The sequence below is a fragment of the Paramormyrops kingsleyae genome, chromosome 11 (genome assembly GCF_048594095.1).
Source record: "Paramormyrops kingsleyae isolate MSU_618 chromosome 11, PKINGS_0.4, whole genome shotgun sequence".
NCBI classification, from domain to species: domain Eukaryota; kingdom Metazoa; phylum Chordata; class Actinopteri; order Osteoglossiformes; family Mormyridae; genus Paramormyrops; species Paramormyrops kingsleyae.
In genome coordinates, this window is record NC_132807.1 from 3,725,653 (window position 1) to 3,781,173 (window position 55,521).

At 46.8% G+C, this 55,521-nt stretch overlaps 4 protein-coding genes and 1 long non-coding RNA gene across 12 annotated transcripts; 4 read left to right on the forward strand and 1 right to left on the reverse strand.

Moving 5' to 3' along the window:
• Positions 1 to 1,019: 1,019 nt before the first annotated feature.
• ankrd34c (ankyrin repeat domain 34C) lies at positions 1,020 to 8,683 on the forward strand. The gene is made up of 2 exons (XM_023841970.2): positions 1,020 to 1,148; positions 4,778 to 8,683. Exon 2 carries the CDS (start codon positions 4,828 to 4,830, stop codon positions 6,379 to 6,381), a length of 1,554 nt encoding a protein of 517 aa, XP_023697738.2. The 5' UTR covers positions 1,020 to 1,148; positions 4,778 to 4,827; the 3' UTR covers positions 6,382 to 8,683.
• A 1,688-nt stretch (positions 8,684 to 10,371) lies between these two features.
• On the forward strand, positions 10,372 to 12,255 carry LOC111859374 (transmembrane emp24 domain-containing protein 3-like). Its single transcript, XM_023841973.2, has 3 exons — positions 10,372 to 10,837; positions 11,147 to 11,392; positions 11,478 to 12,255. The coding sequence occupies exons 1-3, from the start codon at positions 10,694 to 10,696 to the stop codon at positions 11,709 to 11,711; spliced, it is 624 nt and encodes a 207-aa protein (XP_023697741.1). The 5' UTR covers positions 10,372 to 10,693; the 3' UTR covers positions 11,712 to 12,255.
• Positions 12,256 to 14,109: 1,854 nt separating this feature from the next.
• Positions 14,110 to 21,085, forward strand: LOC111859373 (isocitrate dehydrogenase (NADP(+)) 2). The gene is made up of 11 exons (XM_023841972.2): positions 14,110 to 14,330; positions 17,716 to 17,807; positions 18,096 to 18,261; positions 18,355 to 18,515; positions 18,607 to 18,750; positions 18,985 to 19,121; positions 19,351 to 19,502; positions 19,757 to 19,869; positions 19,959 to 20,056; positions 20,228 to 20,320; positions 20,543 to 21,085. The coding sequence occupies exons 1-11, from the start codon at positions 14,216 to 14,218 to the stop codon at positions 20,625 to 20,627; spliced, it is 1,356 nt and encodes a 451-aa protein (XP_023697740.1). The 5' UTR covers positions 14,110 to 14,215; the 3' UTR covers positions 20,628 to 21,085.
• A 419-nt stretch (positions 21,086 to 21,504) lies between these two features.
• On the reverse strand, positions 21,505 to 38,452 carry LOC111859370 (uncharacterized). Of its 8 annotated transcripts, XM_072717850.1 has the most exons (7): positions 38,230 to 38,452; positions 38,024 to 38,104; positions 33,756 to 33,851; positions 32,752 to 32,875; positions 26,345 to 27,613; positions 24,960 to 25,151; positions 21,505 to 24,587 (listed from the first exon to the last, which is right to left on the reverse strand). In XM_072717850.1, the coding sequence occupies exons 5-7, from the start codon at positions 27,569 to 27,571 to the stop codon at positions 24,330 to 24,332; spliced, it is 1,677 nt and encodes a 558-aa protein (XP_072573951.1). In that variant the 5' UTR covers positions 27,572 to 27,613; positions 32,752 to 32,875; positions 33,756 to 33,851; positions 38,024 to 38,104; positions 38,230 to 38,452; the 3' UTR covers positions 21,505 to 24,329. The 8 variants fall into 8 exon arrangements, with proteins under 8 accessions (XP_072573951.1, XP_023697732.1, XP_023697736.1 ...); XM_023841964.2 differs by lacking the exon at positions 38,230 to 38,452 and having other exon boundaries at positions 33,756 to 33,848; positions 38,024 to 38,220; XM_023841968.2 differs by lacking the exon at positions 38,230 to 38,452 and having other exon boundaries at positions 32,772 to 32,875; positions 38,024 to 38,220.
• Positions 37,776 to 42,681, forward strand: LOC140593425 (uncharacterized). Its single transcript, XR_011993731.1, has 3 exons — positions 37,776 to 37,846; positions 38,122 to 38,193; positions 41,971 to 42,681. It is a non-coding gene; the product is annotated as an uncharacterized lncRNA (long non-coding RNA).
• Positions 42,682 to 55,521: the final 12,840 nt, after the last annotated feature.

Sequence of the window (55,521 nt, forward strand, 5' to 3'; positions counted from 1 at the left end):
GTGATTTATGATCTCCGAATTACAACGAGGTAAATTGCACATATTAAACACCGCCAACCGATTAAATAACAATTAAATCATACAAAACACATTCAAACAAGAATGTGCTGCAGCTTATATTTGATTGACGTGCATAATCATATTAGAAATCTACAGCCCCGAAAAAATGTCATGTTACCGCCAGAGGTCGAGGAATTGAACCGTAACACACGAGTTCAAATTCAACACCACGGAACCACGGACCTTTCCCAAGCTTGCAAAATTATTTTCAGATACGCAGCTCAATTTGTTTTTCAGCTTTCCTTAAATGTCCTGAAGAAGGACACTGAATTATATATTATTTATACTAACCCATATCCCGCTGCCCATCAAAGGAAATACAGAATGATTATTCCGTGCGTCTAATTAATATCTTCCTGGCGTCCTATTACTGAAACTGAAATGAAAACTTCCATTAAATGACACGCCTCGAAACTGCAAAGGCTACTTTTGGACCATTAGATTTCCTAACTTCTATCATCATATTTACATAGGAACACGTCCTCAGTGCAACTGGTGCACTAAAACTTTACAGATTCCATAACAGGCACATAACTTACAGCATTAATGAGGATACGTAAGATTAGACTCGTAGACCCAGAATGCCTTTTTAGAATTGGTGCGAACTTGGCTTATTAGACTTGCGTTTTCCATCTACATGCCCCCTCCCCCCAAAATCAACACCTTACATCTATAATATATAAAACTGAGTTTTAGGTTGTTTGTAAGTTACTCTTTACCAAAAAGGTCCTTACTAGACGCAGTAGTTATTTCTGTATATTCTGACGTCAATGATCCGCACGTTTCATTCAGCCAGCGGTAAGTTATTTATACACCCAACATCTTGGGTGTTTTTCCAGAGCTGCCTGATAGGGATGCTGCCATCGGACTCATCTGGTGACTTACCGTAGGAATAGATCCACCCACATCTCCGTTTAGTTATAGCGGCAAAGGCGTATAGAAGTATGTTCGAAACAGGAGCTCTGCCGATGAAGAAACTCAGAAAGAGAGAATAATGCCGGTGAATTTCAGGACGCCCCCGGAGAACTGGACCTTAACAGCCTGACATTTCGGAATATTCTGAAGCTGCACAATTATCACCTCATGGGGTAAGCATTAATTTATTGAAACTACTAAAATACCTGTATTTCTCCATATCTGATTAAACAGAATACTATTTCTAGTGGTGTAGTGGTATAATTAAAATTAAGTGTTAACGGACAACATGTCATCCAAATTAATATATAATGTTAATTTAAAGAAATTAAACATATCAAATGTTCGCTTAACACTACCGTTCTTAATAAAATCGTTAGAGTGACATTTAATCACGAAGACTCAATTAAATATGTAATCATATACGAAATGCCTAAGCACACACGATGGACTCCTCTGGTCTTTAAAAAAACGCACTGTCGTTATATGCAAACGATCGTTTGTTATTAGCTCAAACAGACGCTGTAACGTGCTATGGACAAGTTTCCAGCTGAGGACCATGGACAGCAGCCTGGTCCAACCGCAGCCCAGGGACCGGAACAAGTTTACAGCCGGTGAAGGCAGCAGTCATGCCACTTCTAGCTAGTTTGAAAATATTATGCATTCAAGTTTAGTAATAAACTATGAGCCCAATAATAAGACGCATCGTCAATATCGGTGCATACAATGTAAAAAGGTTACGAATAAGCATTAACTTACTGGTAGTGGACAAAATAATGGAAACACCAGCAAAGTGACTCATTCGGTTTTTGAACCACCGGCGACCAGCACGGAAGTCTTCTGCAGGAATCCGCAAAGACTTCCCTTTTATGACTGCACACCTCCAGACAATTACACACCTGTTCTGAGATTGCAAAACTTTGAATACACCGCCTAAAACAAGCTTTAAACCATCCCTCAAACATTCCTACCCTGAATTAGAAAGCAGCTCAAAAGAAACGCTGCATCATAGATGAGGACAAGACCATATATCATAACAACTGAACAAATGGCCAGTCCAGGATCGACATACATACTAAGCACTATGAACGGCAATGTTACAAATTATAACCTTGATTAAGGTGATTATATAGGGTCTTAATTACCGAGGGACACCGCACCCTAACATTATTTTGAAAAAGTAATGAGGATGCAGGATACAGAAACATTATCATTGCACGACGCACCGTGCGTCCTCCTTTAAGTCAAAGCCGTAAAGAGGCGGTGCGCGGACTTTTTTTACGGACGCATGGCAAGTCTGATCGTTTAATTAATGTACAGTGATGGCACACTGGTGGGGAATTGAAATTCGTATACCATGTCTAATTCCCAATTTTTCGGATTCTATCATGTAGTACACCGAAGACAAAGACGTTAATATTGTTAACATTATTAGTGTTAACATTATTATTAGTTAGAGCCAAGTATGTCGCATAAACAAATGTATACCTTCTACAACAATAATTTTTAAAAAGTCTTCAAAATCGTGTGATATTGGGGATAACCAAAGAAATTGGTGCTTGGATACATAAAACGCATATACTGTTTTAAGTATAGGTATATTGTGTGGTCGAGAGAAATAATGAATGAATGAAACTGTATTTTGGAGCCTGTATTGTTAAAGTGTGCTGTCTGTAAGTATTAAGCGTTCTTTCTGTGTATAACGTTATTGTAAGCGCCTTTCTGTGTATAACGTTATTGTAAGCGCCTTTCTGTGTATAACGTTATTGTAAGCGCCTTTCTGTAAGTATCGTGATTGTAAGCGTCCTCTCTAAATATTGCAATCGTAATAATCCTCTCTGTAGTCTAAATATTGCAATTGTAAGTATCCTCTGTAAATATTATGATTGGAAGTGCCCTTCCTTTAAGTATTCTCTGTTTAAATATCGTGATTGTAAGTACCGTGATTATAAGAATCCTCTCTGTAAATATTGCAATTGTAAGAATCCTCTCGGTAAGGATTGTGATTATGTGTCCTCTCTGCAAATATTGTGACTGCAAGAGTCATCTTTGTAAGTATCGTGATTGCATGTGTACTCTGTAAATATTGCAAGTATCCTCTCTGTAAGTACACTACTCAAAAAATTAAAGGAACACTTTTTAATCAGAGTATAGCATCAAGTCAGTTAAACTTCTGGGATACTGACATGGTCAGTTAAGTAGCAGAGGGGGTTGTTAATCGGTTTCAGCTGCTTTGGTGTTAATGAAATTAACAACAGGTGCACTAGAGGGGCAAAAATGAGACAACCCCCAAAACAGGAATGGTTTAACAGGTGGGGGCCACTGACATTTTTCCCTCCTCATCTTTTCTGACTGTTTTTTCACTAGTTTTGCATTTGGCTACAGTCAGTGTCACTATTGGTAGCATGAGGTGATACCTGGACCCTACAAAGGTTGTACAGGTAGTCCGACTTCTCCAGGATGGTGCATCAATACATGCCAATTGCCAGAAGGTTTGCTGTGTCTCCCAGAACAGTCTCAAGGGCATGGAGGTGATTCCAGGAGACAGACAGTTACTCTAGGAGAGCTGGACAGGGCCAGAGAAGGTCCTTAACCCATCAGCAGGACCAGTATCTGCTCCTTTGTGCAAGGAGGAACAGGAGGAGCACTGCCAGAACCTACAGAATGACCTCCAGCAGGCCACTGGTGTGAATGTCTCTGAGCAAACAATCAGAAACAGACTTCATGAGGGTGGTTTAAGGGCCCGACGTCCTCTAGTGAACCCTGTGCTCACTGCCCGGCACTGTGGACCTCGATTGGCATTTGCCGTAGAATACCAGAATTGGCACCCTGTGCTTTTCACAGATGAGAGCAGGTTCACACTGAGAACATGTGACAGATGTGAAAGGGTCTGAAAAGTCGTGGAGAACATTATGCTGCATGTAACATTGTTCAGCATGACCGGTTTGGTGGTGGGTCAATGATGGTCAGGGGAGGCATATCCATGGAGGGACACACAGACCCCTACAGGCTAGACAACAGCACCTTGACTGCCATTGGGTATCGGGATGAAATCCATGGACCCATTGTCAGACCCTACGCTGGTGCAGTGGGTCCTGGGTTCCTCCTGGTGCCTGACAATGCCCGGCCTCATGTGGGGAGAGTATGCAGGCAGTTCCTGTAGGATGAAGGAACTAATAGCATTGACTGGCCCCCATGTTCGCCTGACCTAAATCCAACAGAACACCTCTGGGACATTATGTTTCAGTCCATCCGACGGCGCCAGGTTGCACCTCAGACTGTCCAGGAGCTCAGTGAAGCCCTGGTCCAGATCTGGGAGGAGATCCCCCAGGACACCATCCATCGTCTCATTAGGAGGATGCCCCAACATTATCAGGCATGCATACAAACACGTGGGGGCCATACAAACTACTGAGTATGATTTTGAGTTGCTGCAATGAAATTTCGGCAAAATAGACTAGCCTGTCACATCATTTTTTCACTTTGATTTTCGGGGTGTCTTTGAATTCAGCCCTTTGTAGGTTGATCATTTTCATTTCCATCAAACAATGTGGCATCCTTTCATTCCTAACACATTACCCAGTCCATATCAGTATAGATATCCAGCATGATTTTTTTCCCATTGAGATCTGATGTGTTTTCAAAGTGTTCCTTTAATTTTTTTGAGCAGTGTATTAAGATTACATGCATCCTCGCTGTAAGTATTGCAATTATAAGCATCCTCTCTGTACATATTGTGATTGTAAGTGTCCTCTCTGTGAGCATCATCATTGTAAGTGCTCTTTCTGCACTTTTCCACCAGGCTTTAATGCGACGCCAGGCCTGAGGGAAGCAGTGAGAAGCCCGGTCCGGATGATGGACGACATGCTGGAGCTTCGGACGGACGGAAACTCGCTGCTGAAGGCCGTGTGGCTTCGGCGTTTGCGTCTGACGCGGCTGCTGCTAGAAGGCGGGGCATATATAAACGAGAGCAATGAGCGAGGGGAGACGCCACTCATGGTGGCCTGCATGTCCCGTCACAGCGACCAGCAGAGCGCCAGCAAGGCCAAGCTGGTGAAGTACCTTCTGGAGAATAAGGCTGACCCCAACATCCAGGATAAGGCAGGCCGGACAGCCCTCATGCACGCCTGCAGCCAGAAGGCTGGTCACCAGCTGGTGTCCCTGCTACTGAGCAATGGCGCGGACCCCAGCATAGAGGACCGCAGCGGGGCCTCGGCACTTGTTCATGCCATAAATGCAGATGACAAGGAAACCTTAAAACTCCTGCTGGATGCCTGCAAAGCCAAAGGCAAGGAAGTGATCATCATCACCACGGACAAGTCTCCATCAGGCACCAAAACTACCAAGCAGTACCTTAATGTCCCCCCATCCCCCGAGTTGGAGGACAGATACTCCCCAGAAGTGTGCACCTCCCCCTCGGAAATCACCGTTCAATCTCCGCCTTCCCCCGAAGACGACAAACCGCAGGACACAGTCTTCGGCTTCCAGGCCAAACGGGCAGCGGGGAGTGGCGGCGGAACCACCACGCCTAGCAAGCTCCTGACCGAGCCGGCGTCTCCCATCAGGAAGCCAGTCAACACTAAACGCGCGCGGCTGCCGCAGCTCAAACGGCTGCAGTCTGAACCGTGGGGCCTCATCGCGCCCTCAGTCCTGGCTGCGGCCAAAGAGGACAGTAAAAGAGCCAATTCTGATGAGGATGTCATCGCTGGCCTTAATGGCCTCGCACTATCCAAAAGAGCATCTCTATCACTGCACAACAGCACGGAGAACAAAGAGGGCTCTGGATCCTTCCCCTCCATGGGCGATCTATCTTCTAAGGTGCTGCCCACACCTCGCAGGATGTCTCATGATAAGCCCCTCGCCCAGACCAGTGGCATTCCTACATGCATGCCAGTCAGCCTGAGGGACGCCATGCATTGGAAGATTCTGGGAAGTGAGCTCTCTGACTCGGATTCACAGTTGTACTGCGACTCAGGTGTGCTGGACTCTCCCAGGGCAGCCTTGGAGCGGAGGAAGAACAACATGTCTCCACGGACCATACTGAGCGGCTCCCGGGAATCACTGGACAGCAGTGCTGGTACGTCGCCCGCCACAGCCCGCCGCAGGGACCCAGGGCTGCTGGAACGACGTGGATCCGGCACCTTGCTCCTGGACTATATCTCCCACACACGGCCCGGTTTCCTTCCACCCCTCAATGTCAATCCCAACCCCCCGATTCCCGACATCGGAGCCTCTAGCAAGCCCTCTTCCCCTCTCACCGTGGGCATCAGGTCCATCATACCAATGGCACCCAACTCACCAAAGAGAGGCACATCAAAACCCAAGAAGAAGCTGGTGAGGAGACACTCTATGCAAGTGGAGCAAATGAAGCAGCTGTCTGGTTTCGAAGAGCTAGCTAACCAGTAGAGGGACCAGTGATGCAACTCATCACACTCACCAGGAGAGAGGAGGTGGCTGCCTTTGAGTCAGAGCCAAACCTTCTGGAACACCTTAAGCTATGTTCTGCTCTGAAAGTTGTATCGAGCTGCATCCTTGTGGATGTTCAGTCTCACAAGATCTGCGTTCAGCTGCGAGCCTCATTTCGCACACGGGAGTCTAACGATGGCCTTGGCGGAAGGGAACATTTGACAATAGCAAACAGCCTGCATTTCTTAGCAGTTTAGAAAATAAGCCAAAAGCCAGACTCTGGAGGGGAGTGTGTAGTATTCACTGCCTTGTCACATGCCATCTACAAATTTATGGTGTAAAAAGCTCTGTATTTACATATCCCTACTGGTCTCCTGCGTCCTTCAAAAGTTCTCGGAGCTGAGAGGTGCGAGAACATGAATCTCAGCCAACAGCATCCAACCTAAAATGAGAGAGAAGCCTGTGAGAAAAGCCAGCTGAGATGCTCCTCAATGAGAAGCCAGAAGCAGTGCCGAATTCATCCTGCAGTTGGAGCTGGAGAGTGTCAGTCTCATGTCGGTCACATTACTGCTACATTTGGCACAACGTCATGTTTTTGTTATTTTAAAAGCTGTAGTGTGAATCGGCAGTTACATTATGGTGATGCAGGATTTCCATTGTGATTCGGTCAGGGGATTCTGTTAATGTAAAAAGGAGGAAAATTGCAAAAAATAAAAAATAAAAAGATAACTGACGAGCAGTTTCACATTAGAGTCACTCTAGTGATATGACAATGCAAGGGTTAATTGTCTGCAGCCTTTAGTGGTTTATGGTGCCTTCAGGATAAAGCAGTTGAGAAAATCAGTATATCAAAGCAGGTTTCTGCTGTTTGTGTTTATATAATATATTATATATGCAAATAACAGAATGTCTTAGGTTACTTTGGTTTAAAGGCATTTTGTGTTTTCTGTGAAAGCTTATTACACGGGACAAATACAAAACTGACACATTCCTTTTTAGTCTTTGTAGTACTTTACCATTTTTTCGCTGTTATTTTTAAAATCCCCAGAATCACGTTTTCACAGTGACATTCGCATTCAGGCTTCATTGTACAGGTTCTGTTCTCCAGAAGATTCTGCTGAATGGTGAACGACGTAACACAGATATTCATCCCTCTGCGTCATTAATATCAGTTATTTTAGGTTATCATAATACATTATAATAAAAGATTACTGGCAAAACTAAATGCTAATAAATGTGGAATAAAATAATACATGAAATGAAGAACAGTGACTATTTAAAATAATTCAAGGTTCAAACTACATTTGGCAGGTGTGACACGAACGGTTGGGATACATAAAATATTGACGAATATAAAATATTAAATAATTGAACTCCAAATTCTCCCAATAGTCGTTTGTAGCAACACAGGCAGCTCTTCAAGATCCCTTCACATGGTATGTCTTAAGTGATTAGATGGGTAGCGACTCTGACAGCTTACTTTGCTAAATCATATTCGTAATACTAAACCCTTTAAACTTATCAGCATATTAACCAAACTCAGAGGTTACCTGGATAACGACACACCGTTGTTATAATACTGACTCCATAATGACCACGAAGAGCACAGCTGAACATCAGTGAAAAGCACTGACAAGCGAGGCGCAAAAACAGCTAAGCAACTGTGGCAGGGTCCCTGTTTAATTACCAAAATGACCGGGGTCTTCAGCAAACATGAACCACCGCCAAGTTGATTTGAATGATTATAATACGTCCGGGCAAAATGAAGTGTATTTAGGTCTACATAAATATATAGGAAAACCTGTGGTAAAGTAGCCTTGGTTCAAGTTTCTAGAAAGTGTGTTAAAAATGACACATGCTATAGCATAATATTTCCCAGTGTAGTCTGTCTTGGGAGCTGCAGTACAACGGGCCTTCCCAAGCGAACTAACAAATTAATAGTTAGTCAAAATGTTGCATCATCAAGACAACGCGATTGAGCTTTTTAGCTTTATTTTTTTTTGTGAAAAGGACGCAAATAGGATAAAACATTACTTTCGAAGATGTTTGATGTTTAAATGTAAATTATACTTTCGTGTTGGAATTTGAAGGTATGCCCAAACAACTACTTCTGGATTTTATTTTATTAATGTAATATAGAATTCAGCTGTAAAGCGATTACCTTAGGAGACCCTTATCTGTTCATGTTCACAGTATTAGCTTACAAGGCTAATCCCAAGCTGTACAGCTTCCACGTGACATCCGAAAGACGACCCTTTGCGTTTACTGAATGTAATGTACAGCTTTTTGTAGTGTTCTGAATGTTTTCAATAAATGTCCTGCAATGAATTTTGTTTTCTCGTGAATAGTCTTACTAAAAGATACGAGGCTTAAGCCTAGTTTTTCCAAGGGCTTGTGGGTTCACTTTATTTAATGTAGTCGCAGAAAAACAAATAAATAAAAATGCACTAATCCGTTTTGTGATTACTGAGATAAGAAGGTCAATTTACGTAGAGCATGAAGATCACACCATATTAAGCTGACAGTATGACATCTATCTACCATTTATAATTTAATGACCTGGAACACCTTAAAACCACACACACTGGTTACAGTGACCATAAAGCTTCAGAACTGCAAAGCCACCTGCCTGCAAATTCATCTGTCTTGCAATTGACTCAGATGAAAGTTATAAATACTAGAAGTGGCTCAGAGTAGACATAGAAAAAAAAAACAGAAAATCTAATTATGATTATGTTACATAGCATTCATACTTCGGCTTTACCACAAAATGTTTGAAGCAGAATTTTTGAAATTCAAACATACTGTAGCCTACTGTGCATTAAGAGAAAAGCTTACTCACTTACTAACATTTCAAGAGGATACATTCTGCATTTTACTACTTCATGTAAGCCATCCATCCATTTTCTGAAACTACTTGTCTTATCCACGGTCACAGGAGGGTCCGGAACCTATCCCAGAGGCCACTGGTGTAAGGCAGGGAACACCCCCAGATGGGGTGTCAACTAATCGCAGGGTACACTCACACACCTATAGGGAACTTGGTAACTCCAATTAGCTTTTTCGGACTGTGGGGGGAAACCAGAGTCCCTACAGGAAACCCGACGACAGAGGGGGAACATGCAAACTCCACACACATGAGATGCTGGCAGAGGTGTGATGCAACAGTACTAACCACTGCACCACCATGCTGCCCCTTGATGTAAGCTATATAGCCTAAAATTGCTGCCAGAAATTTTATAAACGAAATTTCTCTGAAAAGAAATTTAAAAAATCACCCTGAATTCTGAATATAAAGCTGTACTAACACAAGCTTTTTCTCTTTAACAGAGGCGCTCTTCATAGAAATTTTGTTAGAAACATTTGCGTGAATATTCGCTCTATATAATCTAATACTGACCCCAAGTGGACAGTTCTCGCAACTGCATTATTAATCAGACCAGCAGACCTCCGTAACCCCCGGTTGGGCACATTTCAACATTTAAAATAAGACTAACACTATTTAGGGTACAACTAAAGACAACTATTAATAAATAACTGATATATATATATATATATATATATATATATATATATATATATATTCAAATGAGTTTGTCTGATACGTGGCATTTATCTGTCTAGATCTCTATCCATCCGGAGCCTATCGCGGAGGCTACATGCGCAAAGCAGGGAACAACCCAGGATGGGGCGCTAACCCATCGCAAGGCACATTCACACACCTACGGACAATCTGGAAACTCGAATCAGCATGCTTTTGGACTTGGGGGCAAAGGAAATCCCACGACGACAGCATGCAAACTCCACACACATGGAGCCATGGCAGAGACTTGAACCCAGGTGCCACCATGCTACCCCTTCTGTCTGTCTGTCTATCTATCTATCTAACCCCTGGCTCGCCAGAATAGACTTTTTTTTTCATGGGGGCGGTGGACTTCCCCTTCTGCCGGCAAAAAGTACGCCCCCCTTTTCGAGCACCTGCCCCTCGAAAAGTCTGCGCACGTCACTTCAGGAATAAGTGGCAGAAACGTTAGATCTGAACACTGGCTACAGTTTACAGACCGGTCTGTATTGACTGGACATTCTGCACGGGGCGCCGGTAAAAGTTTACAGACCAGCCACACAATTGTCGGACATTCTGCACGTTTCAGTAAAGGCGGACCGGTGCATCCCCGGAAGTGCTACTCTTTCATGCCACGTCAGTCGTAGCGAAAGGGGGATCATCGGAGGGCTGCATCGCCCAGGCTGCGACTCTCCGGGCGAGCTGATCCGCTGCACATACGCGCTGTGTCGCCAGCTTTCGCCCAGAAGCATGCGGCTCCTCTGGCTTTGCGCTGCGCTCTTCCATGTTACTGCAGTCTGGAGCACAGAGTTAACGTTTGAATTGCCGGATAACGAAAGGCAGTGCTTTCACGAAGAACTTGAGAGCGAAGTTAAGTTTAATCTTGATTTCCAAGTAAGTTTTCCTTTTAAAAAGGTTGGCCTGTACTCGTCGATATACTTCGGTGACTCGATTTTTAAAATCAATGACACACCGTAAAATCTGGTATTTTTCATATCTCCTTTTATGTTAAAGGGTGGTGGTTAAGTTCAGTGCGCATGTCTGATTCTTGTAACTGTTCGCTAGGAACGCCGTTCAGTAAACATTTACTCAGTTTGACACTTACGGCATCTTGCAATAAGCTGTTGAAACAACAGGACTCTGGTTCCCATGCATGTTTTGTTTTACAGCCTCACGTCTCCCTCTGTTTCTCACCTAACTTAGGTTATCGCTGGAGGGAACTATGATGTTGATTGCTTTGTGACAGATCCTATGAACAATATCCTGTATCAGGAACGCAAGAAGCAGTATGACAGCTTCTCTCACACCACAACAACGAAGGGTGTGTATAAGGTGTGCTTCAGTAATGAGTTCTCCACCTTTTCCCACAAAATGATCTATTTGGATTTCCGAGCTGGGGACGAGACTCCGCTTCTTCCTGACATTACCAAAACAACAGCCCTCACGCAGGTATGACTTTTCTCGAAGAAGCTGAGGATGAATGTGTCCAGCCTCCCACAGGCCTTGCAAATGTGACCATGTAACTTGTTTTTAGATGGAATCTGCCTGCATGTCCATCCATGAGATCCTGAAGGTGGTCGTGGAGTCGCAGACATGGTACAGACTTAGGGAGGCCCAAGACCGCATCAGGGCAGAAGACCTCCAGGACCGAGTCTCCTACTGGTCCATAGGGGAGACCCTCTTCCTGTTTGTCATCAGCATCGGCCAGGTCGTCATGCTCAGAAGCTTCTTTAGTGACAAGAAAACTACTGTCCCTGCTAGAACTTAGACGGGATGTGGAGGCTGTGAGCCCTGAGAAGGAGGCAGACATCTCGCCAAAACAAGCATTTATATCTGAAAAGGAAGTCATGTTGAATACCTAATACTGGAAAACATTCCTCAGGAAGTGAGGGTGAAATATTACATTCCTTCTGTGTTTTGATTTTCCTGTCTAGTTTTGTATTTCTCATGTGGAAAATATCCAAAGCTCGAAGTTCGGGTAAATAATCTAAGTACTGCCGTCAAACCCCATACTGTTTACTCCCTAATGGTTACAACAGCGCCCCCTTTATTTTATCTGTGGTAAAACCTGAGTATCTGTACCAGGAAAACCAGTGTAAGACAGCAGCACGAGATGTTTTTGTGACCTTGATAAAATATTGTCACATTTGATTTCTCAACAATGTAAAATACCATGTGTTACTGTGCTGTTTTAATGCAGTCTTAAAAGAAATGGTCACTTGGTTGTTACCCTTACAAAATATGCAATATCATGCAATTAACTGTTTTTGTTCTGGATGCAATATAAGTAAATAAAGTTAAAATTAAATTCAGATTATCCCAAACATTTCAACCATGGTGGAAGAAGAATAAAAATATCTTTTATTCAAAGTGACTTATGATACACTGTCAGAAAAAAAAAAGTACCAATTTGTACCTTTTCTTGTCACAGGGGCTGTACCCTCACGGGTCTGAGAATTGTACCCTTAGCTGTAGGTGATTGTACCTTTTAATGTACAGAAATGGACTCAGAGGAACATCGCCAAGGTACAAACAGCATTAATGTACTCCCAATGGTACAAAAATCTTCATCATAGTCCATTTAGGTACCTTAAAAGGCACATTTACCTACAGCTAGGGGACAATTGGCAGACCCTTCAGGGTACAGCCCCGTTGACAAGCAAAGGTAAAAACTGGTACCCTTTTTTTCTGATGGTGTAGCAGTAGATAAATGTACCTTGAAGAACATTCTTGTACAATTGTAGGTACATTAAAGTTGTTTGTACCTTGGGGGCACAAAGGTACCAGAGCTGTACCCAAGACGTTTCTCCCTGATAGTGTATGGTTACAATTTATGGATGCTCCCTGGGATTGGAACCCACAACCTGTGTGTTGTTAGCACCACACACAGTTTGTTGAGTTGTAGGAGCCACTGCCCGCGAACGTAGACGCTGAACATGACCTTACGACTCCTCACCCTGTAACAGCCCCACAGCTTGGAGTTTGCTGACATTCCAGACAGTCAGGCTGATTCTGCACATCTTCATTCCCCTGAAGGACGTCAGCTGGTCAGCCCCCAGGAAGACGCTCTCGCACTCACATGACTGCACGCCTGCCAGGGTCTCTCCTAGTATGGATGCTATTCACTGCTAAATTTAGAGCAGCGCTGGGTAAATGAGGGACAAAATGTGACAGGTTTTTTTTCCAAGGCCCCCTCACCTCCCCTCTAGCCCGCTTTTAACCTCCCTGGACATTTCCCCAATGAAGGAACCTGACAGAGCATGAAGCAATTCCCTGTTTGATGTCCACAGCTCACTTCACAGCCAATATCCCAAAAAATCAGCTCACTGAGGGCAGTTTTTCCACATACTTAATTTTGTGCTAATAGATAGAAGATGATTAATATATGCTAGACAATATCATTTCTGATTTTTAAATAAACTTAACAATATAAGTCAGTTATACTGATGAAACATACAGATTGTCCTCTCATTCATATAGCAGAATTTCTTAGATTAAATAAGTACTTATTTGTTCTGTTGAGTGCAGAGTCATTTACATATAATGAAAACCTAGGTGTTCAGCAGACTGGGACTGGGGACATCCAGCCCAGGACAAATGATCCTCTGGGAAGGTCTGTCTTCATAAAAATAGCTGCATCTTAAAAAAAACTAAGAAACTGCGTTTGAGTTTACTTTCACCTCCAACAAGAGACATCTCCTCCAGCCTCAAAACTCCCCAGACTTCTGTGAGCTGTGATCCTCAAGAGTATCACGGTTACTCCTTTATCTACACAGCGAGATTAAACACTGTTACACATTCATTCTCTGCTCTAGATATTGCGTCTGACAGAGCCTAAGAATAGTGTTATAGTTACACAAAAAGTTCGGCAGGGGTACTCATTAACTTTATGCAGAATCCATTCAACGTTAAATAATTTAATCACGTAATGAATTACTTTGTATTTTTTTAAATATCATATTCAAAGTGTTCCACGAAAAACACAAGAATAAATAGCTAGTTTACGCAAAGACTGAAATGTAAAAGGTCAACAGGCCGAGTCACAGCTCCTTGCCTGACCGCACTTATTTCGGAGGAGTTGGCAGTGGCCGTATCGCCGCAGTGACCGGCGGCTGGGCGCAGACGCGCCCCATTGGCCAGCTAGCTGCTTGGATCATCCTCGCTCTGTCCTCTGCTCTCCGCCGGGGAGGTGCTTTCTATTTATTCCGGGGGGGCTCTCCTTCTGAGCTCGGCGCGCCGTCAGACTGCTGCTCAAGGTGGATCCGGTGAAACATGGCAGGGCATTTGAAGGTCCTTACTTCTCTCTGTAGGTCTTCGGTGGCTTTTTCCAAAAAGCCTCCCGCCATCGTGTCTGTTACAGCCTGCCATCATGGGCAGCGGCGAAACTGTGAGTTTCACTAACATTTATTATAATTAAATTATGCGTAGAGTCCATGCTGTTTCGCGAAGACGAATAACGGCAGAGTCAGTGTTAACTGCGTCTCTAACATTAGGCTGCTTGTTACTACATGTAACTATTGGATGGGATCATTTCGTTTGCTAGTGCTTGATGTGTCCTTCGGCATAATAATTTTCCCATGCATTAGTCTTAATTAGCGTGGAAGCGGAAAATGGGTAATCCCCCTTTTTTCTACTTCATTTTACCTACAATTTGAGCCAAGTGCGACACCGAGTCTGTGCTTTGTGCCTTTTAAAAGACCGGTTTGCCTAAGGGTAGCTGGCATACTGACAGGTAACCAGCTAGTTAGTAAACCGTCTTCTTGAGCTAGAAAGTTGGTGATGACGGTGAGAGGTAATGGGCTTAGCTGTTAGACTATAGCGTTATATTGCATTGTTTTAAATGCGAATGAATCGCACGTGTCTTATATGACATAATAGTCGAAATATTATTTTGCTGTACCTTAATATTTTTGGCAAAGAATGATTAAACAGCTTCGTCCTGTTTGGCGGATAATTGCATTGTTGTAAAGTTTGGGCGCTTGGTAATTTGCCCGTGTGCGGTATTCATGGTGGATGGCAGGGGGTGGCGGCTTCAATGACACTGACATTCCTCATCAATTTTAGCCCAAATCTATTAAGGACAACGCAGTTGTTATTTGTGTCAGACCTTGTTGAGATCCCTTGTCCCACAGCGATTGAATTCGATGGTGCATCCTATGTTACTTGGCCAGCGGTATTTCACAAGGTCGCAAAGTTTACGCCTGACTTGGTGTTAATAATAAGTCAAGTTTCCATGAAATAATATAAATGGTGATTATTTCCGAGGCCAGTTGAAATGCTGCGATTTTTACTCGGATTGTGTGAGATTTTGCGTTTTTAAAACTGCGGTTTGTTGTGGAAAAGGGTGTGAACTTAGAATTTCAAGGTCAGACGCTGGGAAGGAGAAGCTGGACCCGGAGGAAGGGCAGCAAGTTCAGCCCCACATACAAGCGTGTCATTTACACACAAGGCAGATGTAACCGGAATTTTTATGGTTTTACAAGCGACCATAACTTGTATCTGTTTGTTGCACAACCTTTGCCGTGACATTTTTGTGTTTTCAACAATCCTATTAAACTTTTTGATTTTAAAACGATGATCAGTAACAGTTATGATTTTTTACCGCCGATTGTTTTCTTTTGTGGTGGTGTAAATAAACAAGGTGTCTTGAATATTCAGGTAAAATCGGGACTTTTGCCAAGTTGGTACAAGGTGGTTCGGTCATACGCTCGGTTGGACCGGAGGCTGGTTATAGACTAAATAAGCATGAATATTGTCCAGATAGCGGCGTAAAGCGGTCCGCCAAAGCCCTACTGCTGTGGAAGATAACGCAGACACCCGGTGTCAGCGAGCTGGTCCAGAAAGACCATCTTATTTGACAATCTTATCCTCAGTGTCAAAATTGTTGATTAAATGAGCGATCCTGTTCCCAGACTTCCAGTTTCGTATCTCTCTGTGGTTAATGTCTCTACATTTCTGATCCTGTAATGGATAATCGGCCAGTCTCCTAACATATAATCTCCAAGCGTCATAAAAGTCTTCCTCGGCTATTTTACTTTATTGTCCTTTAGTAAGGGCATAGGCAAAACTACTGAATTTTCCATGTCAAAAAATACATTTCTGTGTAGGTCTATTGTAAGTATGTTTATATATTCTTTATGTTCTGTAACTTAATCCGTTTATGTTAATATCCTAGTCGTCTTGCTATTTAACTTCAAAATAAGACCATGGAGGGTGGATTTAATTGTCCGTAACGTACTTTAACTGTAGTTCTATGAAGGGTCCAGCCTTCAGCAGACCCACAAATCGTATGAATGGTGAGTCTAGATCTGCAGTTCCTTTGGTAACTTCGGATTTCAGGTTTCCTTGGATACTTTTCTTGATCCGCCTATAGCATGTGGCACCTGGTGTGTAAGCCTGTTGTACAAATTATGCTTAATGAGGGTGTCATCTCTCATTTTGTAAAAAGAATATGGTTAATTTATCATAAGCCAGACATGAGCATAGCAGAATTTTATGGTGTTTGACACATTAAACAGAGACGTTGATCTCTGCACTGTCTGTATGCAGTGGCACGTATTTAATGTTGTGTTTTTTGCACAGGGTAAGCAGTGTGACCTGAGCAGTTAACTTGGAAGCGGCATAAATGATAAATAATATTTAACCTCCATTTTAACAGATCGTTAAGTTCTTATTTCCTAAATGACAGCAGAGAGGACAGCGGACATCCTGTGACCTATTGAAAAGGTCAAAGGTAACGTGTGTTACCTGGTCACTGGTCCTGTGCCAGTGATTCAGCTTCATACGTATAACACTCACTGATGCCCTGTGCACCTCTGCCTACCTTTGTTTACAGCAGGGGTGGGGAACCTGCTCCACGGAGGGCTAGTGCGGGGTTTTGGGTTGACCTCTCAATCAGCCAATAAAATACCAGTGGTTCTCAACTCCAGTTCTGGAGACCCACTGTTATTGGCTGATTGAGAGGTCATCCCAAAAACCCGCACCGGCTCTCCATGGATCAGGTTCCCCACCCCTGGTATATAGCATGGGTTCCCAAACTTTTCTACCCACGACCCCCCAAAATATAAGTGCCAGAGGCTTGGACCGTCATTTTACCCTACTGGTGCGTCATGACTCCAACTTCAGGAACCCCTGGTTTACAGTGTGCAGAGCTGTGTTATAGCCATGTGGAGTATGTGAGGGTCATGTTCTGATATGTTTCTGGGGTAGCCCCAGTTGCTATGGAGTCACCATTCCCTTTCCTGTCCTGGAGGACAGGAGTGTGAGAATGGAGGCCAAGTCCTCAGCCCTGGAAGGGGCACTTTCAGCAGATTCTTCCCCATTTTTGTGCGATACCATTTCCCAAGGTCAGCTGATGCAGGGTGATCTCAAACCCGGCTTACTAGCGAAGGACCGAGTTTTGTCAAACTATACTCTGATATTAAGGAACTCCTTCCTTTGAGTTTCACTGTCAATGGAGGGGAGAGTCTTGATGCTCAACTAACAAAATATGCCATCCTCGTAACATTTTGTTTCACAATATTTTATTGCAAAATGCCAGTCAGCATGATCAATTTTCTTTAGTAAATGCACCCACCCTTTAAACTTGTGAGGTGTGTAATTTTCATTTTCTCTTTCCTGTTACATTTGGAATGACCCAGCAATAACATTTCTGGTCTACTGCATAGGAAGTGTTTCTCTGACATGATGTTCTTGGCTCTTCTTGGTTCTAGAAATGACACCACCCATCATTTCTGCTTTTTTTATGTTTATTTTTTTTTATTGCTCTGCAGATGCTGACAAACGTATCAAGGTGGCCCAGCCCGTGGTGGAGATGGATGGTGATGAGATGACCAGGATAATATGGGAGTTCATCAAGGAAAAGGTAGGGTTCAGGAACGGCAATCAGGCTGAAGATGGTTCAGGAGCTTCCACTGGTTACTGTGGGTGGTGCCCAGTGGATGACATTATTGCATGTGATCTGTATGAATTTGAAGCATCAGGAGCTGATTTGTTTAATTGGCATTTCCCTAAATGTGTAAATAAATGTCCTAAATTAATGAGTTTCCCAGAGAATTTCTTACCTATTGAATGGAATCTTTATAATTAAACATTTCAATTAACCTCTCATAATAGCAGATGGCTTAATGTTGTTACTTTCTGCTCCTGATAGCTCATCCTGCCCCACGTTGCCGTGGAACTGAAATACTTTGACCTGGGCCTTCCATACCGTGACCAGACAGACGATCAGGTCACCATCGACTGTGCCCTAGCCACCAAAAAATACAGTGTCGCTGTTAAATGTGCAACAATCACGCCAGATGAGGCCCGAGTGGAAGGTAGCGTCGGTCATTTGGATGGTGATAAGGGTGGGGAATAATTGAGTATGGTTGAGCTGTGTCACACTGAGTTTACTCACCCTCACTCCCCAGAGTTCAAGCTGAAGAAGATGTGGAAGAGTCCCAATGGAACAATCAGAAACATTCTGGGCGGGACTGTGTTCCGTGAGCCAATCATCTGCAAGAACATTCCCCGTCTGGTCCCTGGTTGGACGCAGCCTATCACTATAGGCAGGCACGCTTTTGGTGACCAGGTGTGGCTTCTCGGCACGAGCGTGATCCCTGGTGATTGTTACATGAGACTTTCGGTCATTCCATGATGCCTGTTGTATCTCTGTCGAGCAGTACAGAGCGACGGACTTTGTGGTGAACCAGCCCGGCAAATTCAAGATAATCTTTACCCCCACCGACGGGAGCAAAGCCAAGGAGTGGGAGGTGTTTGACTTCCCTGGGGGGGGATGTGGCATGGGGATGTACAACACAGATGAGGTGAGACCACCCACCACCACTTGTCCTTTCCGTCACTTTTGAGACTTTAATGTTAATTTTGTACATTAAAATTGTATTATTTGGTTTGTTAGTCATTTCCTGTAATTCAGTTGCCACCTGTTATACTGGTTTCAGTTTCTATCCTACCTGCTGTGATTTGAGCCTCAGCAGTAATTCCTATTTTGGTACTTGGATGATTGGATTCTCCCTCCCTCACTGTCCCCCCTCCTGTAGTCCATTAGCGGCTTTGCACACAGCTGTTTCCAGTACGCCATCCAGAAGAAGTGGCCCCTCTACATGAGCACAAAGAACACCATCCTGAAGGCCTACGATGGTCGCTTCAAAGACATCTTCCAGGACATCTTTGAGAAGTAATGATTATGAACACTAAGGGTGACAGTATCAGGCTACATACCATAATACAGAGCAGACAGATGAGCAAAATGAGGTATTGAGAGATGGTTAGATATGGAGAGCAAAAATGTTGAAGAAAATCTCCAAATCTTCATCACATGGCTGTGATGATCATGTTTGAAGTGGACTTTGCGATTCCTCACTCTGTGTGTGGATCAGGATCTACATTCATGACATCTTATGCAGGAACTACAAGCCAGAGTTTGACAAGATCAAGATCTGGTACGAGCATCGACTCATCGACGACATGGTGGCCCAGGTGCTGAAGTCCTCCGGGGCCTTCGTGTGGGCCTGCAAGAACTACGACGGAGATGTGCAGTCGGACATCCTGGCCCAGGGTGGGGTCTCTGTTTGCTCTCCACATGGTTCCTGTGAAAGGAACCCCCATTACGTAATTTCCAGAATGACTTGATGTTTTAGCACTCGCATTGGTAGTAAAATTCAATCACTTAGCTGATGCTTTTGATCAAATGAACCAACTCAGAGGTACCAGAAAAGGCTCCTCCTGGGACTGTTCTCACCCGCTAGGCTACCTGCTGCCTGCAGTCCGTAGCCCCACTGGGGTATAACCCGGCCTCGCCTTGTATTTCAGGTTTTGGCTCCTTGGGGCTGATGACCTCAGTGCTGGTGTGTCCCGATGGCCGGACCATAGAAGCAGAGGCGGCCCATGGCACAGTGACCAGGCACTACCGTGAGCACCAGAAGGTGAGGGAGGAGTTCTCTTCTCAAGTAGAGGTGACTGAGGAGCCTCCGTGTTCCTGAAGCCATAGGTGCTAATGTCTTTACTCTTCCAGGGAAGGCCGACAAGCACTAACCCCATTGCCAGCATATTTGCCTGGACCAGGGGTCTCGAACATCGCGGGAAACTGGACAACAATCCCGACTTGATCAAGTAATGTCAGCGTTCAACTCCCGTCTTACCCTGACCAGTCAGACAAACAGAGTAGAATGGAAGAGAAGAATAGAGTGGAAGTAGAGTGGAAGAGAAGAATGATGCAATCTGTGTTTCAGTGCTCAGACACTGCGAGTTATTCACAGCAAACGTGAATCATTGTACTTGCAGGTTTTCCCAGACCCTGGAGAGGGTGTGTGTAGAGACCGTGGAAAGTGGCGTGATGACCAAGGATCTCGCCGGCTGCATCCATGGCCTTGCCAAGTGAGTCTCCCAGCTTGCTCAGCACATTAAAAAAAAATGCAAATCTGGATCTCCTTCTTGTGTTTTCCTCCTCAGAGTTCCAAGTAATTCAATGCATGAACACACTATTCTAGAAAGATCCAGATTACCCCCCCCCCCCCCCCCCCCCACACACACACACACACACGTTTGGAGCATCCCCTTTCCCAAATAATACCATGACCCGTGCTTGTTACCTTGCAGTTGCAAGCTGAATGAACACTATGTCAACACCACGGACTTCCTGGATGCCATCAGGAACAATCTGGACAAAGCTCTCCGCAAGTAGACTGACTTGGGAATGACATCTTCAGCAGCATCTTTTTAAAGGGCCTTTATCACACACTTCTTCCCTGAAATATACCTTTTGACTGTATATATATATTATTTTTTTTTTTTTTTCATTAAGACAGCATCTGAATGTACAGTCACAGTTTCCACTGTTATAGTACCCAGATCCTGTAGAAGGAAACTGGAGAACTGCCGGCTATTTTAATGATGATACCCACCAAGATCGCTTTCAGGAGCACCTGTTCAGTCATAAATATTTCATTTTCTTCCTCGATAAAGCACACCAAAAGTGTTTTTATTTACATGTAGAGATGTTTTAAAGTTCTTTACAGTAAGAACCAAAGACTTCAACTGTCCCCTAAAGCTGACAGTTAGAACATAGTTTATTTTACTCTCTGTTGTCTATGATGTCAAAGATTTCAGAAATACAGACAAATTAAATGTGTTTGGTCAGTCGGTGGCGTGCTGTGTGATCTGTCACTCGATGGGGCCCCTTGTGAGAAAATGGCGGTTCCTGAATTTCACAGCCTCTCTGGTGCAGTGTGAACAGCTTCCCTCTCTGAAGACTCTGCTGTCATTGGCTGTCCGGAGCTGTGCTCTGCACCACCAAGGTTCGCAGGCAGGCTGGAAATCGGAGGAGCACCTGAAATATTGAATGTCATGATCGCTCTGTCAGCGCCGTCTCCTTTCCTGATCCGGGTGATCTCTGGTCAATTTCCCCCCCACTCACATGACCTGGTTACCCGGGTAACTAAACAGGGTCTAATTTTTGTGTCTGAGTTATTTTCTGCAGACCCCTGAGGTGTTAGATGTGTTTTAGCATGATTGTGTTCCCGAGAACCGCTCCTGAGGAAATCAACTACTACTGCAAAATATCTTGGGCTTCAAGGACAGGGAAATACTTTTTGGATTTACTTGAGACACATTAACACTTGGTTTTATACTATTGAAGAACCAACACTAAAAAGAACAGGTTTATCACAGCACATAGTTACACATTGTGGTTACTGTCAAAGTATTATTGGATTTAGGAACCAAAATAAGAACATTTCACTGTTTGGAAAATTCACATACCTCCAGCCATTTCTGTGCACAGGATTAGACCCAAAGAAAGATTAAATGTAAAAAAAAATTCTACAAAGCCACTGAAGGAGTTTAAAAAGCACATATTACACTGAGGTGAGTGTCAAACAGACCCACGGCGTCTGACAGTAGTTCAGGGAGCTGCGGGTGGGTGGCATTTTGGAAGCCTTCTGACAGTCATTGCAGGATGCCAAGTGAATCAGGAACGGTGGGTCTTCGTCTGACGGAGTACGATGGCGGGGGGCGGGGGGTGTCGGCTTTGAGGGTCCCATTCAGTTTGAAATAAAACCAATCAGAAGTAACAGTGAACTGAAGAAACAGCAAGTTATCCACCCTCTCCATGACCTCTAAGAACAGTGTGTCTAACACCCCCCCCCACCCACAGGCCTCACACAGACCCCATCAGCTCCCGCTGCCGCCTCCCGGCTGCCTCAGTACTCAGCATTTCCGTCAAGAAATAAATGCAACATCTGCTGAAATATCACCCATCATTTACCTCTGAGGTCTGGAGCAAATGACTAATTTATTCAAATATTTTAAATGATTTGTCAACATTTATCCAGGGTAGGTAAGATGCTGCCTAACAGCAAGATATTCTGCCTGGCGATATGCATATGCTCTTTTTAAGACTGAATAGGCATATTCACACATTTCTGAAGAAATAGCTTTCTGAAAAACACCCAAAGAGTGATCACTCAGTTCACACCAAGGGTCTTTATGCTGAGATGGCAACCCAGCCTCCAGTGTCAACCCATCACACCCAAAAGGACAGGGCGATAACAGACTTCATCTGACCAGCTAACGAGAGCTTTTATTGGGCTGCTAGTGTCAAGAATGCTAATTACTAATGGCAGCAGTGTGTAGTGTTTGAGGCTCAAAGCAATGAAGTTTGGGTGTAGGTGATGCAAGGATGGGCAGTTGGTCGCCACCAACCACACATTAGTTTATTTGGTGTCACAGGAAGTGATGCATGAGGAAGTGATGCGTGAGGAAGTGATGCGTGGGGCTGTGTGCAGCCTCCCTACCATGAGCAAGTACACATTCATTATAAAAAGAATATATTTACTGCCCAGGGCTCATGGTGTGAGTCTTTAAAGAAATGTTTGTAAAAAATAGGAGACAGACACTTTTTCCATTTCTGGGGACAGTTTGCATCATGAAACATGTTTTAACATTTGGCCAGCATGAATCTAGCTGTTCTGGTTCTGCTCCAACAGGGGGCAGCACTCACCACAAAATATTGGAGGGGGTGGGGGCTGTCACAGGACTGACACATCAGTGTGTCCAGGCAGGCACACCTTCACGGTTTGCTGGTACGGGGAGGGCAGCAATCTGCAAAGGTTCTTACAACTGAACATTTCATCAGATCAAACAAGGAATGTAAATGAAATACTAGTTTTGTGTCTAAAGCTGTTATTATGAAACTCAACTAGGAATTGTTATATAAATGTCTGCCCCACCCCACCCCCCACCAGCTGGGTGTCATCTGAACCTCAAAAAAATGAACCTCACGGAAAAACACAGCTCTGCGTCAGAATGTGAAAGCTTGTTTACCCAGGCGAGTCCACCTCAGTTAGAGCAAAGCAGAAATCCATTATGCTGGGAAGCAAAACAGTAATTCAATATCCAGCCAAAATCAGGAATTCATGATATCTGATAAATGTGAAATACGCACAAGGCGACAGAGACAAGGCCAGCAAAACACTACAAGGACACGCACTGATGCACCCAAGACATGTGTATCCACACTGAGGCTGTTCTCGCTGAACTTCTGTAGCAAAATTAAGAAATATTCTTCTGCTGGGTATCTACAGGAGCTGGGGAGTGGAGAGCGCACTGTGGTGTCAGGCCTGAGTCAGCGCCTACCTCGCAGAAGCGCGATCTCAAGCACAGGTCACACGGCAGACCTCATTCTGCCGAGACAGGTCACGCTGCTTCACATCTCACCGTCCATCTTCCCTGAAAACAGTCCAGTTCCGTCACTGCAGAAACCCTGAACACACCCAAAAAAACCACCACCGCAGACCATGGAGGAATATTTCAGATACACCCTTTCAATCATTCCTCGTCATCACCACACCATCCTGGTGTTTCTTCTTCACGCAGCCTCAGCTGGCTTCGAGGGGAAGCTTTCAGCAGCAGCGCTGGTGAGACTCTCCTGTCCCTTCATAGACATGGCCTTCTGAAGGCAAAGCAACGTTACAAGGTGGAGCTAATTTCAGGTTCCACACAGCAGAAGGCTAGTTAGCCCATTTTCTCCTACTGTAAACTCCAGCTCCCAGACCTAACCATTAGTGCACACACTCTCCCAATGTCCCTCCATCCACCCACCTTCAACTAATCTTTATCCACTTTGGGTTGTCGCTTTCCTGGGCCAATCAGCCCAGTCTATCTGCGCACACATGCGTTAGGCGTAGCTCTGCCTGTGAGGACTTCCCTCTGGCTCCCATCGCACTGTAATGTTCCAGCAAACCACAAAAAGCGATTTAAACCGATAAACCTCTCCTACAATTTATCTTCACGATTTGTCCCCTTGAGACATGAAAACACAGATGCACATAAGCTAATGGCTGGGGCAGGAAAGCAAGGCATAGCAGGGAACGTGGGTCGTGGAACATCACAGGTGCTGAAAACGACAGGAACGGGGGGCAGACAGAGAAGTTGTGTGTGGGCTGTCAGGCAGGGGGCGCTGTTCTTCACCCAGCACCTCCGGGGGAGCATCCATAACACCATGCTTGATCTTCATGTGCCTGCTGAGGTTCCCCTTCAGGTTGAACTTGCTGGAGCAGTAGGGGCACTTGAAGGGCCTGCTGCCCGCGTGGAGATGCATGTGACCTAGCAGGTTGTACATGCGGTTGAAGGACTTTCCACACACCTGGAGACCAAAGGATACACTCCGCTCACATGGCACGCTTATACTCCGCTGATGCTTTACCGTACCCAGCTCAGGTCTCGCACGACCACCTTGATATCGAGGTACCAAGAATATTACGGGATGACAGCGATGGTGGCGGTGTGTTCATATGGACATAGCCGGATGGAGTGGCAGCTTCAGAGATGGACCGCAAACATAGATGGGAAAGACAGTTGCCATCTTTGATTAGCTGATAATGAGGCTTACTTTGTTCTTGTATCAATGGCCATCAAATAATGATGTTTAGTCTTCCAAGCGACTACGGTGAATTCCTGTGTAAGAAATTCCTGCCCTCAGAGGCTGTTAGTCTCTCCCTGGAGTGAGCAGACTCACCTTACATTTGAAGGGCTTGACAGGAAGGTGCACGATCATGTGAGTCTTGAGGGTCTGCTTCTGGACGAAGGTCTTGAAGCAGACATGGCACTGATAGGGCCGCACACTGGTGTGGATCAGCATGTGTCTCTTCAGGTTGGCGGACAGCGTGAACTCGCGCGAGCACACGTCACATTTGAACCCCTTGTTCACCTGACAAAGCAAAAGATGGGGCACGTTACTGGAGGGAATCACCATTTCCATCTGTTTCCCGACCATGTGCTCCTCATGTGCTTTGTAATGCTCATTCTGTGATGTTCAGATTACCTTAGCAACCACAAAACTGAAGGGCAATTTGAACGTTTCTACAGAAACTGGAGGCGAATAAACTGTGTGCTGAGGACCAGGCACCTTATCGGTTGAGCCATTTCCAGATGGTGGTCGCTGCAGCTCCACCTAGTGTTGGATTCCTGTATGTTTGATTCAAAACATACTAATGAGAGCAGGTTTGAGTCAAACACACCGTAGGAAACCTTAAATAGTCTATGTTTACTGAAGATTTGGTCAAAGAAACAAGATGAATCCCTGCAATTTAAGATGATGGATGAAATCACTTAGGAGGGTCTGGAGAGGCTTGCTTGGTAACCTGAAACAGTTCCTGGCCTGATTGAGAGATAAAACTAAGTCTCTTCACTCAGTGAAGGTCAAGGAGAGGCAGTTGCATGCTAGGATCACAGTCATATGCTAAGATCAAGCAGTCACATGCTAGGATCATGCAGTTACACACTAGGATCATAGTCACATGCTAGAACTATGTAGACACATACTAGGATCACACAGTTACACACTCAGATCACACAGATACACCCTAGGATCATGCAGATGCACAGCAGGATGATGCAGTCACATGTGAGCATCAACCAGACACATGATAAGGTCATGCAGTCACGAGGATCACAGAGTCATATGCTAGGATTACACAGTGATGTGAGGATCATGCAGTCATGCGCTAGAATCTTGCAGTGAAATTCTAGGATCACAGGCTAGGACCACACAGACACACATTAGGATCATATGGACACATGCCAGGATCACATGGACACACACTAGGATGACGTAGTCACATGCGGGGATCACACAGTCACATGCTAGGATCATGCTAACATTTTGTAGTCACATGTTAGGATCATGCAGACATACTAGCATCGGAGTCACATGCTGGGATCACCTAATCACATGCAAATATCTCACCGTGACACGTGAGGAGCAACAGTCACTCACTCGCGTCACACAGTCACTCACTCGCGTCAGACAGTCACACACTAGTATCATGCAGACACATGCTAGGATCATGCAGACACATGTCAGGATTGCACAGTCACACATCTGCAGGGGAAGACTGGTACCTTGTGCGTCAGTGCGTGCTGCTTGAGGTGGTGGAGCTGGGCAAACTCGCTGCCGCAGTCAGAGCAGGCATAGGGCCGCATGGTCACGTGCTTGGCTAGGTGGGCCTGCAGCTGGCTGCGGCAGGTAGAGGCCCGTCGGCACTGGGAACACTGGTGGGAGGTGGCCTCCCGGTGGGCAGGCCGGTGCCCTGCGGAGTGGGCGTGGCTGGCGTGCTTGGCCTCGTGCACCCGCAGCTCACTGGGGTAGGCAAAGCCGCGTGCGCAGTAACGGCAGCTGTAGGGCTTGACATCACTGTGCTGCAGCATGTGGCGCTTCAGGTGGCTGGTCTGGGTGAAGGCCCTCTGGCAGACGGCGCAGCGGTGCGGCCGCGCACCCTGGTGCGTCAGCAGGTGCGTCTGCAAATGGCTCGGCTGCTTGAAGAGCTTGCCGCAGTGCGGGCAACCATGTGGCTTGATGCCGCTGTGGCCCAGAATGTGTGTCACCAGGTTGTACTTGGAGGTGTACGACTTGTCACACAGGCGGCACTTCCAGCGCCGGAGGCCACCGCCCACGTCCACGCAGTACGACTCATCGATCTGCACGTTGACGTCCAGTCGGTCCACCTGCGCCACCCTGCCGGACCCATGAGAAGCCTGGCCAAACCTCAGGATCCCCGCCTCCTCCCTGGCCTCAATCCCCCGCCCACCCCTGACTTCACCCTTCCCATCATGCCTTTCTTCCTTCTGGCCGCCCATGTCCCGCTCTGAGGCCTGGGCACCTGCCTGTTGGCCGCTTGCCTCACTTTGACAGCTGGGCCGGCTGTTTCTTGACCTCTCCTTGTTCAGAAGGTCCACATGGTACGAAGGATCAGCCAGTTGGAGTCCCTCCCTAAGGGCGGGGCTTCTGACCAGCCTATGGACGCATGTGGAAAGAGTGGACGTCATTCCCTCTCCTTTCACATGGGGACCTGGCCTCCATCTCCGCTGGCATGGAGATGGATTCCCATTCCCCAAGCACTCGTCCAGGTAGTCCCCGTTGGCCCCGATCAGCTGATCGGCGTACTCGTACTCTGCGTCATCCACAGGGTGGGAGGGACTCTCCTTGGCCCCACCCAAATAGAAGGCATTGGGCGCGATGGTGGCACCGAAGACACCATTCTGGGAGATGAGGCCCAGTATGGCTGCCTGGGCCAGAGACAGAACCACCACCGGTTCTGTCTGCGTGGCTGCCTCTGGATGCTGGTCCATCGGGTCCAGGCTACATGTAACCAGGACCCTGCGTCCGTCCTCCTAAAAGAGCACATGCTAACATTAAAACAAGGCCTCCATACCTTACCATCTCTTAAATGCGTCATTAAAACAAGCAAGTGAAATAAAATGTTTCCTCATATCTGACTCACTATTTTATGGTGACAATGGCACAGGGCAGAGGATGCCCATGTATTCTTTGTACCCTCGTCTGCATGATCAGGAAGTGGACTTCCTGTTTGATCCTGACCTGCCAACATCACCCCCCTGTCTGCCCCACTCAACTGTTCCCTCAAGGGTAGATAAGCCACTTGCGCAAAGGCTCTGCACACATCCTACCCCAGCAGGCGGGGCAGAGGACTCACGTGAGGCCACGGGGCCAGAGGCAGGGGTGCTCTCTGAGTGCCAAGTTTCCTTTTCCAGCATGCTCCATAAGAAGAGAAAGCAGGAAATGACATGACTTCCACAGAAAGCCCATGGTCCTGCCAGCCTGGCCTCATTAAACACCACAGTGTGACAACAGAATAGAACAGCAATACTTTACCAACCCATGGGGGGAAATTCAAGGTTAGTGGTCATAGCACAGGGTTGACCAGCGTGCAGCACCCCCCTGAGCTGGAGGTTAACGGCTGTGCTCACGGGCCCCTGGACATATGACTATTCTGCCGAGGATGGGGCTCAAACCAGCAACCTTCTGATCACAGGCACAGAGGCTTAGCCAGATGAGCCACACACCACCACAGGGAGAGCCTCTGAAACACTAAATACACGGCTGACCCTTATGGGGACCCATTCAGTCTGTCAGGACACTGCCCAAGTCATCAGGTGGTAACCCAGCAACTGAGGCTGTAGACTGAAACCCCAGCATGCACCTGGATCAAGGACCCTTCAGAAATACCTGACCCTGAATGACACTGAATGAAACCTGGATCTTTTTAGGTAAAAGCTAAGGAGACCTGCGAGAAGAATACAGTTGAAATTTATCCACCTGTATGTACTCACCTAAAATAACAAACAGGACCTGTTCTCAGCGCCTGGCATGGATTTCTGTCTAGAGGGACAAACAGACCAGTGATGGGGACAAAGCCACACGCATCTTGGTGCTGCCCCAACACCTCAACCTTGTGTGGTGTATGATCACTGTTTTCAAGTAGCTAGAAAGAGAGATGAAAAAAGGGAGGTCAGGAAAAGATGGGAGGGGACAGGATGAAAGGAATGAGAGAGGAAAGTAATGGGGAGGAGCAGAACAATGAAGGAGACTGCAGGGTGGCAGTGGGAGAGGAGCCACACCACAGAATGACAGTCAGCAGAACAGAAAGACAGGGAGGAAGAGGAATAAGAGGGGGGGGGGGCTTCCCACATCTATAGAAACAACAACCACCCAGCCTCCGAGACAGGAAACGTGGTTAGGGTCAAGCAGAGAACTCACGGACTCACTGGCTCTGAAGTGATCATTCAGAAGATTCAGGATTTATCAGCCATCGACAATACTGTGGAAAGCCTGCCCTAGAAAATCTCCCGTTTGTCTGCTTTAGATGAGGGGGAGGATCCTTTGAGGTCAGACCCCTCCTCCTACTGCTACCGGAGCTGCCTGCTGTTCCCTTTGCAATCAACTTGTTTTTCTGTGTCGCATTTCATTCCCATTCCCTCTTTCTCACCCTTTCACAGTTCGTTGCCATCCCTTCTTTCACTCCCTCTCTTGGGTCATTCCTATCCCCTCTTTCTCTCCCTCCATTCAGTTTATTCCCAGCCCCTCTTTCTCTTCCTCTCTCAGGTCATTCCCATCCCCTCTTTCTGTCCCTCTGTTAATTCCACCCCATTTCTCTCCTTCTCAGTTCAGTCCCACCCCTTCTTCCTCTCCCTCTTTCAGTTCATTCCCATCCCCTCTCTCAGTTCATTCCCATCCCATCTCTCCCTCTCAGTTCATTCCCATCCCCTCTCTCCCTCTCAGTTCATTCCCATCCCCTCTCTGTTTATTCCCATCCCTTCTCTCCCTCTCTCAGTTCATTCCCATCCCTTCACTCCCTCAGTTCATTCCCATCCCTTCTCTCACTCTCTCAGTTCATTCCCATCCCTTCTCTCCCTCTCTCAGTTCATTTCCATCCCTTCTCTCCCTCTCTCAGTTCATTTCCATCCCTTCTCTCCCTCTCTCATTTCATTTCCATCCCTTCTCTCCCTCTCTGTTCATTCCCATCCCCTCATTCCCTCTCTCAGTTCATTCCTATCCCCTCAATCCCTCTCTCAGTTCATTCCCATCCCTTTACTACCTCTCTCAGTTCATTCCCATCCCCTCTTTCTCTCTCTCAGTTCATTTCCATCCCCTCTCTCCCTCTCTCTGTTCAGCCATCCTCTGTCACTTTCTGTCATGTACACATACTCATGCACAGACACGCAGACAAATGTTCCTCCTATTATTTGACCCTCACACACACACAGGTTGGCGGACAGACCCACACACACAGTTCTTCTCATTCCCCCCTACATTAGAAATACATTTAATGATTTTCTCTGTCTCTCTGTCTCTCTCTCACACACAGACACACACACACACACACACACACAGGATCAGAGCGCATCTGAACGCACCTTTATTGCAAGTCTGTCTATTAGTGCTGAACTGTCAAACGCGTATCTGTGATGTTGGGCTCAAAGACAAACGTTCAGCTGATGTCAAGAAAATCCACACAGTCCTCAGACGGAAATGTGGTTAAAAAAAGCAATGAGAGATGAAAGACAGAACATTTAAAAAGCAGAGGGAGAGACAGAACGAGGAAAGACAAATGAGAGATGTAAAGGAGAGAGAGAGAGATGTGGAGATGGGAGAGAGAGGGGGAATGAGGGTGACTGATGTGAAGAAAGACAGAATGAGATGTAGAGGGAGGGAGATGGAGAAAGACAGAGGTGGGGGCAGGGAGATTGTGGGGGGAGGAATGCTGTGAAAAGGAAGACAGGACGACGAAAAAAACGAGGGAGGGAGAGCAGGAGCCAGAGAACAGAGGAGGTCAAAAAGAGAAAAATAGAAGGCAGGGAAGGGAGGTACGGTGCTGAGCGGGGGATGGGGACAGGCAGAGGGGAAGAGGAGAAGGGAAAGGGGGATGGGGAGTGTGAAAATAATAATAATAAAAAAAGAGTCCATCAGCAAGTGAGAGGCAGGGTGCAGAGACAAGAGAAAGGGGGGGGGGGGGAGAGAGAGAGAGAGAGAGAGAGAGGAAAAGGGAAATGGCGGAAGAATTTAACTAGTAAACTTCCAGATCCTTGTGAGCTGTAACAGGTAAAAGTGCGTCTAAAGGAGAGGCCTCCCAATAGCAAGGGGTCAGGAGACGAACAGACAGAGGAGGGAAAAAGGGAGAGATAAGACACAAAGGAAGGAAGGAAGAAACCAGGGAGGCGTGCATAAAACAACAGTCAGGGCGAAATGAGAGAAAACGTAAGTCAGAAAGGAAGGGGCTCCCATCTTCAAAAAGCACCCCAGAACTACTGGCTGGGAGGGGGAGAGGGGCTTCGCAGCTCCACCTGGGTCCTCCCAGCATGTTTCAGAAAGTTCTCAGATGTTGGCAGGTGGGGGGGGCGGGGGGTTGTGTGTGATGCAGATGGGGTGTCTGGGGACAGGCAGGTTCTGACATTAAGCCGACTCACTCTCTCCCAGATCTAACAGGAGGAGACCATGCGTGAGCGGAACCTGCAGAGCAGGAGACGGGGACCAGCAGGTGGCCAAGGGGCCGCCTCAGCGCTGCTAGCATTAGCGCTGCTAGCGTTAGCGCGGCCAAACGCGTTGGATCACCAGACTCTAAACTCCGGATGTGACATGGACCCCCACACAGAGGGAGCGATACCTCACAGGGAAAATCACAGGGTGACACACCATTCTGATGGCACAAGAGACTACATTTGCCGTGCGGCTGGGTGCACGCACACAGCGAGGCACCGACACACAGGTGCGGCCATCCTCTCTTGGTCGGTCGTCACTGCTACTGACCTCGAGATCCCACCTTCACAGCAACTGACAGGTGGAGAACCTCACATGCCAGGTCACGCCAGACAGATACCCAGCACTAAAGGCTCACATTGACGCAGGTTGTTCACTCCTCAGTACTAAACCAAAGACCAAACATGGCTGCCTACGCTTCACCTAAAGGCTGCCCTCCCATGCTTCACCTAACCTACGCTTCACCGAAAGGCTGCTCCCCCATGCTTCACCTAGCCTACACTTCAACTAAAGGCTGCCCCCCTCCATGCTTCACCTAGCCTATGTAGTGCTGGAAAATAGTGCTCCACGCCTACAGGATGGAGGAGTAGAGCAAAAGTTCGCTTTTCTATGTAGGTCCACTTGCCCCCACGGACCATAAAAAGCTTTTTCATTTCATGCTTGCATTCTTTGAAAGCTAAGATGGTGCAGAGGTTGTAGGGCTGAAACATCAGCAATGGCGTCTCCAAACAGAGTTACCTCCGAGACGATTTCTCAAGGGGATCAGCACAGGCACCACCGCTCACACACGCCGTGACTACCCATAATACCAAAGACTACCCATAATTCCCTGCCCCTCACTGGCACCTGTCGGCGACGCAGCGAGCAATGCGTATAGATGATTTGAAAACCCTTCAGTTAATGGGAGAAAGGGAAGGCCATGTTTGCCTGAAAAAGAAGAGTTTGCACAGGAACAGAGAGCATGAGCAGAGACAATAGGGAAGTAAGAATCATCTGCTGATGAGGAAGAAGCCGTGAGACTCTGGAGAGGAAGCGAGGAGGACAGAGAGAGAGCATTCAACAAAGGGGGATGACAGGAAGAGGCAGAGGGAGAGGAGGAGTGATCTAGAAAGTGAAAGGGGGGAGAACAGGATGATAGAGAAACAGAGGCAGAGAGGAGGAAATGAAGAAAGACCAACAAAAGAATAAAGAGAGTCTAATTCAAAATGGCCCTTTGTTCAGTTTGTTCTCTATAGATGAAGGTGTTGAAATATCTGAGGTACCACACACTCCACTGCAGGAACCAGTCAAGTACTAACTAACTCAGTTAACTGCCTCACTTTAATCTGACCAGTCACCTTAATCACTACTAGGTACGACACCAGGCAGCGGCGATGCGAATCCTTTTATCCAAACTGTCTATGATGGTTTCCCACAGCCACGAAATCTTGCCTCCAGTTTTATGTCCGATTAAATGCATCAATCACATTCTCACCGAGAGCGGAGAATAGTCACCAGCGGCCTGGTGGGAAAATGGCTTCACGGCCGATTTTCGAGAAAATGAAGAATCCAGAGCTGAAGATGACCACCTGACCTCTGAGAAGGAAAAGGGCAGATTTCTGAAAAGAAAAGACAGTCTGTCTATAAAAAGAGAGAAAGAACTGCAGGCCACACTCAGGAAGGTCATGTAAAAGCATGTCAAATCACGTGGCCAAAGCGAGCTGAAGCAGTGCACCCCCCCACCGGCTGAATATGCAATCTGCAATCTACCACCTGAGATCACTAACATTTGTAAATATGTATGAATGTATGAACGCGTGTGTGCATGTGTGTGTGTGTGCATGTGTGTGTGTGTGTGTTTACTTTATACGTACAGCAAAAATTAAGAGACCACAGCAACATTTTTAGTTTCACTCATTTCTCAATTTATGGGTATGCGCCTGAGTAAAATATACAGACGCTCCTCTACTTACGAATGAGATACGCTTCAAACGGCCGTTCGTAATTTGAAATGTTTGTAAGTCGTCATTCAACATCATTTTAAGGGTATACGCAAGTATAAAGAACTGGGATGCTGGGAGTCCGCACGCTACGCTGCTGCGCGGCGGGAGTAGCGGCCAGAAGTCATACTAGGCGGAATTGGCGCGCAGAAATAAAGATTGATGTTGCGGACAGGAAACAGGAGCCCAGTGAACACAGTTTGGACTTACAGTCCTCTTCGTTCGTATGTCTGAAAGTCCGTAAGTAGAGGAGCGTCTGTACTTTTGTTTGTAAACTGCCTCATTCTTCCCTGCTTCTCATTAATGAAGGGCTACTTCCTTGCTTTATGGGGCTTCAGTCCTGCTTCTAGGAGCCTGTTATGAACTATCCTGGCAATGCACTTCACACCTGCACTTAATGTTTCCCAGTCATTCACTTGATGTCATCCTCCTATTTATGAGAAACTGTCGGATAAGTTAACAGTCATCTCTGGCATTAGAAACTTGCTTCTGCCTTTACCTGGCTGGTTTCTGGTCGTTCCCAGGGTCTCCTGCTTCACCTTGTCCTTGTGTACTGCTGTCTTAGAGTTCTGGAGCCTGGAAGCAGTGTAGCCTTCTGCCAGCAGAACCAGGATTAAGCCAGGATTTAAAAATGCAGATTTAAAAAAATATATATAGAGTGGTCTCAATTTTTCCAGAGCTGTTTATAAAAATGCACGATACATCAAAAATACCTCAAATCTTTTCAAGGAGAAGTTGAGAATATGCTCAGTTAGGGGAAAGATTTCTGATGTGGTTTGGATAAGGAGAGGTCATGAACGTTGAACCATTTGACAACTAAAAAGTAACTATGAAGGAAGGAGAGCAGCAGAGTCCTGGGAGGGTTGGGTTAGGTTTAGGGTTAGGGTTAAGTTTAGGGTCAGGCCTACCACACATAATTTCTGAGCCTGGTTAGGGTTTTATTACGGTCATTTAAAGGAGGTTTTAAATGAATTTCGATGCCCAGGATTTGAAGCAGCAACAGGTATCTGTCTTTTTTATTGTACTGCAGCTTAACGAAGACTGACATTTTCATACTCTCCATCTTGATTGTTACATTCTTACCACTCTGTACCTTTATTATAGTAACTCACCTGGCACTCGGATAATGCTAAGATGACCTTCTATGTAACGTAAATCAGATAGCGACCTTCGATGTCGCACTAAAGATAATAAGACAAATGATGGCTTGATTTATAATGTTTTATAGTCAGTAAACAGCTCTCTCTGTTTCATGGCTTGGGACTTGGCAGTGCTGCGCTATTACATTGGTAATGTGTCAGTAGAGTGAGGGGTTGCACATCAAACACAATGGCTAGTAACATCATTAAAGTGATTCCGGATCTCAACCTCTTGATATAACAAGGACTGAATCCATGTGTTACATCAGAGGGGCAGAGGGAGTCGCCCAATGGCATCAGTGACAACAATATAAAGTTATGTTATAATGTAATATGTGCATGTATGCGGCAAGGAAAACACTTGAACTATTTATTGAAATGAACGCAACCTAACCATTTTCCGGATGAATTCCTCCCTCCTTTCAGCTTCGCGTGAGCGTATACATAAATGTGCCGCTGTCAGAAATGGGCTTACAGGATATTGGACGACGGTGTACTCATCAGGGTGGGGTGAGGGGGCGGGGGGAGGTGCGTGTACAGGGTTTGCGGGGACTCGGGGGAAGGTCGGTTTCCAGCCCCTCAGTCTGCTCGCCTTTTGGTACTTGTTTACTTCGTTACTTGGGGTTTTAATAAATAAACAGAGCAGTGATGGAGGTTCCCGATGTTCTGCATGCTAAACCTCCTTTTCCGGAAACATCTACACACAGATTTAACAAAACAAACGAAAGGCAGCTTTGGGCGCTAGGCCAAGCTAAAGACTAGCGCAGAAGTGAGGCCAGGCTTTACTGCTCCCCCTCTCTTCCACCTATTTCCCCCTAAAGTTTCATTCTTTACATGTAAACCCTTTGTCTCTCTCTCTCTCCTCTTGTGCCGTCCTCGTTTCCATGGTTACCCCCCTCCGCTCCTTCCACTGTCTCTCTCCCTCATTCCCCTCTTTGTCTTTTTCTCCGTCCTTATCTCTCGATTTGCTTTCATCTCCGCTTTTCCTTTATCCCACACCCCCTTTTATCTTTTCACTTTCATCTCTCGTTCACCTCACCTTCTTCTCCAGCCTCTCGCGTGGCTGTTTGTTGTCTTTTTGCTTTGTTTTTTGTTAACACTTAAAGTTTTTTTTTGCATGTTACATGTTCAGTTATATGTTCAAATAGTTTCCTTCACCATCGCCCCCTGCAGACTCATCAGGAAAACACAGCCAAGGGCTCAGACATTAATCATCTACTGGGCTGAAATCAGAAAGTTGATACCATCTTGGTCTGGGAAGTTTTCTGTACGCAGATTGGGAGGTGGGGTCCAATCATGTTAACAGCAGACTGTGACATGACAGGGCTGGACCGCAGCACGCCTTAGTCTCCAGGCCGGAATTACCTAAATGTGAGGCCGGAGTTCGACATATTCTGACCATGTGGCCCCCTGCCCCCACCCCGACCCCTCCTTCCTGTACTTCTGTGAACTCGGTGTGAAGTAAGATTCGAGCCCGGTGATGGCAAGTCAAGTTGGACTCCCACGGATCCGGACGTCACAGTGGGTGCATTGAGTAGCTGCCGGAATCTAAAGGCAGCTCTTTAGAGTTCCCCCAAATTAGCCGAGCCATTCAGTGGAAAAATAAAGAAAAGCTAGACAGAGGAACAAGAAACCGACGAGTTAGGAAAAAGCAAGACTGCAGAGGTCAGGAGTGGAGCTGCAGGAAGGAAGAGCAGAGAGAGGACTGGCAAACAGCACAGTGACATGCAATGAGATGCACTCAGACACACTAAGGCACAATGAGACACACAGAGACTGTAACTGAGACACACTGAAATGCATTGAGACACAGTTAAACGCACTGAGAAGTTCTGAGATGCACTGAGAGACTCGGACATTCTTAGATGTACTGAGATCCCCTGAGACACAATGAGACTTGCTGATATGCAATGAGATGTATTGACACAGAGTGAGAAGCACTGAGACACTGCAACACTCTGAGACATACTAAGACTCATTGAGATGCACTGAGACTCACTGAGACATGGATTGTGAGCCTGACCGCGTCGAATCAGCTGGTTCACTGCCCTTGTGGGATGTCACTTCAGAGGGGATGAGGTCCGAATCCCCATATTTTGTCAGAAGCCGTTTTTTTATTATTATTATTATTTTAACTTTATCTGGCTAATAAATGTTTTGCGGGGGGACAGTGTGCGCCTGAAATTGGTGTCACTGTGCCAGGATATTTTTATGGAAGCCATTAAAACAGGTGCAAATTAGGTATCGCTGCCCTGGGATTCCACACTTTTCTAAGTTTGTTGCACTTAATAGTAAGTATTTTGTTAGATTTCTTATTATTAAAAATAAAATTTAAGTTTTAAAAATCATTAATTGTCACCAAGAGATAGAATATTCACATCCTACACAGTTAGGGCTACCCAATAAGTTAATAATAATAATAATAATAATAATAATAATAATAATGTTCACTGTGCTTTGGGTAAATTTGAGTGCATCACTTTACTGTACCAACACTTAGTACTTTACAATGCTTTTTAAGATAATCCTCCTGTTTCAACTTTAACATTGTAGGATTAATCACATCCCTATATCTTACATTACAGTGCTCTGGGTGTGCCTGGGCCTTGTGCCCTGTGCATTCTGGGATATGCTCCAGGTCCCCCCCCCCCCCGAACCTGCACAGAGAAAGCAGTGTAGAGAGGGATGGACTGATAGATGGGCTAACCATAATCTCACATTCCTAGGAGAACACTCCCCTTTAAAAACAGTCGGTAGCAGTATTACTGTGAGGATAGGGGATGAAACTTTGCTCAAGACTCCGGTTTGCTCTGGGTCCAGGCAGCCATACCACTGCTCTCTCTCCCCCGTCTCCACAGCTGTGATCAGGATGCATTAATTCCTAATGTCACCCATTATTATCAGCAAGACATGTATTGGTAACGCCAACGAAAAGATGAACAGCCCATCGGGTTAATTTAAACTCCAAACTACCCCGAGCTCAGCTCCCTTAACTAATATAAATGATTCTCAGAAAAATGTAGCATAATTTGAACTTTCATCAGTATTATTAATGAGCCGGAATGAACTATAGATCCTGTGTACATAAGTTTAAAATGGAATACAATGTGTGTAATTATACAGCGCGTGTTTAACAATGAGTGCCTTTACGTAAATAAACATACCAGCATGCAGGCAAAAAAAAACTGAATTTCCAGACAAATCACAGTTATTTCCATAATTAATAAGGCGGGCAGGAGGCGATTGCGAAAATAAAGCTTTCAACTTGGGCAGCAGCATAGGGCTCTATCAGTAACGGCGTTCAAAGGCGTTGAACCTGAAAAGCGGCGGCTGATGATGCGATTTATTGCGGATATCAGTGATCAATCGGTACGATGACGGACGGACTGACGACTCGGGCAGCGCTCGGGGCTGCGCGCTTTGTGCCAGGAGGGCGCATGGGGAACGACAGGTATCATCTCACGGTACCAGTATATCCGCATGCATGTGCTAACATTAAAAAAACCCACAGCGTCAACATTATTTTTAATTACTTAATCACTGCGGACCGAACTGTTTTGTAAGGCAGCGTCTCTATTTAATCGACTCCCTTCCCGAGCGATTAGTTGCTAAGATGATTTGAACTCACCCGGCTCCAAAGGCGCTTTTTACGGGGAGAAGCTGGTGGGTTTTGTCCGGATGAAAACTGTTTGTTTCAGCCGAAGCTCTCCTTGGTGTGTATTGCAGGAAGGAAGGAAGGCAATGATGAAGGGTGACGTGCGTGAAGTATGAGAGGGCTCCTCCTCGCACAAAAGCGGGGTGAGCGGCTTTTTCACTCATTTTCTTTTATTTTACCTGCATTTCCGCCACCTGGCACCCAGGTGACATCTTAGCTGAACTTCACTTGGTCAGACTTAAACTCCCAGGGGTGTCATTATGCAGTACAAGAAATGATCAGACATTGCATTTGAAATATTGTCGTCCCGTTATAAAATCTATATACGCCTAAGTGCGTGTTCAGGCGCGTTTTCTACGTAAATGCTCTCATTTGCGTTTTGTATTTCGTTACTATCACGGCTTATCAACTTTTCCGTTGAAATGCGACGGTAGAGGGTGCTGTTGCATAAATGATGAAATCCATTGTAGCAACCCCTCCCCCAAATACCTCCTTAAACCACCTCCTAGGTCTCAGTAGAGGGGAGGGCCACCTTAAACAGGGGGTACTGTAAATGGTAGGACAGCCTTAAATAGGGGTTTCTGTCTCTGGACGGCCGTCTCTAGATCAGAGGTGAAGAGTCTGTATCAGCTCTGACCGTCGGGTCTCCTGAGAGGACAGATTTTGGTTTCTCCAGACCTCACAAAGGAAACCTGGGGTTTACTGTAAGTGATGCTTAAAGGCTCGTTTTCTGGGTGCAGAAAAATTAGAGCTGACGGTTTTTATGGAGTTCTTAACGAATGTATTGGATATTTCAGAGAAGCTGCACACCTATTGTAGTAACTTCAGTCTACCACAAGGTGGCGACCCTACCTCCATCAGTGACAGTCTAAGGCAGGGGTGCCCAACTCCAGTCCTGTGTAGCTTAGTTCTTTCCCTTGTTCCACCATAAATGATTCAGCTCAAGAGCTGTGTGGTAATTAACACAAGGAGTTGAATGAGGACACAAGGAGTTGAATTTGGGGAAACCCAACAATGTGCAGGGCTCTGGCCTTCCAGGACTGGAGTTGGGCACCCCTGGTCTAAGGCCTCTTAGCACGGCTTCTCCGATTGTTACTGCATGAATCTTAAGGGTACAGTGCCAGGGCCATTTGTGCATCCTTAACTAGCTATAAACCTGTCCTTAGCCACAAAGCTAAGTGCTATCCTAGCTGGGCGTCGGCCAGGCTGAACCCCAGCAGTAAATTCTGCCTGGGGAGGCCGACATTCAGCTTCCCAGGGGTGCCGGCAGACTGAACCCACACTGTCCCGCTGACATCCGTGTCTCCATCCTGTCCTGGGGGTACCGCTGTGTTGCATGTTGTGGTCACTTGTGAAAGTGACTCATATTTTACACTCCACTAGGGGGCAGCATTGTCTAAACAGAGTGACTGTTCAGTCTCAGCAACCTAGTGATAAACTAGTCCAGAGGTAGTTTACTACAGCTGAATATGTAACATAGGAATGTAATTTGTAGTGTACAGTACGGCCACCTGGTCCCGACATGCTCAGCCTGTAATTTAGTGTGAGTGTTGTGTGGGGTTCAGAACTGGGAAAAGCTTGAGTCATGTCTGAACATTGAGACGTGTATTTTCTGGGATGCAGCAGTAACGGTGACATAAATATTACTACCAGTAATAATGGTCCCTCGGTTGCTGACAGAGCAGCCTGCGGCTCTGGCACCAGTTTTGCCCTGTTGTGACTCGCACCCCCGCTGGTCCCTGCAAAGTCTTCGGTTGGCATCATGGTGCCCCTGCTGTTTGCTTGTCTATGAGAAGGGGAATGCGATCTGGGTGCTGACATCAGGGGGCGCCTACTTTGGCATCGCGGTTTGTTCTTTGAAGCCCTGTGACGCGAGGCAGCAGATTAAGGATCAGCGGCGTCACCGCAGCCATGATGGCACAGGGAGTGAAATCTCATTGGTGCTTTCTCTGGTGTATCATGTTTGCATATCTGTGTCTTCCCATAAGTAGCTGGTAGACTTTCAGCATGAAAAACTGTGTTTGAGGAGAATATGCCACAGAGCTCAAGAAGCTGACAAAACGGAACGAAGCAGTTAGCTAACGTCCACCTGGTGTCGAGTCCATGATGAAACTCTTTGAAGGTCCAGGAGGCCCAAACGAGGCAGAACAAAGAGGGACCGGCCTTAGCTGGATAACAGCCAGTCAGGATGTGTCACTGTACCGATTAGCCATCATCTGTCTCAGCTTCTGCTGGCCTGTGTGAGCCTGACACACTCTCTGACGCAACGTATATCTCAGGAGGACGCAGCTGTACAGTGACATCAGAGTGACCTGGATGTGGTGTTTATAGTCCAGCCTGAAAGTCTGCCATTGCCACATCACACTCTTTACTGCAGATTGAGGGACATCAGAAGGGATTCAAGTCTTCTTCAAGTCTTCTCTTCTGAGAAGAGCACAGAAAGCAGTTCGACTCGAAATTCGCTGACTGACGCGTGGACTTTGATGGACCTACCGACGGTCATCGGTGCACCTGTGTGTGGCCCTTGCGCTACGATAAAACAGCATTTGCAGGAGATTTCTTGGGTTTCAGAAATCGAAATCGGATACTCGTGCCCGATGGAGTGGATGCACGGAGTGGACTGGAAGGAGCCTCCGAAAGGAGGAGCCGAGAGATCGTATCGATGGATGGCTCAAGCCCACTAATGGGGGTCCCTGTCAAGAGTCCGGTTTCACCCAGACCTCTTAATTTTATTCTCAAGGCAGCACTGAGCCCAGAGGCATGGTATTAACTGCCTGGCAGAAAACTCTGTGGGCTCAGAAACAGAGCTTTTAATCGGGGCAAATTAACCGAGCAGCTGATTCGCCCCTGGGGGCTTTTTCCCATAATGCACGTCTCAGTTTCTGTAAGGTGTACCCTTTGAGCTAAGGTGGAGAGTATTAACAGGGGAATGCAGGCATACTTTGGTCCATAGTAGAACCAAGTGGTGTCTTATTTGAAAAAGAGGTTGAGGAGAGTTTGTGGGGGGAGCTGGGCTTTATCACAAAGTACCTGGGGGGAGTTAGCTCTGAATAATTTCTGACACACCATGACGGAAACCGCGAGTCTGCGGGAGTTACTTCATGACCCTGAGGCTCATTATGTTGCCTGCTAGTGTCAGTGTCCTGGGAAACCTGTGTGACTCATCCACTCAGCATGTTTCGCGTGAGTCATGTGACTTTCTGTGCTCACATTTGGCCGGCAGAGTCACTTCTGAGCCTCAAGAAGCGTAGTGTTCACTTTGTACTGTGTCCCGGGCTGTTTCCTGCATAGGATTTAGGTTTATGGTGGTCTTTTTTTCTGTTGTTGAATGATCTTCGAGTCCCTTGCCAGCGCCTTTCTGCAGACGAGTGGTGAGTGTCAGAGCGAGGCCCAGCATGGATGGTGTAGCTGGCAGCAAAAGCCGTCAGAGCGAGCTTCACGGGCTTCGGACTGTGCGGCGGCAGACTGTGGCTCGCAGATGTTCCTCCGTGTCCGGTTGATGATGTCCTGCTGAAAAGGTTCACGCTGTGGTGAGAAAGCTGTGAGAGACAAACACACTCACCGTCTCCGCAGTAATGGCAGGAGCCTCCCACAGGGTGGCGCTACTGTCCTGCTTCGGCTTCTCTCTGTCCATCCATCCATCTGACCATTGTCAATAACCTTATGTCGGATTTGAGTTACAGTGACCCCTGAGAGACAGGAAGTACACTCTGTACGGGATGCCAGCGCTCATACACACACACTACATCTATGGCCATGTGTGTGTGCGCGTGACTAATGGTACCTTTAGTTTGGGGGGGGGGGGTGACATTAGGTTTTTCTGGGGCCTGGTCTTCTCAGTGCCGGCCTGGGTGAGGGCAGTGCGTGTCATGGCAGCTGGAATCCTTTATTTACATCTCTTTTCACACTTTGTGTTCCAGCTGGAAGGAGTTGTGCTCCGCAGGGACCTTGTCTGAAAGATCATTTAGTCACATGAGTGATTTCAGCCGCTACCATCAGCTGGCTGCCACGACCGAGTCGCCGTGCAGCAGGAGAGATGGACCCCCTGCGGTCGAACGCACTCGCCCTATTAGACACGTCCTGCTCTGCTCCGCAGATGCGGAGATAACGAGTGCAGAATGGAGACAGCGGGGCACAGAGGATGCTCACCAAGCACGTTCCACCGTTTGATTTCCTCTTCGAGTCCATCTGTGCCCAAGGGTGACAGCAGCTTAGCTATTACCGTAAAAGTAAGCTGCAGTTTGCCTGCGGTGTCACCCGGGGGCGCCATTGAGAACAATTGATAGGACACCTGAGTGTCAGGCGTGCTGCTTAAAGTTCACTAATGGTCTTGTGAGGCCCTTTGCAGATCATCGAAGCGGCGGAGCCCTACTGACCCACAAACTCAACGTTTCAAATGACAGCTTGGAAGGCAGCTGGATGTTTTAGGATGGATTCAAAGTCCAATTTCAAGAACAACCAGCGATTCCAGTTCTGACCGCAAGGGGTTAACTCCTCCTCGGTATGAAAGAAAACTCTGGATAATTACAACGGAATAACAAAGAGGACAGGATGACTATGGGCTCTATCCATCTGTCTTGTTTGATTTGCTTCAGTTTTAAACATCAAGACTAAAGGTTTTCCTAAAGACACATAAGCCCTTTGTTTTTCATCGTTAGTTAAAAGGACTCGCTCGTTAGTAAATGCACTCCATTCTTAATCATCTGCACTTCTGATTCCTTAAGGAAACATGGACCGCTGCACGCTTACTCACAGTCAAAGCAGTCCATACCCATTTTTGTAGTCTGTACTGGTTTTGCACATGGGTCCTCCCTCACATTCCCATCTGAGCTGTGTGTGGAATACCCCCCCCCCCCCTCCCGTGCCCTCACAGTACAAAGGCCACTGGCCTGTGTGTAAGCAGGCACATTCTCCTCACCGAAGAGCCATGAGCTCCTTGAATGATTGGGATTTCTTGCTCTGAAGTTATTTCCACACCAATCGCTTCCCACTGCAGACCTCTTAGTGGTGTGTGTGACACATCCGCGGCAGGGGCAGGTGTCCGGCGTGACGTCCTGGCAGCCGTCCCGCCCCCCTGCGTCAGCCTGTTACGGTTTTAGAGGGGAGGGCCGTCGCGATGCCGCGTGCAGGGAGCCACTGTTAATGCGCCAGCGGCCAGGGGCTGCAGCTAAATATAGCCAGTCAGCTGGCTGACACCTTCTTCTGGACCTGTGACAGACGTGATCGATGCACTTAGAGCAGAACACGATGGAAATGCACTCCAGAAGCTCTCAGGGATCTTGGGGGCCCATTAGCGGCGGAGTTTGCGAACATCGGGGGAATTTAATGAAGTTTCACATAGTACCCATCTCAGCATGGATGCCACAGGGCACTTAACATTAGGTGTCCTGACGTGTTAATTAACACGGTCATTAGATAAAAAGATATTAAATAATGACCAGTACTGAGACATCCTCAGGACGGCTTTGGGGACAGTCTGTAGCTTCCTAGATTATGGGAATGCGGACCCCCCCCCCCCCCGCCCAGAGCTTTAGACCTATTCCTTATCATGTACAGAAGAGGTTAGACTCCCGTTAGACAGGCCATGCATTTTAAACCTGCTGCTGAAATTGGCACTCCTAAATCAGAGGATCTCAGACTTTTTCCACCACATACCACCTCAGAAAATATTAGTCTGTCTGCATACCAATGACAAATGGGGGGGGGGGGGTCACGTGGCGATGGTAAAAATTGTGGAATGTGGGGTTGTGCCCTTACCCTGTATCAGCATTACAACCGATGATCGAATGTGCTGTTCCCTTTGCCTGCCGCTAGACGGGACCGTGTGTACCACCAGGGGTGGACTTGGTGTGAGAATCACTGTCCATAGACAACACCTTGGATGGAGATTGAACCAGCCGGCGTGTTTCTCTGCGGGGTTCAGGAGTGTCATTCTGACTGGATGCGAGGCCTTCTTCGGTTTCTTGGCCGCCTTCCCGACCCACATGGGTGGGATTTTTACAGAGATCCAGGTAGCCTGCAGGTTCACACAGAGGTCAGGACCATGAAGGTGTACATATGCATACAAAGGTAATCCGAGGAAAATGAATCTGGAGTTAAGAGCTAACTGCTAAACCTGACCCGGTGTGACGCACACTGAGAGCTCACAGTAGGGTGACCAGATAATCCATATCAGGGAGGACACTCTGAGCTAGGACAGGAATTGAAAATTACCATTTCAATTAAACGGACCTGGATTTCACTTGAGCACCGAGTTCTTGCTGTGTGCTGATTGGTCAGTCTCCTATAATCATGCATGTGTCACTAATGCTAATGTGAAACAGCTGGATGAGTCTTTCAGTCAAGGAAACAAACTAGTCAAAGCACAAGAAAAGCTGAACTATTTGGGTGAGCACAGGAGCCTTTCAGTTTGAAAGTAGTTTGTAAAACCCGAAGTAGCTCAAAGTGTCCTCCCTGACATGGATTATCTGGTCACCCTAGCTCACAGTTTTCTGAGGAGCCTCAGCACTAAAGCCCCCAGACACTTTTCATTCCCTGCTCAGCTGCTGAGACAGACTGGGGGCCTCCTTTAGTGAACTGCTGCTGTCCGACTATTGCCTGGTACGAAAAAGAGGGGCCGTGTTTCACCTGTACCAGCCTCCCTGCATCGGCTTCCGGTAGAGATTAGGATCCTGTTTAAGATTTTATTGCTGAGTTTGAGTGTGGTGGCACAATGGCGCACTAACCCTAACCCTAAGCCTAACCCTAACCCTAACCCTCACAGCTTTAGGACCAGGGTTTGAGTCTTTGGATACTCTGGTTTCTCCTGACAGTCCCAATACATGCTGAGGTTAATTGGAGTTACCAAATTGCCCGTAGGTGTGAATGGAGTGTGAGTGAATGGAGTGTGAGTGAATGTAGTGTGAGTGAATGGAGTGTGAGTGAATGGAGTGTGAGTGAATGGAGTGTGAGTGAATGGAGTGTGAGTGTGCCCTGGGATGGGATGGTGCCCCATCCTGGGTTGTTCCTTGCCTCTGGGATAGGCCCTGGGCCCCCTGTGACTCTGAATAGGACAAGCGATTACAAAAGATGGATGGATGCTTACTTTCTAAATGAATTAGTCCCATCCTGTGTAACCAGTCTTCTGTATGTACACCACCTCAGGATCCATGAGGTCATAGGAGCCATCTCCTTAGCCAGTGCCTAGGACAAGATTAAAAACAAAGAGTGATCATGTTTTTGCCGTTGCGGCACCGAGACTTTGGGGCTAGTCTGCCCATCCACATTAGGGCTGCTTCCTCAGTTTCCGATTTTAAAATTTAGCTGAAAACTAATTTTTATTCTTTAGCGTTTAAAGGAACCTGAAAATATTTTGAGTGGGTTGTTTTTATGTGATATGTGTTTCCCAACACATTTTGTTTTTTAAACTTTGTATAGCACTTTGGTTATTGAAGTTTGTTTTTAAAGTGCTTTATAAATAAAGTTTATTTACTTACATGCTATTTAACTTCCACTGTGCTGGGATGGTCAGCTTCCCTGCATCTACCTGTGACAGCTGGTCACTGATGCACAAATTCCCTTTTGTTTAATTATCAGTACATTTTTAAAAGGTGTACGTGTAAATTCAGATTTAATGATTCCAGATTAATTCCGGTTAAACCTGCAGCTATTTCATGTGTCTGCAGAGACCGCTATCAAAGAGTCAGACATTACTGTCCCCGGAGAGAACAGTGGCTTTTGTGCAAGAAATGGCCAGTGATACGGTGGCAGGCATCACAATGTGTCTGGTTTGCAGTGTGAAATTACAAAATGTCTCAGAAAGCTACTTTGGAGGGAAGTAATTCGATCAGGTTGGACTTCAGGCAGTGTGGCGGGGTTTCCAGCCCACCACGGGAAACACACACACACACACACACACACACACACACACCTACACACACACACTGATGTACACACACACACACACTGATGTACACACACACACATGTAGGGTAAACATATCCTTATGGGGACCGCTCATTCATTTCAATGGGAAAAATGCTAACGCTAACTATGACAACCTTAACCCCTACCCTGCCCTAACCATAACCATAAGTAACCTAACAAAATACAAGAGTTTTTGCATTTTTAGTTTTTTCATAGCAGTCACCATTTTTAATAAAATAGAGTTTTCCCTTATGGGGACCAGGAAACTGGTCCCCATAAGGGAAAAAAAACGGATATTTATCACGTTATGGGGACATTGTGTCCCCATAAGGATAGATAAACCCGCTCACACAGATGTACACACACACACACTAATGTACACATTCACGGAATTCACCAGAAAGGCAGTGAAGGACTCACAGGATGAAGGTCGCATGAGCTCCATCCAGACGAGGCCATGTTTAGACCCACGGCCGGTTCCGGAGCCTTCCATAAAAGCTTGCTAGGTTGACCCAGATTCAGGTGTGCCCCCTTGGCGAAGCATCCGTGCCCGTCTCAGCAGGATTTCAGGCTGACTGGAAGAAACGGCCTCTGTAGCAGAGCCGAGGTTTCGGTGGCCGCGATGGGGCAGAATGGAGATTGGATACGGTCGGGAAGTGGTAATCCCCGCAGAGAGGGGAGAGAGGGGCCGCACAGGGGGTTTCCCTGAGCCGACCCCGGGCTGCCGGCCTGCCTCGGCTGGACGCCGTTTACCGTGGGTGGCGCTGGGCCACAAACCAGGGCCCTTTGATCCTCCCACTGCTGGTGCTGCCAGACCGGGCCGGGTCAGGCAAGTGAGCTTCTGGGAGGATCCTGTTGGCCATGCCTGACACAGTGATTTTTTTGTTTAAATCAGGGCTGGTTGTCCAGCATCACAAACATAACGATATGTTTTTCTTTGGTTAGTGAAGCTGGGTACCTGAACAGTCTGTCTGGTATCATTCTGACCGTGCTGCTGGACCACAGGTCACATCTCTCGGACTTCTCCTCACTCTTCTGCTGTCTAATAAAAGCATAATTATCCAAATGAAATGCAGGCCGGGACCCTGTCAGCAGTCTTTGGGGACCTTCAGCGAATCACTAAGGCCATTTTTCACCCATCCCCTGAGTATCCTGTGCTGTTTTCACAAACAGAAAAGATAAGTGTATTTAATGAGGGTGGCTCTTTTTTGAGCGATAATGTTAGTAAGATCTTCTGTTGGTCTGCAGGCAGGTTCCGCTCTCTAACGAGGCTGAAAGTCATCAAGCACGGCTGCCCGACTGTACCGGCCCCTGTCACTGCGAGGGGGACCATTCCCATCAAAAGACAGCGTCACATGGCCTTTCAGGAAGCACACGGACTGGTTCTGTGCTGTATGAGGAGGATGGACCTTGCAGGCAGGACATCCTTAGTACCAGGGGAGATTTGACACCTGTGCTCTCATGACAAAACCATGCCCTACTTTCAGTTCTGAAACACTCTATTATTGTACCAAAAACAATATAGCATCTATCTAAATCATAGAAATATAAAAAATAGAACTTACAGATATGTCAGCCAAATGGACAATTACAGTCTCTAATTAAGTGGAAGGCATTGATTTTTGTCTCTTGGGTGACTGATCAGACAGCCTAAGCTGATTATTTACTGAACTTTCTGATCTAAGACACATACTCTTCCCAGAAGGAGTACAAGCCCTTTCGGGAAACTCGAACAGAACACAAAAGTCAAAAAGTATGAGGGTGACTCCCTTTGCTGCCCCCGCTCTGACTTTCTTCACTAGCTCGGAAATAAACTATGCTGAGGTACAGTGTGCGCTTTTGTCAGACTGAATGTTTTTGTAAAGGACCTTCTCTAGAAGATTCTAATCAATGTCAATCTTTTTGCACTAGGACGAATCCACAGTAAAAACAAACAAAATTACCCGAAAAGAGGCCTTGTTTCCATTGCCGTTTTATAACAATAAAGTGAAAGCTGAAAGAATGCATTATAATCACATATACAGATAACTGTGTTGCCTTATGTTGTTTGGTTTGATACTTAAGACCATATGGAGGAGGGTCTGTACTCCCAGATGCTCTGCAGGCTTAAACTAACATTACTTTGTCTTTGGTGAACACAGTGAAAAGCTCTTTGGGTGACAGGCTGATGGGGCGTGAGAGGGGGTTTGGTGAAGGCAGCCCTGTGGTGGCATTCCCTCCCCCCCTCTCTCTCTCTCCCTCCCTCCATCTCCCTCTCTCTCACTACTTCCCTCTCTCCCTCCATGTCTCTCTCCTTCTCTCTCCCTCTGCTATTCGTGTCATTGTGCAAAGTAGGATTTCATTTGTTCACTGAGTGTTTTTCTCGAAAGATTAAAGTGCTCATGCATTAAATTAAGTTAATGCAGAATGCGTGTTGTGTGTAGCGATTGATAGTATGGCCCTTTGACGTTGTGCAATTTTTAAGAAAATAATGAAATTCCTAGTCTATAAAGAAACTGAATTAACATTATGATGAATGTCCCAACAATTGTGTGCTGGAGGAAAATGTCTGCCGTCTGAATTTGCGTGGTGGAATTTAAAGCGAAATGCCTGATATTTGTCAAATTTACAAGTGTAATGCAGTTGTTGAAAAAAAGCTGCATCATCTGTGAAGTACGTGAGTCCAGCCCATAGTGTCCCTCCCATTGGTGCTATATTTCCGGGAATAGACAGCCCTGACTGATTAAAGTTTTCCCGAAAAGCACGGGAGAATGTTGACGATTCCCTGCAGCACTAATCAGTGTTAACATCTGACGTTACAATTAGGTCAAATTCATCCAGTCTTTATGCCAGTCTGATAAACGTAAATAAACCAATGAGAATGTAAATGGGCCAGTCTCAGCAAAGCTCAGCTCTCCTGCCGCTCACTGCGCAAGCACCATTTCTTAATCTCAGTCACACATCTAAGATGCGCCAAAGGAGGTTTCTTCGAGTGGCACGTGATTGACGCTCAGAGAGAGGGGGCCTGTTTGAGACAGAATATCTTCCTCTTATTGCCCTGTTTCAGCACAAGCCACTCAGATTCAGGTTAAACTCTTCTTAACCCGAACCCCGACTGTCCAAGACGTGCCAGCGTAAGGAACGTTGGCTTCCTGTCAGCCCAGACTGCAGAGGATCAGCCCTGTCCTCCGTGCGTCTTGTGGTCCTGCGACTGATTAGGAAAGAGGAAGTGACCTCTTGCAGATGGCTGACATCACTCTGAACTTCAGGCCAAAAGATGTGTGACATCACAATGTTGGGGCGAGGCTGCTTTAGGAGGGTCCTGTGCCAGGACTGTGGACAGATCCGCATTGATTGATTCATCCATCAATCAAGCAATCAATCAATCAATCAGTTTTATTTGTATAGTGCATTTTCACATTACATTGTCTCAAAGCACTTTACATTATCACTCCCCAAAGCCCCCAGTTAGCAAGCCAGATGTGGCAGTGCCAAGGAAAAACTAGAAAGAAGAGACCTTGGGAGAAAGCAGATTCAAAGGGGGAGCCCCTCCTCCAGGGGCTGGCAGAGGAAGTATCTTTGCACAGTATCTTTGAGATGTATCTTTGCACTGTGCCCTTCCTAACCCTGCGGACCAGAACGTTTGACGTCAGAGGGACGTCGCAAAACAGAACCTCCTGGCTTTCCATGTCTAGTCATTTGGAAAGTCTGTTCTGCCGAGAGCCGGAAGCCAACACGTAATTAAGCTCTTGGCCAACAGGAAATGTGTGCTGCGTGTCCGCCGTCGTGGCCCCATGCTCCGGCCTGCCGCTCCACCCAGCCCGCCCCCTTTGAGCCTTTAAACACAGGCTATGCTCCCGTCAGGCTGACAGTAGGGCTGTCGGGAGCCGGGCCTCAGCTGTCACGTGTCCCGGGGTCTGGGACAGCTGGCGGAACGCGAGGCCTGGGCTGCCTCACTTTTGGGAGAGCTAAGTTTAGAGTTGCTAGAGACGAAAGGATGGTGCGTATTTCTGGGGCGGGCCCCTCCCTTCGGTGAGTGAAACCTCAAGAAAGTGGCCGTGCAAACCTAGGCTTCAGTTAACGCGATTGTAAGTTGTACACTATAATTACTTTTGTGATGATACAGGGCAGTAGGTGGCGTAGTGATTAAGGACACGGTCTCATAACCAGTTTGATTCCCAGCACCCTTTAGCAAAGCTTTTCATCTATTTTGGTAAAAACTGTAAAACTGCATTTAAACGTATATTGTTGCAAATGAATATAACATAACGGTGTCATTCTCTGTATCAGGGGATTTGGGGGTGGGGCCGCATTCAATAGACTATACGTGTCTGGGGGGGGGGGGCGGCTGTAATTTACACACCTGTTTCAGACTGACATTGGGTGAGGTCACAGGGAGCTGAATCACATTTCAGCTTGTGTGTCACACATAGAAACTGTAACTGTGTCGCCCTGGGTGAGACTGCTGGTGTATCAGTGCTTCTCTTCTAATAATCATCCATCCATCCGTCTTTTGAATGCTGCTTTGAGAGGAGTTCAGTTGCACATGGGTCTACCATGGCCTTCTGTTGTCCCAGTGCTGGGACATGTGCTTCTGTTATCTATGAACCATTTCTGACTCCAGCCGAAAGCAGTTTAAACAGGCCTTGCTGCAATAATGATTAATTACAGGAATCGTGAAATTTTAATATCAAACAAATTGCAACAAAATTTTCAAGTGCAGTAACAAGGCTGACACTGGCCACACCTGCCAGAACAACAGAACTTTCCCAATCTGGTGCTCATGGACCAACAGACAGTCCATGCTTTTGCTCCTTCCCAGCTCCCGGTAGGGAGCAAAAATGGGGAATGCCTGGCATGGAGCTGAGAGGGAGCAAAAACGTAGATCCTCAAGGACCGGGTTAGGAAACATTGCTCTAGAGTAATGGAAGGTTAAACTACAGCCCTGCGGTCCACTGACCACTGACTTATTTCTTTAACTGCTGTACACACACTTTCTGACTGCTGCTTTGGCCTGCCTGCAATGTGCTGCTCTCTGACACGCCTGCAGGCTTTTGCTTTCTAATTGCCTGAGGTTGTGTTGACGACATTCTTCCGTGACGAATGAGTAACAGAGCGGCTGGTCTCTGATTCCTGACTCGTAACTGTAACTTCAGGTTGTCCGCACATAAATGATAAAAGCTGTCAGCTTTCCTAGAGGTACGTCTCAGAGGACAGAGGAGCAGGAGATCTGGGGAACAGCTTTAGGGAGAGAGTCCTATACGAGCAGCCCCCGGTCTCAGGGGAATTATGTCATGTGAAAGCCTCAGATTTTCACATCCCTGGTCCTGGGTAGAGCTGGGCGAAGCTGAATCCAAAGATTCAGACAAGTTGCCTGTGGTTGGTCCCTCTTCTCGGAGGCCCTCCCCAGAAGAGAGCTGGTTCTGCAGAACTTCCCATGATCTTTCCATGAACCATTCCACAATGTTCCTGTAAACATGCTATACACCCAACTCTCTCCACGTCTCTTCTTCTCTCTTTGTGAGGAAGCTATATGTGATTTCACTTAGGCGTGAGCTGTCATGTGACCCACACTCGTGCCCTGCTTGGCTATACGCTGTACTCTTTGAAGAAGACATGTGCTTTTTTAAAGAGCTCCCCTGCTTCACTCGATACGTGCTTGGGAGCCATTGAAAGGCTTTTCTTCCTCCTCCTTTCGAGGCAGAAAGGATGTCTGGTTGCTTTGTGGGGAAGTTTTCTCTTCTACAGAAGTGTGAAAAGATTGAGTCCGGCTCAGTGGTGAATGGGAGAGGGGGGAACGTTACCCTGGCGTTTCCATAGCGACAGGAAATAATACGCCGCGTCGAAAGGGAGGCGGGTGGGGAACATGGCGTAACTGGAGCAGGGTGGTCACCTCTGTCAGCTGAGCCACGCTTGGGGATAGAAGTAGCGGGGCTCCGTTGTGATTTTTACACACTGGAGGGGAGGGGTTATACAGGACACCACAAGGACAGCAGGCTCCCAGTCTTGGCACATTCAGGCTTAAATATGGATCAGCTGCCACTGCAGAAAGTGTGGCTCAGTTTTCCTGCCTGAGCAGTGGCGAGTGGTGGTGTGAGATGTGAGCAGTGTTGAGTGGTGGTCAGCGATAGTTGGCGGTGGTCTGCCTTGTCTTTGAGGACCACTGTAGGAGCGTGACACCGCAGTGGCATCAGTGGACATTCATTAACAGCTGGAAGTATTGCAGAAGGAAGATGGGCTTTGCTGTCTTTTTAAAGAGATCACAGGGCTGCTGGTCTTGTTGGGCTCTGCCTGTTTTCCCCTAGCACTGAAATCCAGGCTTTCCTTAAACGACTGAGACAAATTAGCCACTACATGCTACTAATTGCCTTCGCCTTCTCTGGGGCTCTGGGGCTCTTGTTAGGGGGGTGGGCCCAGCCTCACATTTATTCAGCTCTGGTCAGAGCCGGCTCTTATCTGACAGCCGCATGCTAAGCTTCAGATGGGCTGGACACCGGCTTCTCAGCTCTGCATGAACTGGGCGATTGTGGAGGGGGCAGGGGTGACATAGAGCGGCCAGCATTGTCAGGGGGATGCAGAATCTCGCACCTCCTCTCAGGGCGCTCCCGGGAGACAGCTTCCAGCAGGCCCTGCTGTATAGCCAGGCATTCTGGCCACAGGCCGAAGCCCAACCACAAATCTGCTTCCGTCCAGCACCAGCTGGAGTGGGAAGGGCCGCTCCTGGCCTCGTCCAGGCTGGCATAGACCATAGAGAGGATTTAGCCTCACTGTGTAAACGTGAACTGGCGCCCCCATGTCTAGATGGCATGATAAGGGACTGCGGCTGCTGGAAGGTTTGACTTTTGGGCAGAGATGAGAAGCAGGACTCCTAGCGGGAGCGGAGTGGGGTGGGGGGGTGCAGTGAGAAAATCCTGGGGGTGTCCCACCTTCTCTCAGTCTGGAAGCGTTTCTAATACACATGGAAGCAATTCCCTGGAAACACGTGTAAATATGTTGAAATTTAAGCAGACCTGCTGGCAAACATTTATTAAAAAATAATAAACTGAATAGCAATTTCTAAAGACTTTTCCTCAACTCAAAAAGAGTTTGTAGAATTACAAAATATTTAATGAGTCTGTTGGATGTTTATGCCCTCAATGCTCAGTTGGTGTGTTTGCTTTTCTATAAGTAGCCTTAAGATGTTGTAATTACAGTTTGATCATGTGACTCATTGGCCCACACGCTCTCTGCCTCTCTCATGTTTGCAGGACCTCATGTTGTAAGTTTCACTCCCTCTTTTTGAGTGCTGGGCTGCACACCCTCCTTCAGCCTTCCAGAGGAATGCAATTTAATCTGAAGGGATAGACGAGGGAGATGGCAGAGTGTAGCTTTGCTGCTAGTGATGAATCACAGTCACTTGATATAGAGAGAAGCCCTGTTATTTATAGGGTGAGAATGCCCATCTGCAGAGCACTCCTAGGTGAGGTAGGTTTATGATCACTACAATGCTCTGATGTAGGGCCGAGTCATGTGACATGACTGGGTTGGGTCATGTGACAGCACTCAATTCGACTCATCACATTCCAGGTTGTTGAAGTTATGCAGATGTTTATGCCACATAGTCAATTACTGAAGCACCTCAGAAGAACAAAAGGGACGCTTTGGTGGACGGTGAAAAATTGACTCAGGTGGATGTGCTGGGACGAAATAAACCAAACATTTTGGCTAGTGCTTGTGGCCAGTGACAGTGATCAAAAACATTTGCTCCAAGGCCTGACAAGACCCCAGACGGATGCATCCCACACCCTCCCCTCCCACTTTCCTGTTGACAGTCGTGGGGCCATTTCTGGTGAATTATGCTGCAAAATCATGCTATTTCATGCTGCCTCATTCCATGTTTAAACTCTTTAAATCTGACGGCAAAAATATATTATATATATATATAAATTTATAAGTGATCTTCTCCTTGTCCGTTGAAGAGAGGCAGCTCTTTCACCTCTGACCTCACTGGACAATGGCAGATCCTCACAATACAATGATTGATTGGTCTGGTCTGCTGCTTAATGGAGGTTTAATGCACTTCAGAGAAAAGTGCCGTTCAGCTGCCTAATGAGGCTCGGGCCCTGCTCTGTCTCTCCCACCTTCTCCCACACACTCCCTCATGATCTCCCGAAACCTTCTCCCCTGGTCCCGGCCAGTTGGGATCCTACACTCTCCATCAGCTCAGAGGCCGCTGAGCTGGTCCTGAAGATGTCATTAAAGTGGATGTTGCAATGCTGCTTCCCGCTGCAGCCTGTGTTATTTTCCTGGGCTGTTCCGCAGGGGTTGGACAGGCGGTCCTCTTTGCCCAAGAGGCACCCTGGCCACAGACGCACGTGCACCCACACGTGCAGCTCCCGCGCATTATTGAGCTTTTCCACGGCTCCCAGAGATCCGACGAGTCAGCGAAGGGAGGACAGAGAGGGCAGAGTCAGCGCAGAGGGGAGGGAGCAGAGCCCCGGTACAGTAGCATGTCAAAAGAGAGGGTGATATAGTGCCCCCTGCTGGTGGTGTCAGCTATGTGGTTAAGAGGCACAGGTGAGTGACCATGGCTAAAACAGGAGAATAGACAGAGAATGCTGTGAAAGCACATCTGACCATAACACAGAGAAAGGGGCTCACAGCAGAGAATGGGCAGTGAGATGCTGGTGATGAGCTCCCATCCACACTGTTAATGGATGCTCTATCTGCACATGTGACCCAGTGAACCGTTCGGAGTGTGAAATGGCAGATAATGAATCGTAATCCTGTAAACGGGTTTGAGCATGAGACGGTCTGTCCAAAGGGCAGTGGCACTCAGAGGAACAGCATGTCCCTCATTAAAAATCTCCCCTGGAACAGATCGCTCCACAGGACGTGCGTGTGCGTGTTCATGCCGCACTTCCATGTGGCACAACCCCAACTTGCCCCCCTCCCTCCCCCGCAGGGGACAGACTGCCTTGTCTCTGGAAGTAAATCTGGGGTGTCAGGGGCTGGTATTTGTCTAGTTTTTCCACCTGAGAAGAGTCTCTAAAATTCTATGGATTTAGTTAAGAGTGACAGATGGATGGAGGAGAGAGAGAGTGAGATGGAGAGAGACAAGGGGGGAACCCGGAGGAAAGTACAGCCAGGGGCACAGAAGTGAGGAGGGTGTAGGGTGGGGAGTGGGCATCTGTCACCCGTCACCTGGACAGAGATGGATTCTGGGATCTTTCGGGATGGAGCCAAATCACGCACAGAAAGCACCCACGCGCGTCCATGGTTATTTAGAGATTGTTCACGTTTGCGTGTTTATTCTCTGATTTGGTTTACGTGATTCATGACTATAATTATGATAATATCAAGCAGATTCTGGTTATTATTAATGTTATTTTTGTTTTTATTATCGTCACCAATAATGGTTGCAGTTAGCATTTCCAGATTTATACCGACAAGGCCGTCCTTGCGCTGCCCTCAGAAGCCACAGCAGTAGCCTGTGATGTCTTATAATCCTCAGTGTCTCCTGAACTGGGCCAGGACTCTGGACTCCGTCCGTCTCAGGCGGCTCCCAGTCTGTCCGTGTCTGGACGGCCGGTGCTATAACGCCACTT

Excerpts from the sequence above, each read along its gene's own strand:
- ankrd34c (XM_023841970.2), top strand. The coding sequence starts at position 4,828 with ATGATGGACGACATGCTGGAGCTTCGGACGGACGGAAACTCGCTGCTG.
- LOC111859370 (XM_023841963.1), bottom strand. The coding sequence starts at position 28,071 with ATGAGGCCAGGCTGGCAGGACCATGGGCTTTCTGTGGAAGTCATGTCA. Across the intron at positions 27,614-27,936 it reads CTCTGGCCCCGTGGCCTCAC|GAGGACGGACGCAGGGTCCT; the intron begins GTGAGTCCTCTG and ends GTGCTCTTTTAG. Across the intron at positions 24,588-24,959 it reads TCAAGCCCTTCAAATGTAAG|GTGTGTGGAAAGTCCTTCAA; the intron begins GTGAGTCTGCTC and ends TTTGGTCTCCAG.
- LOC111859374 (XM_023841973.2), top strand. The coding sequence starts at position 10,694 with ATGCGGCTCCTCTGGCTTTGCGCTGCGCTCTTCCATGTTACTGCAGTC. Across the intron at positions 10,838-11,146 it reads AGTTTAATCTTGATTTCCAA|GTTATCGCTGGAGGGAACTA; the intron begins GTAAGTTTTCCT and ends CACCTAACTTAG. Across the intron at positions 11,393-11,477 it reads AAACAACAGCCCTCACGCAG|ATGGAATCTGCCTGCATGTC; the intron begins GTATGACTTTTC and ends ACTTGTTTTTAG.
- LOC111859373 (XM_023841972.2), top strand. The coding sequence starts at position 14,216 with ATGGCAGGGCATTTGAAGGTCCTTACTTCTCTCTGTAGGTCTTCGGTG. Across the intron at positions 19,870-19,958 it reads ACTACCGTGAGCACCAGAAG|GGAAGGCCGACAAGCACTAA; the intron begins GTGAGGGAGGAG and ends TTACTCTTCCAG. Across the intron at positions 20,057-20,227 it reads AACAATCCCGACTTGATCAA|GTTTTCCCAGACCCTGGAGA; the intron begins GTAATGTCAGCG and ends TTGTACTTGCAG.